Source organism: Ostrea edulis, chromosome 2 (genome assembly GCF_947568905.1).
Source record: "Ostrea edulis chromosome 2, xbOstEdul1.1, whole genome shotgun sequence".
Lineage (NCBI taxonomy): Eukaryota > Metazoa > Mollusca > Bivalvia > Ostreida > Ostreidae > Ostrea > Ostrea edulis.
In genome coordinates, this window is record NC_079165.1 from 101216296 (window position 1) to 101288384 (window position 72089).

The 72089-nt window shown below is 35.4% G+C and overlaps 5 protein-coding genes, 1 long non-coding RNA gene and 1 other non-coding gene across 13 annotated transcripts in view; 2 read left to right on the forward strand and 5 right to left on the reverse strand.

Annotated features, from left to right (window-relative positions):
- Positions 1-13590: 13590 nt before the first annotated feature.
- On the reverse strand, positions 13591-15008 carry LOC130052021 (uncharacterized). The gene is made up of 2 exons (XR_008800333.1): positions 14340-15008; positions 13591-14024 (listed from the first exon to the last, which is right to left on the reverse strand). It is a non-coding gene; the product is annotated as an uncharacterized LOC130052021 (long non-coding RNA).
- LOC125679419 (uncharacterized) lies at positions 15008-34521 on the forward strand. Of its 4 annotated transcripts, none has more exons than XM_048918639.2 (9): positions 15008-16695; positions 18083-18121; positions 18240-19300; positions 21513-21591; positions 28066-28144; positions 29525-29568; positions 29692-29751; positions 30125-30349; positions 30580-34521. In XM_048918639.2, exons 3-9 carry the CDS (start codon positions 18264-18266, stop codon positions 30628-30630), a joined length of 1575 nt encoding a protein of 524 aa, XP_048774596.1. In that variant the 5' UTR covers positions 15008-16695; positions 18083-18121; positions 18240-18263; the 3' UTR covers positions 30631-34521. The 4 variants fall into 4 exon arrangements, with proteins under 4 accessions (XP_048774596.1, XP_048774595.1, XP_048774594.1 ...); XM_048918638.2 differs by having other exon boundaries at positions 15008-15956; XM_048918637.2 differs by having other exon boundaries at positions 15008-15956; positions 18083-19300.
- A 493-nt stretch (positions 34522-35014) lies between these two features.
- Positions 35015-35088, reverse strand: Trnas-gga (transfer RNA serine (anticodon GGA)). The gene has a single exon. It is a non-coding gene; the product is annotated as a tRNA-Ser (tRNA).
- Positions 35089-37627: 2539 nt separating this feature from the next.
- LOC125680962 (long-chain fatty acid transport protein 4-like) lies at positions 37628-48833 on the reverse strand. Its single transcript, XM_048920820.2, has 11 exons — positions 48422-48833; positions 47850-48238; positions 47606-47758; positions 46647-46716; positions 45964-46165; positions 45310-45502; positions 44711-44854; positions 40806-40943; positions 40516-40680; positions 39530-39676; positions 37628-38973 (listed from the first exon to the last, which is right to left on the reverse strand). Exons 1-11 carry the CDS (start codon positions 48661-48663, stop codon positions 38822-38824), a joined length of 1995 nt encoding a protein of 664 aa, XP_048776777.2. The 5' UTR covers positions 48664-48833; the 3' UTR covers positions 37628-38821.
- A 3165-nt stretch (positions 48834-51998) lies between these two features.
- On the forward strand, positions 51999-68230 carry LOC125680908 (nucleoside hydrolase-like). Of its 4 annotated transcripts, none has more exons than XM_048920705.2 (6): positions 52029-52169; positions 59345-59546; positions 59910-60090; positions 60673-60789; positions 64826-64962; positions 66680-68230. In XM_048920705.2, the coding sequence occupies exons 2-6, from the start codon at positions 59367-59369 to the stop codon at positions 67019-67021; spliced, it is 957 nt and encodes a 318-aa protein (XP_048776662.2). In that variant the 5' UTR covers positions 52029-52169; positions 59345-59366; the 3' UTR covers positions 67022-68230. The 4 variants fall into 4 exon arrangements, with proteins under 4 accessions (XP_048776665.2, XP_048776662.2, XP_048776664.2 ...); XM_048920707.2 differs by lacking the exon at positions 52029-52169 and adding an exon at positions 52997-53113; XM_048920706.2 differs by lacking the exon at positions 52029-52169 and adding an exon at positions 54737-54797.
- Positions 60893-63675, reverse strand: LOC125680910 (uncharacterized). Its single transcript, XM_048920709.2, has 3 exons — positions 63364-63675; positions 61480-61830; positions 60893-61391 (listed from the first exon to the last, which is right to left on the reverse strand). The coding sequence occupies exons 1-3, from the start codon at positions 63605-63607 to the stop codon at positions 61039-61041; spliced, it is 948 nt and encodes a 315-aa protein (XP_048776666.2). The 5' UTR covers positions 63608-63675; the 3' UTR covers positions 60893-61038.
- The window catches only part of LOC130051546 (probable serine/threonine-protein kinase yakA), a 14719-nt gene continuing 9946 nt past the window's right edge, over positions 67317-72089 (reverse strand). The window contains exons 2-7 of the mRNA XM_056153557.1: positions 70590-72089; positions 70261-70404; positions 70032-70148; positions 69778-69931; positions 67682-67834; positions 67317-67432 (exon numbers count right to left, since the gene is read on the reverse strand). The exon at positions 70590-72089 is cut by the window's right edge and continues 2220 nt beyond it. Coding sequence (XP_056009532.1) covers positions 67350-67432; positions 67682-67834; positions 69778-69931; positions 70032-70148; positions 70261-70404; positions 70590-72089 — 2151 coding nt within the window. The 3' untranslated portion in view covers positions 67317-67349. The remainder of the gene's footprint in view (positions 67433-67681; positions 67835-69777; positions 69932-70031; positions 70149-70260; positions 70405-70589) is intronic.

The following is a 72089-nucleotide window of genomic DNA, read 5'->3' on the forward strand; positions in this document are numbered from 1 at the left end:
AAACCCTTACAAAGATACATTGATGGATCTAGTAAGTGTTCTACCAAGCCTCTATCTTTGCTCCTCACCAAACTATTAACAGCTATGAAGGAGAAACTTCAAACGTACTTTGCCACTACATATGCCAGAAGTGGTGTAAATCAAATGTGAATTCTAAAGAACTTTTAGTAAACTTGAAATCGCAAAGCTTTTCTCTAATCAACAACATCAAAACGTATTACTTTTCAACACTTTACACGACCATTCCTCACGACAAATTAAAGACTAGGATTTTTAACATTATAGACATTTGCTTCATCCACAAAAATGGAAAACGGAAATATTCATATTTAGTGATTAGTCATCCAAAAATTACTTTGTTAAACGACACTCTGATTTCACGCACAAGTACTCTGAAGCTGAAATTAAAAATATGCTGGAGTTCTTCATTGACAATATCTTCGTAATCTTTGGCGATCAGGATTTCCAACAATCTGTTGGAATTCCCATGGGAACGAATTGTGCTCCTTTGTTAGCTGACCTGTTTTCATATTCATATGAAGCAGAATTCATTCAAAAACTGCTACGTGAGAAGAAAAAATATCTTGCTGTGACCTTCAATTCGACATTTAGATATATCAACGACGTTTTATCTATTGAAAATGTTAATTTTCATTCATATGTCGATTCGATATATCCCCGTGAACTCGAAGTAGAAGACACCACAGAGCCGTCCACTTCCGCCTCATACTTAGATATTTTATTGAAAATAGATATTGACGGCAAACTGACAACTCAACTTTATGATTTCAGCTTCTCCATCGTCAACTTCCCATATTTATCTAGCAATATTCCATTATCACCTGAGAATGTTAGCTGTCACTTTCATCTTCGACGCATCCTGAACTTTATTCAGCTTCCTTTCAACCCCCCCCCCCTTAATTTTTTTTTTTCAAATTTAAGGTAAATAGGGGTCTCTTGTTTAGAAAAATATAAATGATAAAAAAAGCAATAATTAATTTTACTCTCGGGGAAATACATGACAAAACCTTTTTTATTTATTGAATTACTTTTATTGGGAGAACTTACTTTTTTTTTTCCAATAACCCTTAAAATTTGCGTCATTTTGATAATTTCGCCTTAATAAAAATGTCAGAAAATAGTAAAAATGACTTCATAGCGAAACTATTTCACGCTCACGATCTGACATAATGGTAACCCCCTAGGGGGTCACGTCCGCATGAACTTTCGCTTGGAATATTCATGAGAACTATCAGCCAGTCAGATTGTGCCATATTGTATATTCTCACATAAGGAATTTTAAACTTTCGCAATAATGCCTAATCTGGGGAGAAGCAACGTGGGTAACCAAGGATGCCATTTTCCTTGAATTTTGAACACCGACGATTTCATAGGCGACGCGCTGATTGGCTAACATAAAGATCACATGAACATGACCCCTAGTCAGGTTATGTCAGATCTTACACAGAAATCCCGTGGGGATCCGGGTAAGAATAGGTCCTCAGTACCCCTTGCTTGTCGTAAGAGGCGACTAAATGGGGCGGTCCTTCGGATGGGACCGCAAAACGAGGTCCCGTGTCACAGCAGGTGTGACACAATAAAGATCCCTCCCTGCTCAATGGCTATAAGCGCCGAGCATAGGCCTAAATTTTGCAGCCCTTCACCGGCAGTGGTGACGTCTCCATATGAATGAAATATTCTCGAGAGGGATTTAAACAATATTTAATCAATCAATCTTACGCAGAGTATACGGCGCGGATCTAAGAAGCCTGATTTTAATTAGATTTTAATTAGATTGACATATTTATAGGTTTGCCCTAAATTATCTGTAAAAGCCAGGAGCTCCCGAGGGCATTGCGCCCAGGGCTTCCATCAGGGCTTTACCCTGGACCCACTGGGAGCCTCAAGGCGGCTCCCAGCCTTATAAACTTGCGCCCCCTCCCCACCGCAAATTCCTGGATCCGCCTCTGAGAATAGATACTTACAATTTAAATAGTAATACTATAAGAACAAAGATAAAATATTTGACAGCATTCGAAATCCAGTTAAAAAGCAGTTGAAGAAAATAGTACTAGATAATTATAAAGACAAAACTATTGAAAAAGTATCTAAATTCACAAAAAATTATACTTGTACGGTAAACTAAAACATAACAGGAACATGGAAGAGTACCTTATATTATGCTTGAAAACAGTTTTAGGAATAGACAATTGCATTGTTAACTAAATTTCGAACAAGTGACCACTGCCTTCTGATAGAAACTGGTAGACATAAGAAAATATCTCGACAACAAAGATTATGCGCTTTATGTTATGCGATTGATGATGAATTTTTACGGAAGCCGATAGGTGCCAAGGTATAGAATTAATATTCATTTAACTGGCGGCCGCCACTTAAGGTAGACTTAATCATGAAAATATTGCCTTTATCATAAGATAGATATATATTCCAGTAATAGATAAACATTGAAAAATATATATGTTAACATGCTATTTTCATTGTTATTGCTTCTCAAAAGTAAGTACCCCATCCACATATAATCAGCATTAATGAAAATGTATTCCTCCTTCTTATTTTACTTAATAATTATTATTTTTACAAACAAATGGGCTGTAATAAGCAACATAGACTATATACCCATTATTTAATGATATGTAATCATTTATTTTAATAAATTTGAATAACTATTTTCATAATGTACACTTTGTGAGCCCAAACATGTTAAAACAAATACTGTTGAAAATGCCATTTGATGTCAATATTGGTCTTTCCCCCCAATTTTTATGGACTAAACCTTGAATAAATTGTTTTTAATTTACAGATTATTATCTCAGAAAAAGGATTTGCGTAGGAAAATCATATGTTCAAGTATCATTTTAAAAGCTATAAGCTCTACAACAAGTACCCCCCACCCCCACCCACCCAAAGAAAAATCTTGAATTATACATTATCATATTTTCATACGACATGTGAAATTTGAGTATATTCACAACCTTGGATAATAATTTGAACTATAAGTATTATAAGATACATCTGGTTTGCAATTAAATTTTACATTTTATCTGAAAACAAATTCTAGAAGACTTCAAGAGGGTATTCACAATGTGAATGTAAAACGAAAGTAACAAACTGAATTTTGATAGTTTTGCTTATCATGATTAATGCATGTGTGTAATATCTTTTATCATCAAATCATATTCATGTACATTGGATATACGTACATGTACACCACTTAAATGCAATCTCAATAAGGAACTAATCGCGTTATAAATACCATAGGCGTAGCTTGGGTTCGAATATTACCGAGGCAGGGGGTCTGGGGCTATCGACATTTTAACAACGTAAAAGGTGGGTTGTTTTTTTTTTTTTACCGAGGCAGCTGCCTCGGTTGCCTCAATGGAAGCTACGCCACTGAATACAGATGCCGCCCCAATAATTTTGAAAAAAAGGAGAGGGGATGAGGAAAAAATGACAAATTTATGATGGTTGGTGAAATAAAACAAATTATTTGCAGCCGTTCTTTGTAGCTTGCGTCAATATCTGCAACATTGGAGCAGCGAAAACAACTACGATACCTGTGGTCACTGGAGTAGCGAAGTGTGAACTTATATTTTTACACAAGCTTACCATGTATTTGTTCATGATAATTTGGATTCAACAGCTGCATAGTTTTGAAATAGCAATTATTACGCTCGAGAATTTTTTTACTCATATGGAGACGTCACCATTGCCGGTGAAGGGCTGCAAAACTTAGGCCTATGTTCGACGCCGACGGCCTTTGAGTAGGGCTTTTTAGAGTGCCACACCTTCTGTGACACGGGGTCTCGGTTTTTGCGGTCTCATCCGAAGGACCGTCCCATTTAGACGCCTCTTGCGACAAGCATGGGGTACTGAGGACCTATTTTAACCCGTATCCTCACAAAAGAAATAATATTATCATGATGCTGGTGGAAATATGAATTGGTCCCCCTTTCCCCTCCGTCTCTCCAACTTTCTGATGCCCGCGTAATTCCATATGTTAAACATGGATCATTGTAAAACTTTTACATACATGAATAGTCAAAGTACCTCACGGACGCCCTCATCCGCCAAAATATTGTCTGTTCTCCACCCGATTTTTTTCTAAAGCTTGAATCATCTTTAGCCCCCCCCCCCTTTTTTTAAATACATGCAGAATTTGACCGCAGCTGATAAGAACGCCTTGGAAGGAATTATTTCAATAGAACAGAACGATAACACGTATTGGCAGTCTTTGTCATGGCTTTCCTTAATAAAAACATATTTCCAATTCAACGACAATGTTCATATCAATACAAACCATCAGTATGTATATCATATACACTCTGTAACGAAATGCATAATCTACAACGACCTTTGGATAGTAATGTTGTAGCATCAATAGTCCATGCATGTTTGAGTCAATCAATCAATAATTCACTCAATATTTTCAATCAATCAATCAATCAATATTTCAATCCACCAATTTGTCAATCAATCAATAATTCCTTCAATATTTTCAATCAATCAATCAATATTTCAATCCACCAATGTGTCAATCAATGTGTCAATCAATCAATATTTTCAATCAATCAATATTTCAATCCACCAATTTGTCAATCAATCAATATATCAATCAATCATTCAATGTCAATAAGCCCAATTATTGGCCACGGACCTGGACTGAAACAAAATCTGTGGCAGGCGTGTCAAAACCTCGCAATTCAATTGATTGCAAGAGTTATGTTTCTTTGCCTGAACAACAAATACTTGTTCTGTAAGTCGGATTAATATCGGATATTCATATCGTCATGTAAAAATCAAACCGATGTCTTTAAAACACCACATTTCGGAAAACGGACCCGTGGTTCCGCATTTACATTTGATTGTGACGTAGGCCGAGTATAAGTCTACTTTAATTTATACGTGGCGGCTGCCAGTTTCAAAAACAATTTAATCCATATTGCTGAATGATCATTTTGGAAAGATTTAGAATAGTACGCAAACACGTAGCATCGTTTTTCAAAGTGTAGGGGCAGTCGGAGTAGAAATTGTCTTCTACAATTGTTTACTGACAAGCAGAAAATGAACCTAAAAATGTCTCGGTTTACCCAAACTTCGTACTCCTATAAATTGGAGGGAGGGGGCTCCGTTCGTCTTCACTTTATGAGTTCATTCATTATTACATTTTTACCATTCATTACTGCCACCAAAAGAGTGGGGTGAGGGCCAATCCGCCAATTAATCTTATTTCACATGTGAAAATAACTTTAGTTTGCATGTGAGAATAACAGAAATTGAACGTTGTCAAAGAGAGAGAGAGAGAGAGTTGAATAACTGGCGACCGCCATATAAATCATTTAAATTGAGTGGTGGTGGCCGCCACATGAATTAACTGGCGGCCGCTATTTAGTAAGTGGCGGTCCCAGATAATAAGTGGCGGCCGCCACATAAATCAAGTGGTGACCGCCACTTAAATGAATATTAATTCTATACCGTGGCACCTATCAGCTTCCGTACATTTGTTTATTTGACCCATATGGGTGTGTTCTGCAATAAAGTATTAGTATCTTTGAGATATTTCACATAACTCGTTTGAACAGTACTTTGATTTTATTAGGGGTGGTATTGTATAGACCCCTACTATTATTACTAACGACAAATAATTGGCCGGTTCCTGTGATTTGAATAACAACCTTCATCTACTAATTATAAGTGATCCTGTACAAGTAAACAATGTTCATGTAAATTGCCTGTTATATGCTGATGAAATTGTAATCTTTTCTGAAAGCAAAAGTGGTTTACAAACCAGTCTTGATATTCTCAGTAACTATTGTTCAAAATGGAAACTGCAAGTCTATGCAAAGCAAGTCAATGTAGATAAATCTAAAGTTTTGATATTTAACTCAAATGGCAAACATCAAGGGAAAGAATTTACTTTTAATGGCAATACAATACAAATTGTACCAAAATACTGCTATTTAGGTGTTATGATGAAATGTAATGGAATGTTTAACTTAGCAACAGCTGTGCTTATTGAAAAAGCCAGAAAAGCATGTTCTGAAATGAAAAGAATTATTTGTATTGATAATCCATGTAAACTTTTAGAAATACTTTTTGACGCTATTGTACTTCCAGTTCTTTCGTTATTGTACTGAGTGAAATATGGGTAGTGGATATGTCATTCGAAGATATTTCAAATATAGATCAAGAAAAATTTCACTTAAAATTTATTAAAGATATCCTCGGAGTGCACCGCAAAACATCCAATGCTGGTTGTCTAGCAGAACTTAATAGACTACCACTTTTATTCTCAAGTATAAAAATATTGGAATCATCTGATAACGTCTAATTCTTTGGCTTTTAAACTTTATCAATCCACAAGTGATTACGTTACTTGGACCAGGAAAATATTTTCTATTCTAGTTAATCTGGAATTTTCAAACATTACAAAATATAAAGATTCAATTCAACACCTTTTACCAAACATAAAACAAAGAATCATTGACCAGTGCACCCAGGAGCAATCATCAAAAATCTTTGGTTACAAAAAAACCTTGAATTATATATATATATATATATATATATATATATATATATATATATATATAAAAGCACTAAAGTTCCAACAACACCCGATACCTCAAAGTGTCGGATCCACAACATGGATACAAGGTCAAATACAAAAAATTATACAAAGCACTAAAATGACCAACGACACGAACAACGAGATTGTCAAATTTTCGGGACGACCCGTCCCAACGAAAACAATTACATAATGTGGTCAATATCAACAGAGCATAATAACAAAAACTACATATAAATACATCTAAAAAGAAAAACAATAAACTTAATTAATCTCAAGTGGAACAAGTTAATCCAATTACGTTGACAAATAGTAAAGCTAACTCGTACCCAGAGAGATTCTATTTTAACCATGCATAATTTATAAAAGATAATAGTAAGTAACAAATACAAAAAAATAAATAATTCTACATGAAAGTACCTGCAAAGATAAATTACTCAAAGTCTGATTTCCCCCAAAGAAGACAAAATAACTTAAATAATGCTACGCTATAAGATGACAAATAAAAATTCATCAAAACAAACCCACCTTGATGTATATGCTGACAAATGACAGAAGCGCGAGCTCTCGAGAAATTTCCTAACAGTGTAATACGGTTAAGTTATTCATGATGTCTATCTTAATATGTACATACTTCATAACACTGGATTGGAAGTTGTTCCTTATGCTGAAATCGAACTGGAAGCCGATGAAACTTTTGAAGTGTTATTCGATGCCACTATTTAGAGAACATTGATAGCGTATGATTGATTGTTTGATTAGCCTATATATCGATTGAAGTCTCTCTTGAGAATATTTCACTCATATGAAGACGTTACCATTGCCGGTGAAGGGCTGCAAAATTTAGGCCTATGCTCAGCGCTTATGGTATTGAGGGATCTTTATCGTGCCACACCTGCTGTGACAAGGATCTCAGTTTTTGCAGTCCTATCTGAAGGACCGCCCCATTTATTCGCCTCTTACAACAAGCAAGGGGTACTGATCGATTACTATTTTAAACCGGACCGACAGTTAACGACAAATTCACAAAAGGTTTGGTGATGTCATATCAAAATTCAAGAAAATGCTCAAAGCGATGCAATGGATATTGCATTTGCAATGAATGTCAAAACTGGATGTGTCCCTAGCAATATGCATATCTCTGAATCGAAAGTTTGTAGAAAATGAAACTTAAATAAAATTCTTCAAAAAGACCTTATCATTTAAAGGTATACACGCGACGGAAAAGGCGATTTTTTTTTCTAAAACAAAAAGATAAGATGAACAAAGAAACGTGTTGTTTAGTTTAAAATAACACTTTCCACAAATTTACGAATAATTAATCATTGTAATAACAAAGTAATTAGGCGTTTTCTGCAATTATTAAGTTACTGCCTTTTCATGAATATGAATGAAGGAAGTGTGTATTTAAGCTCAACGCGCATGTCCGCGGGAAATCAGATGGAAGAAGAGGTATGTGCTATTTGTTTACTTTATCGACTTTGAAAAGAGGGTCATTTGAATATTTATCTTTACGTAGGACATTGTTAACACTGGCAGCTTTAATAGATAACCATCTTATAAAAATAAGACGATTGCCATCTTAGATCTCGACTAGTACGATGTTTTGAACTACAAACATAGCCATGTGTACTTTGCTTCACGAAACATATGGGGCACCGAAGGGGAAACATAAACTCCTTGCTGAATATAGAATTAGATCTATTTTGTAACGAATACTGTTAGAGTCAATTTACGCTTTAAAAAACCAATAATGCATGTTGGTTTTGACAAATTGATGAAACACATTCTCATGAAATACTACCCCCTTTCAAAAAACAATGTAAACCATGCATTTACTATTCACACATACAATGTAGGCCTATATAATATAATATACTCGTGATACTAGAGCTTTATAGACGTACAATGCATTGTAATTTAATTGTCTCTCTTACATGTATTTTTTCTTCTTCCAAAGCTGGTGCTATATTTATTATATTCCCCATTTTTACAATTAATAAATTCCAGTAAGGTGTATATATTTATATTATATAGATCTAAATATATAAGAATACTTCAGAAGTTTCATTGGTATTCACAAGAATTCCACGTTGTAAATAAATGTAAAAGTCCATTAAGACCAAGTGTATGTCCTAGAACAAAATTAGATGGGAGAGCAAATCAACCTCAAGCCCAATAAGGGGGGGGGGGGGGGCAAAAGGCACAAAGCCCCACCATAGGCCCACACAGTGGAGATGTGGTAGTTCTTGCTCATTATGAGAGATAAAGGGACTGAGTACATATAAAAGACAAAGTAATTTTTTCAATGAAATTGATGTATGCAAAATGCTTTTCATATAATTAAAACATAAATCATTGACTTTAATAATTATGTGTTGCAGGCACACATGGAAATAACAGATGAGGAAAGGAAAGAATTGCTAATACAGCTAACATTTCTTCCAAAACATTGATTATGCAGTAGGTCTGACAAGAAGGATTTAATCCTCATCCCCATGATAAAACACAGTTGGAGGCCAGCTGTTTAGATCTGCCTAAACATATAGAGGGCCAAATGGGTGCCAGTCTCAGTACCCTGCAAGTTTAACATGCTGAATATATCTTTACAAATGCACTGGCTAACTTAAATTTGATATAACAGTCAGCTTGTTCGACAACTACAAAGGTACTATCAGATACTATATTGACTGTAGGATTTCTACTTCTAGTCCTTCATGAGCTCGTGCTTCAAATGTATGCTTTGCCACAGGATGAAGATTACAACAAGGGTATGGTGCACATTAGAAGTTTTATCCTCTTGAGATCATGGGTGCCTTGGTGTTGGATTGAGGCGGTTCATTCAAAGGTGTGTGTGGGCAATACAAGATAAATACCCAGACCAGTATACTGGATATATTCCATCGAGACTTTAGAATTTTGTTTTCTATGCTGAGAAAATAATTAAAATAGAATTTCATATTCAATGACACTCTTTTTTATTTTCATGTTGCAAAGTACTTGTATTAGGTATAAAGAAAATAAGTCTTTGAAACCTGAAATACTTCTTATTTATTGTAAACTATATCAACAAAGTTGAAAAATATTAAGTTTATGTGGTAAACAAATGATATCTGATGATTTTAGATCTTTATTTTTAGGCGCCCGCTTTTTAAAATCACACTTAATTCAATTAAAAATATTTATATTTCTTGTATTCGCTCGCCTCATAATTTTTATCTCCAAAATTAAAAATAATATTTGTAAAATAATTTCGCCTTCTCGCCTCACTTTTTTTGTTTGAAAATCCGAAGAACTATTTTACAAATTGGTGTGACCTTAGTGTGTGTATATATATATATATATATATATATATATATATATATATATATATATATCCAAAACAGGACAAAAACAACTCGAAGTTAGCACGCGGACGGAGCTGTATCAAAGCATCCTGGACATTTGATCCACAGGGGCTCGTCACGAATTGACCCTCTCTATTCTATATTTACACAAGGGAGGAATCCAGAATCCTAAAACTCGCTAACTCAAATTTTCATTCGTCTCCTTTTTATATTTCAAGGACGTTAAATCTAACAAGTCGAATCTCAATCGATCGAGGAAGGATCATAATTTGTAAAAATACCTAAAATCTGTTTGTACCGGCAATAAATATGAAGAACCAATGCATTTTCTGTCGGTTTTGAACCACAGAAACTTTTCCTCAATCACCCAAAATAGAGACGCGTTCTCATTGGTCAATTCAATTCGCTCAAGATTATGCTGTACTATCGGGTCAGAATGTTTTGATCGCCGGTGTTACAGGCACAGGGATTTTTTTAATTAAGAAATAATGTATAAAAATGTTCTCTGCTCTCAAACATGTGTGAGAAAAGCCAAATACATGGTCTATGTATGGGATATGATACTCAGGTGACCGAGAGGCCTTTGAGCTCGGGTTTGGTGTACAATTGAATTGACCAATAAGAACGCGTTTTCTATGTTGGGTGATTGAGGAAAAGTTCCTGTGGTTCAAAAACGACAGAAAATGCATTGGTTCTTCATATCTATTGCCGGTGCAAACATATATTAGGTATTTTTACAAAACTATGATCTTTCCTCGATCGATCGAGACCGGGATCGTAATAATTAATGTCCTTGAAATATAAAAAGGAGACGAATGAAAAATTTAGTTAGCGAATTTTGGGATTCCGGATTCCTCCCTTGTGTAAATATAGAATAGACGATGTCAAATTCTAATAAGACAAATATTTCGTGACGAGCCCCTGTGTTTGATCCGCCTACAGTACATTGTGACGTCATATTCAGCGTCGTTATTTAGCAAATTTACAAACATAGTGTTTGAACCACAACAAAAACATGGCGTTAATCGTGGAGTGATTATATATGATAATTGATTAAGAAAATAAGATTTACATGCCTTTACGGATTTTATGTAACATCTCAGAACGACGTGAACTAGGGTAGACGAGATTCAAAATGGAGGAATACATGTCCACGCTCTAATATTCGAATCGACGCCATTGGTACCAAACTTTTCAAGTTCTATAAGGTATGGTTTAATTTTTCATTATTTTCCTTTTAAACATGTATGTACGTGTTACCTATAGGGAGAGTTCCGCTCTCACGGCCCTTTGGGCCGTGAGAGGGCTTCGCCCTCTAATATGTTTTACGGCGTGACGGTGTTTGAGGGCGAAGCAAAAAAGTTTTGGCATTATTAGAGGGCGAAGCCCTCTCACGGCCCGAAGGGCCGTGAGAGCGGAGCTCTCCCTATAGGTAACACGTATATACATGTTTAAAAGGAAAATATAGGAAAATAATGAAAAATTAAACCATACCTATGGAAATTGAAAAGTTTGGTACCAATGGCGTCGATTCGAATATTAGCGCGTGGACATGTATTTCTCCATTTTGAATCTCGTCTACCCTAGTTCACGTCGTTCTGAGATGTTACACATAAAATCCGTAAAAGCATGTGAATCTTATTTTCTTAATCATATATAATCACTCCACGATTAACGCCATGTTTTTTGTTGTGGTTCAAACACTATGTTTGTGAATTTGCTAAATAACGACGCTGAATATGACGTCACAATGTACTGTTTACATCAATTTGCGTTATATTTCCCGCGTTCAATATATAGGCGGATCAAATGTCCAAAATTAGGATGCTTTGATACAGCTCTGTCCGCGTGCTAACTTCGGGTTGTTTTTGTCCTGTTTTGGATATAGATACTAATGCCAAAACTTTTTTGCTTTGCCCTCAAACACGGTCACACCGTAAAACATATTATCTATATCCAAAACAGGACAAAAACAACCCGAAGTTAGCACGCGGACGGAGCTGTACCAAAGCATCCTAATTTTCGACATTTGATCCGCCTATCTATTGAACGCGGGAAATATAACGCAATTGATGTAAACAGTACATTGTGACGTCATATTCAGTGTCGTTATTTAGCATAGCGTTTGAACCACAACGAAAAACATGGCGTTAATTGTGGAGTGATTATATATGATTAAGAAAATAAGATTTACATGCTTTTACGGATTTTATGTGTAACATCTCAGAACGACGTTAACTAGGGTAGACGAGATTCAAAATGGAGGAATACATGTCCACGCGCTAATATTCGAATCGACGCCATTGGTACCAAACTTTTCAAGTTCCATAGGTATGGTTTAATTTTTCATTATTTTCCTATATTTTGCTTTTAAACATGTATATACGTGTTACCTATAGGGAGAGCTCCGCTCTCACGGCCCTCCGGGCCGTGAGAGGGCTTCGCCCTCTATTACTCTATAAACAATTAACGATTTACGGCATGCACCAGAAGCGTATTACTAAAAAACCGACGATAATTTCTATTTACAACCAAATGCGGAAAAGAGTAGAATTATATTTTGAAATCTTTCGACCATCGATTAAAACGACACAGAAAAAAATTGACTAAAACCGTAATATGTTTTACGGCGTGACCGTGTTTGAGGACGAAGCAAAAAAGTTTTTGGCATTAGTATCTATATCCAAAACAGGACAAATATAACCCGAAGTTAGCACGAGGACAGAGCTGTATCAAAGCATCGTAATTTTGGACATTTGATCCGCCTATATATTGAACGCGGGAAATATAACGCAGTCGATGTAAACAGTACATTGTGACGTCATATTCAGCGTGGTTATTTAGCAAATTTACAAACATAGCGTTTGAACCACAACAAAAAACATGGCGTTAATCGTGGAGTGATTATATATGATTAAGAAAATAAAATTTACAGGTTTTTACGGATTTTATGTAACATCTCAGAACGACGTGAACTAGGATAGACGAGATTCAAAATGGAGGAATACATGTCCACGCGCTAATATTCGAATCGACGCCATTGGTACCAAACTTTTCAAGTTCCATAGGTATGGTTTAATTTTTCATTATATTCCTATATTTTCCTTTTAAACATGTATATACGTGTTACCTATAGGGAGAGCTCCGCTCTCACGGCCCTTCGGGCCGTGAGAGGGCTTCGCCCTTTATCAATCAACAACAGCGGAAGAACAGAGGCAGGGACGGAGTAGTTTCTCTCTCGGCTGACAATAAACACGATATCGCCCCTACGCATTGGATAGATATTTTATTATTATATCAAACCTCTTCCGACAACAAAGCAAATCGCCCGTCATAATGTTGGGAACAGCTGCTATAGTTATGACGTTGAATACGCCGCTGGGCTTTGTATTTGACGTCACAATGCCGAATTGCGCGGAAAATCGATGCTGCCATTGATTACTAGCGCAGATCTTAGCACAGAACCGATCACACGGCAGAGATACATATATTTTGGCGAAAATAGTCGGCTTATCGCCATCTTTTGATATAGAGAAAAATACATTCAGGTAGAATAATGTTTTAGTTACTCATGCATGTCTGAGATTGCCAATCAACATGTCATAGTACCACGTATTACATCAACATGTATATGCATTTACATTCAATACAAGTACAAGAAATGTCAGAATTCCTTTATTAAAATAAATGTATTGTAACAGGTTTGTAGTTTCATAATAAGCAACTCCTGTATGGGTTCAGGGAATTTAATATCACAGTGAAGGATATCTCATATGCACATATTTTTACAGCCCTGCAATACAGGTAAAATAACAATAATATGATATCACAGAGTGCATTAATTAATAATTGACAATATTACTTATATGATTAATGAATGTAATTTCCATCAAGATAAATGTATTACTTGTATCAAAATCACAATAAAGGGAGACAACTCTTAAAGTTACATATACTGGTATGAACAGATTTCTCTCATAGTCATAAGAATACATTATCATTAAAACTTAAATCATATATTTACCATTCTATGGGAAGAGGCTTCCACATACAAGTACAGGGTATATATATCTATGTGGATATGTACATGGACTCTGTAATTTACATACAATAGTCTAAAAATACTATTTATTAAAGTTAGACTCAATTGCTCACTCCGAACAAGTTAATCAAATATTCTGATTATAAAATAAAGTGTAACTTGATAGATTCACCAATTTACTCTAAATATAAGCAATTGATTCATGAAATCAAAGAGCTTTAAACAAAACTATCATTCTTTGTAGATCTAGCCTTTCTCTCAGTTAATATTTAGTGCAAAAGGAATCTCATTAAATCTGCAAAAATATATAAACTGGAAATATTAATTGACATTTACCAATAAGGATAATTAGTAATGAATTACTTACCGGAAAAGTCTTTATAGAAGGTCTTAGTCAATGTTGTCGATATGAAGTCTGTCCTCTCTCAAAACTAGACAAAGAATGCTCAATTTTGGCGGTAAAACCCAATGACCAAAACAATAAAAACCAACCAAAAGCAACTTCACAAAACACAACCAATGAAGTTCAAGAACACTACAAGACCTTTAACATATGCCTTAAGGTAATGACTATTAAATGTGTTCACCTATATATGTACATGTAAGGGCTAGAGAAATAAAGGAGTGGATCTAGGGTTTTCTAAAGTAAAATACATTGAAGCATATATCTATAGCAAAATTTATTCATTAACCCAAAGATCACTCTATTACAGTATCTACTCTTAATTAAGCTTAACTTATAAAAATGTTTCAGGGAATAAAAGTCCATTTTGTTTCTGAGAGTGTTCATCAGAAAAATCTTATAAATGATGACAATTGAAGTATATGTTAGATCCTGTCCGATAAGTCATGTACTTCGTCTCTTATCAATATAAAGTATGACTGTATGCTTTTATTCAAACATTTGAACTTTTTAAATTTATTTAGAAAGGTTAAAGATTATGAAAATGAAAACAAAATGTGCACATTACATATACACTATATACAAATCCGCCCACATTCAGTGATCCGTGAAGAAACCGTACGGTGTTTTTTGTTTTTTTTTTTTGCGGGGGGGGGGGGGGGTCTTGGGTCTTTAAGCTGCATACTGAGCTCTATATATCGGATTTATTGAATTTGTGACAGTTCATACATTACATATTTTGACACCACCCCTGGAATATTATGCAATGACTCAGTGTTTACATATGATTGGTGAACTTTTTCTTAATCCATATGATTATTTAGTATAAAGAAAAAGTATGAAACTACAAGTAAAAAAACCTATCCATTTCTTATTTAATGACATTTTCCTTGAAAACTGGCCAAAAATCGTCCTTTGACATGCTCCCCTTAAAAAGAATTGCCGATGACCCATACTTTTTTTCTTACAATTAGTAAGCTTATAGTCTTTTTAAAATCATTCTTTAATTTGGATTAAAACTCTATTGTAGAATATTTTAAATTTTAACTTTATATTGCACATTGGAAATTGCCCTATATTTCCTTTGCAATTACGACTACTTCATAGCCAACTATTGAAACGCCCCCTGCTGAAAATCAAATTCGATTTTCATTTGTTTTGGGGTGGGTTTTTTTTTCCCATTGATTTTAACTCTTTATGCATGCTTTACCTTACATCAAAATTTGAATAAAATTTCTATTGTAGAAACGAATTAGGTCCGTCACCCGTAAAAACATTTTTCACAGAAGAAAAAAAAACCAGTCAATTTTGAAGTGTACTTCACGTTACGCGATGAAATGAAAATATTGTTACGTATTGCACTAATTCTTAACCCACCCTCCGGCGAGAGAATGACCTTTTGCGTCACGTTTCTCGATTTTACGTGTTCTGATTGGGTCCCAATGGGTGCACACAATGCAATCGGCAATCCTCGGATTATTCCGCTATTCATAGTGTGCGCGAGCGTGACGGAAATAACCGAGTGACGATTAAATAGAAAATGAAAGTAGGTGAACGTCTTCCTGTCTCAGTCTATGAAAGGTTAGTCATTTTACAAAATCCTTTTTTCTTTCTTTATTCTAATTTAGACGTATTGGTTGAAATTATTTGGTCTTTTTAGAAGGAAATAGTATTACGCATGAGATATGAATAACATTTATAGGATATATTTGACAAAATATTTTCTTGCTTTCGTTTTAGTGAATACTAAATAATTTTCAAATAAGATCGCAAATTTTGAAAAAAAAATTCTAACTATAGAATGGGAAATATAAGGTAAATATCACGAGTATGGATAAATAACGTCATATACTTTGTTTGAGCGATCAAAAGTTCTGTAGAAATCATTATCGTGATGAGCTAGCTGATGAGTAGACAAAATTGATGTCTTCACGTAACACTGTCAACATATCCTATATATATATATATCCCTGATGGAATACCATAAGAAAGTGTTCCTGGTAGGCCCTATTACATTATTCCATAGTAGTACTTGAGATATGACCCTCGTGACCAGAATAGAATTTCCAGAGTTGTATAGATCTGATTCGCTGACTTTTAAGTGATCAGGTCATCATTAGATACTGTTGACTGGGTAATGTTCACTTTGGAGACCTTCTGAAAATTTGACTACCGTCTGAGGCCATAAACCAACAACAGATGTCTGAAGATTCATTCAAAATGTTATTACCAATTGCAACAATAACTTATGGCGAGCCCTTTTAAGATGAAAATGACTTAAATAGATTATATGGATTTAACATTGTAGATGGTTTCTAAGGTAGTATATTTTACCATAAGTCCATAACAATGCATGATTATCTAATTAGTTGATGAATTTAAAGTATAATATACATTACACTACACAGTTTGAATGATTGTTCAAATATAAATAATTCCAACGTTATTTATTACAGTTGTTTTGATTGGACAAAAATAAAGCTGAACAAGAGTTTATACATCAATAAATCCGAAAACGCGATTTATTCATACACACCTGAAAACAAATAACATAGTGTGGGGAAACTATTCAAATTTTTGCAATTGTTAATAAAGTAAATGAATTGGAATTATAAGAATCAAACATTCTTTTTGAAGAATTTATCGATGTGTAAACTCCGGACATTTTACTCACAAACTTAACATAAAAGTGCTTATCACTTTTATTCAGTTTGTGAGTAAAATGTCTGGAGTTTACACATCGATAAATTCTTCAAAAAGAATGTTTAATCCTATAATAATACGAGGAATATAATATAAACAGATTGAGATAGAGCAACTCTTTCAGCAGAGTGTTTACTGTTTAAAATATATGACAGTCAAAGCTGTTATTATTCTAAATTTAATTCAAAAATATTTTGATAAATTGTTCTTAAATTAAGTTTATTTCATTCCTTTTATGAGTTGGAGACAAAAATCTAGGCAAATTAAACATTTCCTGAAATCTCACCAATCTGGCTGAATTTTGGTTGTGTCACCATTTAAAACCTCATTTTCACTTTACTTTGAACTTGTTGAAGTTTGATATCTCATGAAAATATAACACATGTGTGTGTGTGTCTAATAATACAATGCTATTCAATGAAAGGTAAATTTTGGGGTCAATCATCACAGTCAACAGGAAATGATATGGATTTTTATGTATCTTAAAAATTCTGGAATGCATTGAATAATGAAGAAAAATAAATCTTAGAATGATAAAAAATGTGTGAAAATCTTGTAAAATTTCACTGTGCACAATGAATTATTTCAATAAAATATAGTGTTTCAGCAACAGAGTATTGATTCTACATACATATAAACAACAAAGAATTTAATGTCAGAATTACAACAAAAGATTGTAAGATGTGTGAATTTCAATATGTGAGTAGTTATTTTTATGTACTGTAAAGAAGCTTTTGTCATTTTGGTAACAATTGGTAAATATGACTTTGGCAGTTTTAAAAACATGGGACTTGTGCATTTCTATCCAATTCTAGAATTCGTTTGTGTTCTATTTAATAATTATCACAAATAAATAACTCTTTTCTGGGCATTACCAGGCCTGGTGTGAAACTTAAAAACCTCTGAGCATTTCTAGTTCTATATATCATAATGGCTTTAGAAAATCTAGCAAATGCATAAATATAACATGGGTTAATCCCCCTTCTTTTTAATTTTTTTTTCAGTTTATATCAAAGCCTGAGGATCTTATCACTGCCTGAACGGTAAAACATCCTATACTCTTATGATTTTTACAAGTTTTGAAATATCTTCCTCCATGTTTGTCTGACAGAACAGTAACTAAAGAAAAGCAAGATTCAATAAAAAGAGTGAATTTTACAGTTTGTAGCAGCTGTTAGTTTCCCGATGGCTACAGGATATGATGAAAGGTATGCCAGACAGCTTCATGAGCAAAGCCTGGAATCTGAAATAATACGGGGGATATCGCAGTTCCCTACAGACAGCATCAGAAATGACCCTGATGCTTTTCTGGCATGGCAGTTACAAAATCAGGAATTTGAAGGAAGAAAAGAGAAGAATAGCATGCCTTTGGGTATGTTAAATTCCATTCCATCTCCTACACATATAAAGATTGAGAGAAAGAAAGACAAAAATAAAAACCAGTTCAGAGGAGGTGGTGATGAAAAGCACCCTCTCATCATAATAGACAGTGATGACAGTGATACCGAGTGTGATGCCCCTTCTGTGTGTGAGATGGATACTGATGAAGTAGTCAGGTATTCAGACAGTGGACAGAGTTCTGCACATGGTGTCCATATTGAAGAGTCATGCCAGTATCCCAAACAGAATGGTGAAGACACGATGGATTCTCTGTATCAGAGTTTAACAGAGAATGGATCATTATTAGCCCAGCCTCAGAGTGAGGATATAAACAGCACTGGTCACACAACATTCACCTTCTACAGTGATGATGTGGAGGAAGACTCTATCGGTGAAATCTCACATTATGATGAAGATGTGTCATCCCCTCAGTGTGCAGGATTTCCATTGCAACCCTTCCCAACTCAGCCGAAAATTGTTAATGGATTGCCCAATTATCATCAAAGGAACAACTATCACTATAATCCAATGAAAGGGTCAAGACGTGGCAGAAAATGGTCAAAGAAACAAAATAATCACGATGAATCATCAAATTTATTTCACAATGACTCTGAAGCTGACAATGGAAGTATCACAGTAAACAGTGACGATGAAACACAACCAAAGCATATAATGTTAGATACACTCGATCACATCCCCAAGCGTCACGAGAAAAATTACAGGAAAGCACAAAAAACATTTCAGAAAGGTTCAGACACAGTCAATGATGAACTAGTTGCCAGAAGACTGGGACGTGAACTGAACAGGACACAAGTGGAGAAGGATGGCGAGATGGCACGGAGGTAACCATTATACTTCACCTCGGAAATTTTCTACAGTAAAACATAATTATGTTGAAGTGCCAGGGACGGCCTGTTTCACTTAATGATAGGTTAATTTATGATATAACCAATGAGTTAATTGTGTTTAAAGGAATGAAATCACTTATCATTATAAGGGGGTCCAGTCATGGTAGCCTAGTGTGTAGAACATCCACTTTGCAGCCAGAAGGCCCGAGTTCGAATCTTAATCCCAGTCCCACCTCAAACTTAAGACATTTAACAGAAGTATAGTGATTGTTCCTTCATCAAGCACCTGGCACACATTAGAAGTGAAAGTCGCAGGTCTTTGGGATATGACCTTAGCAACAGTCTAAGTCTTGTGTTGTGTTAGGCATTGGTATGATACAGAACCCTACAGCTATGACCCTGAGCACCACGCATAGGTCAAAGTTTGTGGCAGCTTAATCATATTAATGCATCTAATGCAGGTGATATTAGTGGGGAAAATCTCCATAGGGATGTAAAACAATGTAAAAACAAAGCAAAACATTATAAGAGTGTTTTCCTAATATTAAACCACATTAATTACATGCATGATATCATTATATTGCATATGATCTGTAATATCAGAAAATTCATGGTAAATAAGTGGAAGTTATATAATGCCTAGATGAATTAACTGCCTTCTGGTTCTCCAACCTAAAATTTTCCATCAACCCTAAAAAAAATTATTCCTCAAACATTTTCATGAATCATTTCAGAATTGATATAATTCTCTTCTATTTTTCGCTCAAGTGAGCTTTTCAACTTCTCCAGAACCACTGGGCCGATTATAACCAAACTTGGCCAAAAGCATCCTTGGGTGAAGAGCTTTCAAGATTGTTCAAATGAAGGGCCATGTCCCCTTCAAATGGAAGATAATCGCAAAAATAGGGGGGAGGGGGTCATTTAAAAATCTTCTCAAGAATCACTGGGCCAGAAGAGCTGAAATTTACATGAAAGCTTCCTGACATAGTGCAGATTCAGGTTTCTTTAAATCATGGCTCCAGGAGGTATGATGGGGCCACAATAGGGGATCAAAGTTTTACATACAAATATATAGGGAAAATCTTTAGAAATCTTCTAAAAAAAACTACTGGGCCAGCAAAGAGGAAATTTACACGAAAGCTTCCTGACAGAGTGCAGATTCAAGTTTGCTAAAATCATGTTAAGACATTTAACATATGTAGTGAATGTTCCTTCACCAAGTGGCTAGCATAACAACTGATAACAACATATATCTATGGATATATGACCTTATAATTGATTGATAACGGAGGTCCTCCTGTGTGACGTTAGGCATCAGTGTGATAAAAGAATCCCCACACTGCAATGACCTTGAAGTTTATGTTCGAGCTTATTTCATTCAATTCAATTATTTGCTGTCCTTGAGTTTTACAACTCACTGGAACACATCTAGTGCCTGAGATAATTACCCTGTAATCAGAATTATACATTAATAGAAAACTGTTAATGAATTGTAATTCAATACATGAACAATTGTTATTGACATAATTTATTTCAAAATCATTGACATAAAGAGCCAAAAGTAATAGTGATGATACTCATGTTTTATACATAGGCCAGGACTCGAAATTAACATATGCCCGTCAGTCTGTGACTGGTTAAAAGTCTGGCAGACTGACATACCTTTGTTTTAGTCAGTCCGATGGGACTGGTTAATTTTCTAAAGCATCCTTTAGGAAAATATATTTATGAAATCTTATACACACATTTGGCATGCTTCGATCTGTAGATATCTGATTTGGAAATATAAATCCCACATTGTCTGGGGTATATTGAGTTAAAGTTCATTTTAATAACATTAATGAAATATGTTTAATTATTTCTGGAAAACTGTTGAAATTATACCCCATCAGTCCGGCTGGACTCACTGGTGACATAAAAAGTTAGCTTGAAGCCCTGCATAGGTCAAAAAATACATGACACGTACTTTAGCAAATGTTACTGAAGGTGAAAAATTCTCAAATGGGTCATAAAGGAACATATAGAAACAAAACAAACATAAAAGATTCTTATATCATGAATATGGCACTAAATCATAACAGTCTTATATCAGTATCATTGTTATGTCAGTATCATTGTTATGTCAGTATCATTGTTATGGCGCTATTTGCATTTGTTGAAAGGGGTTATACTCACAACTAATATAATGTAGTTTATCTTTTCTAAGAATGCAAGAGGAAGAAGATGAGAAGAATAATTTGATACGAGCAGAAAGAAATTCCTTCCTTGACAGAGAACTGCAACAGGTAACAGTGGATAAATGCACCTTCTGAAAGAAAAGACTTACAGGGCTGTCTGGTTCTTAAACATGTTCAGGAGAAAATCTTAATATAAACTTTGGGCTCATTGTTATATCTCATTATACTATTAAAGCTTGGGGTCAATATTTGATTAAAGGTCATATGAAACGATTTCCAACAGTGGTATTTTACTTTAAAAACATGAAGATGGGTATAAATGAAGGTCAAATAGCATTTAATAAAAAAAAAAAATTGTCTTTGGATTGATAAAAAATAAAGCTGTAAACTTGTACATAGAATGAATTTGTTACCCGCTTATCGTTCTTGATTCTGTGTGTTTGTGACGTCACAACGACCCATCGATGAAAACAACGCAATGAAAATAGTGTAAGCCTACCGTTTTGTTCAACGAAATATCTCACTGCATTTAATGGATATGGACTAATTTCTGTTTTCTGACGAATTGCCCGATTTTGTGGTTCAACCATATCAGTTTAAAACAGTCAGGAATGATGCACAGCAAGCAAATAACATTCTTCAACAGAGGATGATATTGAAGAAGTTGACACTGCACAGGCACCTGAAGTATGGCCACTACTACCCCCTTTTTTTCCGGGGATAATTTCTCCTCCAAAATGTTTGGATTCCTTGTCTATCCCATGCAAATTTCGATTTATGTAATCCTTTCCCACTTTTTGTAACCTTTAGAGATTTGCCTTCTACCGGTAATAATAAAGCCGGTAGAAGGCCTATCTCTATTATATCTTACAAAAAGTGGGAAAGTCAAACGATTACATAAATCGAAATTGGGGAAACTATTGCCGCAAAAAAAAAAAAAAATAACAATAATAATCAGAAGGGGGGGGGGTAGTACTGTCCATAATACATCAGATGCCTGTGGGTTTCAAGACTCCATGCCATCAGATACTGATGTTTAACTATAATTAGGTCACCTGAATTCATTCAGGTGACCTATTACTATCTGTTTTTGTCCGTCGTCGTTCGTCGTGCGTTAACATTTGAACATTTTCAGCTTCTTCTCTGAAACCCCTGAACCAATTTCAACCAATTTTGGCATATAGCATCTGTGGGTGGAGGGGAACAAAAATTGTGAAATTCGTGGTCCCTGCCCCCCTGGGGCCTGAGGGGTGGGGCAAAAACCATCAAAATGAGTGTAATTTTAAAAATTCTTCTTCTTTACTCCTGGACATCAAGAAGCCAAACTGTGGGCATAATTATAATGAGTGTTGAGCCCTCTACCAAAATTGTGAAATTCATGGCCCCTGGGGCAGGGGTTCTTGTGTTAGGGTGGGGCTCTATTGGTCATATAGTGAAAGTGTAGAAATTCTTTGAAAATCTTCTTCTCTGTCTCTGGGTATGAAGTAGACAAACTAATAGCATGGTAATGATGAGCAAGGATGCCTCTTTATACCCCCCGCAACAAGTTGTGGGGGGGGGGGGGGGGTATACTGGAATCGGGTTGTCCGTCCGTCTGTAGACGCAATGGTTTCCGGGCTCTAAAGCATTATCCTTTCCACCTACCGTCACCATATCATATATATGGACTACCCATGGGATGAAGATGTTCCCTATCGATTTTGGGGTCAAAAGGTCAAAGGTCAAGCACACTGGTCATCGAAGTAGCAATATGGTTTCCGGGCTCTAAAGTGTTATCCTTTCCACCTACAGTCACCATATCATATATATGGACTACCCATAGGATGAAGATGTTCCCTATCGATTTTGGGGTCAAAAGGTCAAAGGTCAAGCGCACTGGACATTGAAGTAGCAATATGGTTTCCGGGCTCTAAAGCGTTATCCTTTCCACCTACAGTCACCATATCAAACATATGGACTACCCATGGGATGACGATGTTCCCTATCGATTTTGGGGTCTAAAGGTCAAAGGTCAAGCGCACTGGACATTGAAGTAGCAATATGGTTTCCGGGCTCTAAAGCGTTATCCTTTCCACCTACAGTCACCATATCAAACATATGGACTACCCATGGGATGACGATGTTCCCTATCGATTTTGGGGTCTAAAGGTCAAAGGTCAAGTGCACTGGACATTGAAGTAGCAATATGGTTTCCGGGCTCTAAAGCGTTATCCTTTCCACCTACAGTCACCATATCATATATATGGACTACCCATGGGATGAAGATGATCCCTATCGATTTTGGGGTCAAAAGGTCAAAGGTCAAGTGCACTGGACATTGAAGTAGCAATATGGTTTCCGGGCTCTAAAGCGTTATCCTTTCCACCTACAGTCACCATATCATACATATGGACTACCCATGGGATGAAGATGTTCCCTATCAATTTTGGGGTCAAAGGTCATGCGTACTGGACATCGAAGTAGCAACACTCAGAAAAGAGGTAGTTTATACCTATTACCAACACCCTTTGGGAGATTGGGGTAAGCGGGGGGTATTCTTAGTGAGCATTGCTCACAGTACCTCTTGTTAAAAATTGTGAAATTCATGGCCCCTGGATCAGGGGTTCTGGTGCTAGGGTGGGGCTCTATAAGTCATATAGTGAAAATGCATTATTTCTTTGAAAATCTTCTTCTCTGTCCTTGGGTATTAAGTAGACAAACCAATAGCATGGTTATGATGAGCAAGGATGCCTCTTTCAAAATTGTGAAATTCATGGCCCCTGGGTCAGGGGTTCTGGTATTAGGGTGGGGCCCTATTGATCATATAGTGAAAATGCATTTTATTTCTTTGAAAATCTTCTCCTCTGCTGCTGGGTATTAAGTAGACAAACTAATAGTATGATAATGATGATCAAGGATGCTTCATTCAAAACTGAAATTTATGGCCCCTGGGTCAGGGGTTCTGGTGCAAAGGCAGGGCTGACCACATAGCTATTCAATGTTTCTTCCATCCAAAAGTGAAATTCTTATATTTAAACACAAACCTAATTCAAATATTGGAAGGTTGTTACATGATACTCAGGTGACCTATAAGGCCCCTGGGCCTCTTGTTTTAAAAAGATTAGTAGTCGTATGAACTTGTGTACATAAAATCTGTAATGGTAATCCCATTTTCCTTTTTATATACGATTGATTGAATGTTTTACACCCCACCCGAGAATATTTCACTTATATGGAGACGTCACCACTGCCAGTGAAGGGCTGCAAAAAGCCTTTGCTCGGCGCTTATGGTCATTGAGCAGGGAGGGATCTTTCTCGTGCCACACCTGCTGTGACACGGGACCTCGGCTTTTGCTGTCTCATCCGAAGGACTGCCTCTTTCGACAATCAAAGGGGTACTGAGGACCTATTCTAACCCAGATCCCCACGGGATACGAATAACCACAATATTGAAATATCGTTAAAATGTTCTGGTACGTGTAGAGTACCCTAAATGTGGCAAATGTATCATGGATGTCATCTGTTGTACTGGCGCACGGTTCTTCATAATCAGCTAGTGTTTCCTCGTGTGTCCAAATTTAAGTATAAAATTCACAAATCGTTGTTTTTAATGGGAGAGGGTGCTTCTATATTTTTCAATTGTAAGTATATACATGTATATAAAAATTGCTTGCGTTTAATTCTATAGCAGGTATTTACTTTCTCACTTTACATCCCCGCTGTTCAAATATTATTTAATGGAAAAAAAACTTTTTAATAAGCATGTTTAGTTATCAGTACTGATATAGTATATGGGATATAAATCATAATTTCTGAATGATACTTCATAATTTTCTTTTTGAATTTCAGAATGAAAGGTTTATTTACAATTTTGATTCAACTGAATTTTACAATTGATAATAAAATAAAAACTACACACTTTTGGGATACTAGAAACTCTGTATAGTCCTAATAAACATGAATCTATACGAATATCGTTGACTGATAGAGTTTGTAATGTAGATATATGAAAAAAGAATAAAATTTTATCGAGTAGATTTATTCAAAGTTCACGTTCATTAATGGAATGTGTTTTTGTAATTACTATGATTATGGAGCGCCAAATTAACATAAACTCAAATAATTGAAGATATCTTCAATTATTTGAAGATATCATCAATTCAATTATTGCTCTCTTTAATTGAATTAATGCGTGCATTAAATCAATTATTGCTCTCATCAAATGAATTAATGCGTGCTTCAATTCAATTATTGCTCTCATCAATTGAATTAATGCGCTCATCAATTGAATTAATGAGATCAATAATAGATTTGATGAGCGCATTAATTCAATTATTGCTCTCTTCAATTCATTTGATGAGAACATCAATTTAGTAGAAATATTACTCGCAATAATTAATTTAGAGCTCGGTATAAATAATTTGATGATCTCTTTAATTCAATTGAAGATATCTTTAAATCATTTACAATGCTTTTGTATAAGGAATTAATGCGTGCATCAATTCTTTTAAAGAGAGCAACAATTCAATTAAAGATATTAATTCAATTGTGGATATGTTGAATTGAAGATATCTTTAATTATATAGTTGCTCTCTCTAAAAGAATTATTGCTCTCTTCAAATGAATTAAAGATATCATTAATTCAATTGAAGAGAGCAATAATTGAATTAATGCGCGCATTAAATCAATTATTGCTCTCATCAAATGAATTAATGCGCGCATCAATTCAATTATTGCTCTCATCAATTGATTTAATGTGCGCATTATATCAATTATTGCTCTCTTCAATTGAATTGTAGCGCGCATTAATTCAATTGTTGATATCATTAATTCATTTGAAGATATCATTAATGCAATTAAAGCGTGCATCAATTCGACTGAAGAATTAATGCTATCATCAATTCAATTAATGCGCGCAATAAATCAGAATTGAAGATATCATTAATTATTTGAAGAGATCTTTAATTCAATTGTTGCGCGCATCAAATGAATTGATGATATTTTCAAATAATTGAAGATATCTTCAATTATTTGAGTTTATGTTAATTTGGCGCTCCATAAATGATCACTAACCGTTGTGTAATTTAGTCATACATAGTTTCAGTATATTTGCTTTAACTAAGCGGTTGACTTTTAATTTATATTTTGATTTGTCTCAATCTTTGGAAAATAAGAAATGATTCGCACAGCGTCTGATTTTAAATTGATCTATTTGTGTCCACATTGTTTGGCTACCGACGGATGTACTGAAATGCAGTGTTCATGGCAACAAATCCATTGTGTCGGAGATTTTGTATACCGATATATATTTTTTCTTCTAAATCTAGTATCCCTTAGGAAGAGGTACTTATGCACCCTCTTCTACGACCTACATATAGCACATGTACAATGATTAAATGCAGCACACTGTGGCATTTTTCTATAGTTATACCAGGCCTAGTTGTTTTTGACGTCATCAGCAAGGGAGATAAGCTGCGATCATCAAAACTCATGTTCGTGATAGAGTACATTTGATCAGCTGTTATGATGTTTTAATGCATTAAATAAAAAAATTTAAAAATGAATTATTGTTTAATAAACCTTGATTAATGAATTTCCATGCATAACTCTATTTCTTCAGGATATCGTTTCATATGACCTTTAAAATTGAATATACACTATAGATAATGATGTTTCTGTATTCATTGGACAAATTGTAGCATTGTTTCTGAGAAGATTTTGTCAAGAGTTCTTTTGTTTTGTTTATATATATATCACTTGATGTTTATTCAAGTTCATTAGAATTGGTTTTTTGAGTGAAGTAGGAGCTCAAAGTTATATATGAAATATATATATATATATATATATATATATAAAACTTTGAGCTCCTACTTCACTCAAAAAACCAATTCTAATGAACTTGAATAAACATCAAGTGAGTCTGCTTATGCATTAATTAGACAAATTATAGCTATGTTATTCAGATTCTTCATGTGAATTTTTTAGTCCCTTATGATGTAGGAGGTCATGGTTAAAACCCTATAAGCAAAACTTGCATTATGAATTTGATATATTTTACCTTATGAATTGATGTGGAAAGACATTTTTCAAAATTTCATTGCATTCCTCTTTAATTATCATGATTATGGAAACCCTATTGTAGTTCCTGGGTCCATGATTTAAACAAAGTTGAATCTATGCTAAAACTTTATACCAATACCATGTATAATGTATGAATATACTTACAAATTGGTAGGTTAATTAAACATAGTATTACTGATGGTCCTTTGTGTAACATTTCTTTTCATCTTATTCTTCGCTTAAGTTTTTAAAATGCAGCTTTTTTCCCATCCATGACCCCAGAATTTATTCTTTGAACAAATTTGTATCTAAACTACAGAAGGAAACTCACATAATTCCTTGATCTCAATCCCAATGTTTCAGAAAAGATTTTTAAACAACCCATCCTATTTTCTTTATTTCTTGACTAACACCCCCATCAGAAGGGAGTCTAGTGAGTAATTAGTAATTTTTAGTTATTGGAAGACTGTTGCAGACAAACCTATAATATGTAAACCAAAGTTCAGTATTTGGACTTTCCATGAATCTATGTTATTTTTCCAGAGAAGCCATCCACACCTGCAAATGCATGATCCCTATGCAAACCAGGTCATTCGACATCGGACCCCATTCCAGTTGCATCGTTAGTATAAAAAAAATTCCACAGTAACATAAAAGTTATAAATACACCTGTATATTATCCAAATTTTGAACAGACAACACTCAACACAGAAATTAGCAGAGGTGAAGCCATGGTCATCGACATTGAAGGACGAACTATACACATCTGATTCAATATTTTGAAACAAAATTCCAGTGTAGGATTCTTCATTCTTTTGGAATTCCATGTTTATAGCTTTTTGAATGCCATAGAGAAGCACTACCATATAAAAGTTTATGCTCAGTAAATGTTTGAGTACAGGCTGAACCAGACTCTTAGACACTGATATAGTGAGTGCTGGTTGTACCAGACTCTTAGACACTGAGGTAGTGAGTGCTGGTTGTACCAGACTCTTAGACACTGAGATAGTGAGTGCTGGTTGTACCAGACTGTAGACATTGAGATAGTGAGTGCTGGTTGTACCACATTCTAGACACTGATTGAGGTAGTGAGTGCTGGTTGTACCACATTCTAGACACTGAGCTAGCGAGTGCTGGTTGTACCACATTCTAGACACTGATTGAGGTAGTGAGTGCTGGTTGTACCAGACTGTAGACACTGATATAGTGAGTGCTGGTTGTACCAGACTCTTAGACACTGAGGTAGTGAGTGCTGGTTGTACCACATTCTAGACACTGATTGAGGTAGTGAGTGCTGGCTGCAATAGACATTAATTTGGGCAGTTGTACCAAACTCCTTTGTATATATATATATATATATATATATATATATATAATTTAAAAGAATAAAATCCAAAACTATCACATAATAATCAACGATCAGTTCCTGCTAGTACTTTCGACTTATTTTTAAGTTTATGAGTATTTGATAACAAAATAGGTCAAGCAAAAATCGATAATCACCACCTTTCTTTGATAAAAATATCACTCATGTAGAAGAGGAAATAAATAATTTTATATTTAATTTAATGGCCTAATTCAAAGAAATTATTATTGATGTGATCAGATTAATGTATACCAACTGCTGATATAAACAAAATTTATGCTTTCAGAACTTTTATCCTTATTTACATTTGTCAGTCTATAATATAAGTATACATCTTGTGCCCACCCAAGCTTTCAACAGAATACTGAACATACCTCCATAAAAAACAGCTGATATCTCGGAAATTGTGTATTTGATGCCTATTTGGCTAGTGAAATTTTGGCGGAAAGTTATCTAACTGCTAAAATAAGCCAAATTTATCACTCCGCTAAAAAAAAACCACTATACAGTATATGTGTAGTGTAAAATTTTGTAAATTGAGAGAAGCATGCAATAATTATTTAGTATTAATCAGCAAAAAAAAATCTGGTTACTTTTCCTGTCCAGTAGTGTCAGCTTTTTCATTTCATCTTGCAGGTCTTCCGGAAGGACTTCTTTTGTTACAGACAATTCTTGGAATGGTAATACATTATGATAATATTGTTTTATATGAAATTAAATGCTGTAACAGTGTTGTGTCATACATTTATGTAATAATTTGTGCGTGGAAAGTTATTACAGTGTAAATATTGTGTTCATTTCAGGAAGGTCAAATGATGCCACCTCATCTTATGCAGAACAATGTTGATTTAAGTGATTATGAGGTATGGATTCAATATTATTAAAAATATTTTTAAAAGCCAGGTAACGTTGTGGTTGGTCATATTAAGAAGAAATGATGTAGCATTGTGTTTGCTGTGTGGACTTAATTATCAATTATAAAATGCACCCCACATTACGGTGTATATAATTATAATCAGGATAATTAATTAGCTATAGAATTATCATATTAATTTTCATGATGCTGCTCAAGTTTTGTGAAGTTTTAATGTAAAATAAGACATGTATTTTTACATTCAAGTATGAAATGAAACGGTTTTACAATATGTTTGTATGAGAAGAAAAAAAAGAGTCACTTCGCTTTAAATGGACTGTGTATTTGTAATCATTAATGATGTAATAAATGAATTTATGTAGGCATTGTGGGAGTTGGCTGAGAGGATTGGAGATGCAAAGGGCAGTGGGATTAGTGAGGAAGCCCTACAGTCTCTGTCTACTACAGAATTCCAGTCTAGCACTGCAGACACAAATGCTGTAAATGAGTGTCGTATCTGTATCTCGGACTTCAGTGATGGAGAAATGATCACATCTCTGTCCTGCAATCACAGATTTCATAAAGACTGCATCGAAAAATGGTTAAAGGTTAATACTAAGAATTTTTAAAAATATTTTATCCTGTGATGTTTACATCTTATGCGATATCACTGAGGAGGTACGAAATTGGTTACAGTACTGCTCATTTGAACACATCCATTATTAATTCTTTTTTTTTTAAAATTATTCCATACACTCTCGGAGTTAGTTGGAAAGAAATTGTTGTCATATGTTCTACTTAAAAAATATCTATAATATGTGATTTTTTTTCTTTTCAGAGGAAAGCTGTTTGTCCCATTTGCCGAGAAAACATTCATAATGAAAATTGAAGCTGAGCAACAATATCTTGCTCCTAATAAGAAATGAAGACTGGAATATTCATTGTACCCATGCAATTGTGATTATATTAATTAGTACGTACAGTTCACTTTACTGTTTAAAGTCATCTTTGGACTTTGCTTATCTTCTAGTGGTGATGCACAAGACCGTTTTGATTCAATTGTGATTATAATAATTAGTACAGTTCACTTTACTGTTTAAAGTCATCTTTGGACTTTGCTTATCTCCTAGTGGTGATGCACAAGACCGTTTTGATTCTCATACAGCAAAAAATATTTGACTTAATGCCACAGTTACATATGTCTTATATTTCTTCCTTCATTCTTCATCGTACTACAAGTATGGTATCAGTTTAAGTAATATTTTTGTCACCTGAGTTACCTATTTTGGTCAGAGTCCATCAGTTGTCTGTAAACCTTAAAGATTTTTAGCTTTTTACTCTTAACACTACATACACAGTAAAACATAGTTACAGTAAACATGTGTATTATGAATTCCTGCTTACAGTGAAGTGATTTTCATTCTCTGTAGTTTTAAAACATATTATGAACTTATTGGATGATACAACGTAGTACTATTATAATGAATCAAAATTGCTCATCCCCAGCAGTTCACTATAAGCACGTTTTGCTGTATGATGTTTTGATATAAGGGAATGAAACTTATAAATGATAAAAAGATCGCTAGCCCCATAAGGTTATGGAGATAAAGCCGAAACATTTAAGAATGATGCAATTTTTACGAATTTTAACTCGTGTATATTTCATTGACAAATTGTGTGCTGTATTATCCCCCTGTAATTCCTGGTTTTACAATAAGCAACATCATTGTATAGCTTTCCAATGCCTTTACTAGAAAAGTCATCAGAGTATGTAAATTTGAATAAAACGAATTACCACAAGGTCATTATAAAAGATAAATTCCAAACATGTCTCATGTACAGTGTGACTTCTTAGCTGACTCTTCGACATATACAAATTTGTTGCAAAGTTTACTGAATGTTACGTAAATCACATGATTTTGACTTGGTAAAATTTAATTACAGTTGTCATCAAGATTGTCAATATTTTTGACATATTTGCATAAAGTATTTCTTGGCCCCAAATTTCTACTCTTCAAAAAACCTATAATATTTCTAATGTATGCAAATGCAAGTCATTGTCTTTTTGAAATGCAATTCCATCTGTCATTATACTCACCAGGTAATTTTTCTGATTTGTGAAGAATACATTTATATTTAAGTTTTCTCAAAATATTATGTAGGATGGGGAGCCATTTGGAGTGGATGTTTTGGTAGTGTCCAGATGTCTGGAGTGGGTTTTTTTTTTAGGTACATACATGTATGTTTTTCAGTAGGGTTGCTGTATACATGTATGTCCCAGCTAATGAAAATTAGTCCCTCCCCAGATTCCAAAAATGCCATCAATTTAGCCAAGATGCAAAAATGGTTCTTTTTCACATTTACCTCAAATTGTATCCCATTCCCTCATGTATATGCATGCATAATCCTTTCTCAGCTTAGACCCTATATTGCCATCCCTTCAGTTTGGCCATAGTGTTTGTGATTAAACAAAAAGTTGTTTTCCAGAGGGAATTCATCATCTTCAATACATTGTCTGTTTCAACCTTGTCATGCTTTCATTTTCAACTTGATTTACATACCGTGTAAGAAGAAATTTGAGTGAGGATTTAATTTTGGCATTATTAGTAAGGGTGTTCCACTTTAAATAAACGATGTTTTTCTGCTTCCATGATGACTACTCTCGACCCCTAGTTGTTAGACTGCATCTTTCCATTCTCAAAATTCTCCCATTTTTCTTTATCAAAAAAATATTCTTGCAGTAGATTGAACTCTTTGCTCTTAGGTTTGCAGATTAGCCAGCAGTCATGTAAAATCTATGATTTTCCTTGTAGAAACAGTTTTGGACCTTTGCTAAGTAGATTTAATTAAGTATCTGTAAGGTTTTTTTTAGGATACAAGTTTAAGATCTTCTTTGATGTCATTGGGATAGCTTCTACACAAACATCTTGTTTGCCTGCATTTTTCTCTGAATCTACCTTGTCATTAACGTCAAATTTTTGTGATGAAGAAGAATTATTTTGTACTACATGTTTGGATAAATTACAATTGCATGAGTGGTGTATCCAGGTTTTGACTACATTGAAATGGTTTGAAGAACAAATTAAGCAAAAAAGTGTTTTAGCTCGCCAGGATGAATGTCCATAGATCTATTGTCGTGAACCCAGTGTTAGTGTCACGTATGGAGGGGAAAACTTTTACCTGGGCTATCATTTAAATCAAGGGGGTTTGATACTTCACATATAGATGCCTCATGACCAGGTCTTTCATTTAGTACCAAGACTTGTGGCCTAGTTGAATTAAATATATTTTATTAAAGACAAAAGGACTGGGCACAAGTTCTTAAAACTTAGATCCAGTGATCTTTACTTTCAACTTGCACATACAATGTACTTTTCAAAACTTTTCACCATGGCTATCATTTGAACCAAGGGGGATAGGCCTTTGATATTTCACATATAGATTCCTCGTGACCAGGACTTTTATTAGACTTTTGACCTAGTGACCTTGGACTTTGACCAACTTTTCGAAAACTTTTAACCTTGGCTATATCTTTTGAACTAAGGGGGATAGGGTAAGTAGAGGCATGCTTCCAGGCGAGTTATGTTGTCTTGACAACTTTTGTTCATGATTGCATCCCATTGATGGAAATTTCAGCCTTTGATTATCACCATTAAGTTCAAGTGCAGTAAAAATGTCACACTCATAATGATCTTCTGCTGCTTTAATTTCGGCCTCATTACCCCATGAATCTACACTACCATCTGTACCACTTGCATAACAGATGATCTAAAAAAAAAATTCCCAACTACAAATTCTGTATAGAAAAATTGGTTTCACCTTAATTCCTTAACCACTGCATTTCTAGTTATAGCATGTAAATCTTGGTTGATGTACAATTCATATGTGAGATATCAAATTACCATTTCCTACTGGATATTACTGTCTTGCCTGCATTCTCTGTCCTACTATTCAAATCTTTATCGATTTTGGTAATTTTTTGTCAGAACTTTGACCCCAGGGTAGACAGATTTTTGTTTTAATTTGTTTCGGTTTTCCTAATATATTTCTTTTCATTGTTGAAATCACTTTTAAACTTGTCTTGTTTATCGCTTATTTTTAATTTTAAACTACTATATTGACGATGGATAGATTTTGTTAGCTTGGAAATAATGCTTTTACCAGCTTCTCCAGACTCTTCCATTAATCTTGTAGATGCTGGGTTTGTATATATACATGTATCCTCTATATTATTACAGTTGAACATTGATATCTCCAATACTATGGATATGTCGAAGTGAGTTTAGAAGTCCCAACCACATTTTCTTTATATATTTTAATCAAAGTAGTCCCAACTACATTTTCTTTATATATTCTAATTTTTTAAAGATATCTCAAACTCTCAGATATTTCAATATATATATATATATAAAAAGAGAGGAAGTTCTGTTCAAACAATATTTTATTTTGTTAAACATACTAAGGCTTAAGAATGAGCAGGCTGAGCCTACATGTATACAAACCTTCTTGAATATAGTAAAGATTGTATTTACCAACAAAGCACATGGTATAATCCATAAAATGCAGGTTCATAATGGATGTGTGTACTTGACATTGTATTAGATATATAAAGAAAAGATCAAATTACTACATGTTGTACATTAATTGTTGACTTGAAATCCTTTTTGATTTATGGTAATTAATCATTGTGTTGTAAAAATTCTGTAAATGCTAAGTATTTATATGCCCTTCAAATGTAGAAATATATATATTTCCTTTGTCATTAAAGTTGTGAATAATATTTCTGAGTATCCTGCTTATTTACACTGTGCTATTGATTCGAAATCTTTTATGGCAGTCACTGGCATAGGTGCTGTGTGTCTTGACTTAAATAGGTGTTATTTTGCAATGCAGTTTGATACGGTACTTTCAGATCCAAGTTTTGGCAGGCATCTTTGTATGTTTGGTGTAAATTTCACATTTTCGTCATCTTTTCAACTGTACACTTAGCCTGCAATTTCAACCAAACTTGCCAAAAAGTGTCCTTGTAAATAGGATTCAAATTTGATTAAAGAAAGAGTTATGTCCCTTACAAGGGGAGGTAATGGAAGAAATAGGGTAGGATGTTTCTATGGACTTCTCCAGAACTGTCCCAAAATATCAAAAGCTACATGAAAACTTCCTAATACATTTATAATTCAGATCCAAGATTGTGCAAATAATGATCCCAGGGCCACAATAGGGATTTAAAATTTACATAGACATATGCATATATGTCACAGAAAGGGAAAAAATGTAACAGACCAGGATTCGAACCTGGGGCCCCTGAATCTCCAGTCAGGTACTCTACCAACTGAGCTATCTGCCCACTGGTGATCAACCTATCTGACCACCACATTCCTCCCTCCTTAACTGCCTTGACTCTTTAAGACAGCAACACATGACCTTTATCCCCTGGCAGGCATTTTCAAATTCACCTGTCATTTCCAGCTAGGGGCTGGTCTATGGCACCAAAGTTAACAAGAAGGAAAATGCAATACCAGATCGGGATTCGAACCTGGGCCCCCTGAATCTCTAGTCAGGTGCATTACCAACTAAGTTATCTAGTCTCCAGCAATCTAACCCATTTGACCGGTCTATTGTATATAATAAATTAACGGAAGGAATCAGGAAAGGCATTTTGTTAGACTATTGTGCAATATGGTTTAGTTAGAATCAAGTTTGTTGAAATTATAACTGATTAACCCAAGGGTCAGAATAGGCCACATTCAGGGCATGGAGTTTTAGTAGGAATATACATTTCTCAACACTTTCTTATTGAGAAGCAGAGGGATATAGTTTGTGAAAATAATACGCAAACATCATCAAGTAGTGAATAATTCAATCTATCCATACCATGCCCCCTAGGGCCACAATTGTATCTTCTGGGATATGTTGACAATGTTGCATATGAAGATCTCTGGGGTCAGGACAGGACCACAAAATAATGGGTTTATAAAAGTTTTTACCAGGAATATAAAGGACATTTCTTTAAAAACCTCAAGTATACAAGAATCCTATGATTTGGTATGGATTCAAGTATTTTTCAACCTTACTCAGTAAGACTTGTGAGGTCACAACAAGGCTTAGTAATTAATAGATCTTGGGAATTTGTCAAAATGATATGCAAGCTTCCTCATGCAGTGTAGAATCAGATTAATCAAACATTTACCTTTTGTGGACAGTATGGGAATCAAAAGTTTTAATACTACAAACTGTTTTAAAGTGTATTACAATCATATGCATGTACCATCATTTTTTATGTAGGACATTGTTGTTTTTCCTTTGAATTGTATGCTTTTTATGTAAAGCACTTTAAGAGAATTTTAATTGATTAGGGCGCTATATAAGTCTTAGTATTATTATTATATTATAATACGGATAACAGGAATTGAGGAAATCAAACAGGTGCATGTAGACATATTCTGTGGATCAAGTTTGTTCAAACTATGGCCCTGGGGTCAGGTCGAGGCCATGCTGGAAGTTCAATTTTCCTAAGTGTACAGACATATTTTGTGGATCAAGTTTGTTTAAACTATGACCCTGGGGTCAGGTTGAGGCCATGCTGGAAGTTCAATTTTCCTAAGAATACATTTCACTTTTTCTATAAATATCTTCTTCTCAAGAATCACTGGTTACGCTTTTAGAAATACTGATTTTTCAAATTCAATATCTAAGGCAAAGTTAATGTCTGTATAGAGCATAAACTTTCGGGTAAGGGTCTACTTTGGATAATTTACTAGGGATGACTGTTAACAAATTGTTTTTAATGTGTTTTCCCATGAGCTTATAAAGAAAAATGTCAGCAAATATTAGATACATTTGTATTTCACACTAATTTCCAAGAAGATCATAGGCACTCAAAGATGTCATGTTAAACATCTCAACCAGACTCGGAATTCCAACAGGTTCTCAGAAGAAAAGTTGTCATCTCTTTGAAAATTGAACATCCTAATGATTTGTTTCATTTTGCAACTGGAAAATGGGTCATTAGAAGTATAATAGCCAGTAAATTTCAAGGTTTTTAGTCCTACCACATAAACAGTGAAAGCAAAAGTGAGCAAGCTCACATATCCCCACGCTCCAACATTGCTTGACAATGCCTCACATAATGAATGGTAATGCTATCCATAAATTCAAAAGGGACAAAACTCCCAGAAATTTTTTAGAATCAGAATTTCCTGGGAATATGCACATCTACACAGTGTGTCTTTATTAACTACAACTTTCACAAAATTCTGTTGAGTGGTCTCGTAGGAAATGCTGACAAGAAATTAATCGTGTACTTTCTCAACTGAGTTGAGTGTGAATTTTCAGCCTCAACTGAGGTACTCCTGACTGTTTGGTGGCGGCGAATTGAGGAAAATCTCAGTTAAGGAAACCTCAAGGATTTGATTTGAGGGTTGAGGTTGAGGAAAAGGCAATTTTGGTTATGTTAACAGGAAGACAATTTTTTCATTATAGATACATTGTATTTAAAACATTGAGTGCCTGTGGTGTGTCCTTATTAACTACAAAGTTTCACGAAATTCTGTTGAGCGGTCTCAGAGGAGTTGCGCCGACAAGAAAGGGACTGACAGACTGGCCAACAACATTACATCCTTCGCAACTTTGTTGTGTGGGGTATAATAAAGTTTTGATGCCCTGGTTCAAGAAGGAATTCTTCTTTTCAAAATTACGATGCATCAACAGGTACAGTGTTGGCTCCAGACTGATAGGAAGTTTGACTGCTCACTTAATCCATCGAGTAACCCACATCAGTTACCAAAACCAAAAGACCAAGCTCCATTTCTGACTGATAGGAAGTTTGACTGCTCACTTAATCCATCGAGTAACCCACATCAGTTACCAAAACCAAAAGAGCAAGCTCAGGTTAAAGTGTTTATTTGAAATTACAAACATCTCTGCTTGTTGAGGTCAATACACCAATGAACAATCACACTCACAACTGACTCATTACACACATTACAACCCTTCACTAAACAGTGACTTAAAGGGACTGATTCACGATTTTACCCAAAATTTTGTTTTTCCCTTTTAATGAACAAAATCTACTGTCTAATGTGTTTGAAAGATTTCACATGAAAATTAAGGTTATACATCATCACTGAAACTCATTCTAGTGAGTTTATTATTTGTTTTGTAAACAAAGATTGCAGTATGCTATTGTTTACGAAATTTTCAAAAGAAATGGATATCAATCAAAGTATTATCATATCTTTCATATTTCAAGCATTTTTGAGGTGAAATGTGTCATCTAAAAGTTAAAATTAGTGACTATGCAAAATTAAGATGCATTATATTACAAAATCAATATTTCACTTGTTTGTTTGTTTACATAAAAAGACTCGAGTCTTTGTTTACATAACACATTTTTAAGGCTAAAATATTGCTTTCATTCTTGCATTCAGAAGGTCAAAATTTTGGCTGTCAACATTAAATGAGTTATATTTCTAATGTTTAACATCAAAAATGAAAAATATTTTTATCAAAAATCGTGAACCAGTCCCTTTAAAAATATCTCAATTTACCCTCCAATAACATGGCTCAAATGAAAATTTTGCAGAGAAAACATCTACCAACACATATAAGTGTTTACTTCTTTGTCTACAACATTGTAAAAATTGACATTGGTTTTCAATGTTTTTAAAACAATTGCATGTATTGTGATGAGGAAATAAATCTGTGATATAGTGGAGGCTTTCATTAAAGACATTGAGGAAGGAAACAAACCTAACATGGAACACTTAAGATATGGGAAAATTCCTCACACAATTAGACATTATACACTGTAAATATAGCAGACACTTCATTTTCTTTCCTCCTCTTTATCTGAATTAAAAGTCTACTTTAAGATTGATGTTAGGAGTGATAAATACTGACAAAATTGAATGTTTCACAAAACTTTTTCATTAATATGTATCTTATTCCATCAAATACATGTATAATAACACAAGAGTTTGTTTCTGTACTGAATAAAAGTACTTCCTGATTGTGAGTATCAAATTCTTACACACATACTACCAATGTCTGTGTATTCTGTCAATAAAGAGAAGCACTGACTAGAGCCTGACCTTCCCACTGCAAATGTCACGGTACACTTGTTCTGTTATGGGTTCATATTTTCCTGATATCAAACAAAACAGAGGGTCTTTTACAACACTAGGATTGAAGCCTTCCTTCCGCAAATCCACTTTCTTCAATTTGAAAGTACCTATATAAAACAAGGTATATAAATTTGAATAGGCAATACAACAATAGAAATACATTGTGTCAGCACCACTTTATCAGAGATCTGCCTGTCTCTGGGTTTAGGTCACATTTCACATGTATTACACAATAGTAAATTTTTCAATTCTTCCTGAAAGTTTCTGGAAATGTGTTGCACTTGATGCTGTTCAAAGTCATAGCAGGCCTGGATTTCTCGAAAGAAACTTAAATCGAAACTTGGACTTACAGTAAGTCTGAGATTTTGTTAAAATTTTGACTGCTCATATAACACAAAAACTCAAGTTTGAGATTTTTTTAGAGAAATCCAAGCCAGACATGTTCTTCAGCCACTCTAGTTAACCATAACACAAACATCATTGCAACATTTCAGAATTAAAGAAGTGACATTTCTCTCTGAATCTTCATCCAAATGAAGAAGTTTACCTCTACATTAACAACATATTTCTCTTCAGGTATTTTGAATTACCACAGAACATTAATCCATGCTTGATATTCTTCTCATACGATAAAACCTATCTATGTAAAGCATTAAAACGCACCTGTTGTATCGACAGATTTCTTGATTCTGATAAACAAGGGTCTAGCATAACCTGGCAGTGACTTTTGCAGAGAAGAGTTGAGGTGATCCAGATCTAATAAATTGTGCTCATCCACAATGGCTGCCATTCCCGCTCTTCCTTCCAATCCTAAAGTAAACAGAGAGATTTCATGTATTGTTATTTCATATTCTTACCACTAAAATTATTATGCTTTCCTTGCAGATTTCTAGTACAACTTCATATCCCTTTTCCTGATTTACCTATATCATCTATAAAATCGATTGATCAAGACTTTCCGAAGATGTTTTACTTCAATTAATACCATAAGCAACTATCAAATAAAGATGTAACATCTTCTACACCAAAAGTTGAGCTTACAATAAAATCTCAAGATTGAAGATGATATGTTTCTGTTTTTGACACACTTGTCAACAAAATCAATTTGATACAATTTTTCATGTTTTAAAGCCAAAACACACGTCTAACAAACCCACTTAAAATGAATTACAATTTATTGTATTGTAAAGTGATATTCATTCCCCTATGAGAAAAAAACCACAAGATTTTTATCAGCTTTAGTGAAGTTTGGTTATGATAAACAGTTTTTTGCGGGCCCTGGAGGATTGCTATGACTGTGTTTTACTGTATAATGAAGTTTGGTTATAATAAACAGTTTTTTGCGGGCCCTGGAGGATTGCTATAACTGTGTTTTACTGTATAATGAAGTTTGGTTATAATAAACAGTTTTTTGCGGGCCCTGGAGGACTGCTATAACTGTGTTTTACTGTATAATGAAGTTTAGTTATAATAAACAGTTTTTTGCGGGCCCTGGAGGATTGCTATAACTGTGTTTTATTGTATAATGAAGTTTGGTTATGATACACAGTTTTTGCTGGCCCTGGAGGATTGCTATGACTGTGTTTACTGTATTTACATGTAGAAACTTTATTGATCTTTTTGTATACAAATCTACCAGAGTCATTTACCTGGGACCTCCACCCCGTAAACCACGGCATCGTTCAGTTTGATAATGTTACTAATTACAGCTTCCACCTCGGACGTGGACACGTTCTCACCCTTCCAGCGGAACGTGTCACCCGTTCTGTCACGGAAATAGAAATAGCCAAACTCATCCATCATCAGAATATCGCCTGAAAATATAGGAGCAGACATCGAACGTAATGAATCAGTCAATGTGAACCAGTAAACTAAAAACCTCTAAATCCATTAAAACTGAAAATCTGTTGGAGTGCTAATACCATATTGAGATTTCTACCTGTTAGAAATGCGATGTCTCCCTTTTTAAATACATCAGGACACACTTTCTTGTCCGTGGCTTGTTTATTGACGTATCCATCAAATTCCCGCAGGGCGTCACCTTTCACGATTTTACCCACTAATTCTCCAGGTTCTCCTGCAATAAAAGTGTCGGATGGAAACACTCCAGTCATTTCATATACAACTACATTAGATCTTTGTTGATATTACATAACATTATCAAAATAACAGTCAGCATATATAGATGAAAAGTAGTAAGAAAGAAAATGGATGGATGGACTGAAAATCAAACCTAGGACTCCAGATATAAGTATTCACTATATACTACTTTGTGCAGATCTGTAATCCGCATTGTTTAAGAATTTATTCATTTGAATGCCAAAATTCATCAAATACTGGAGGGGGGGGGGGATAAGCTGCAGAGATCTCTATGATAAAACAGATGGATCAGGTCTATCCCAATTTTTTCACAGAAAGTTACAGTTCTGCAGCTAGAGGGCAGCATAATTTAAAAAGCATAGAAAATAAATCTGCCATTGCTAAGTCTACCCCAGTGCTCAATTTGACTGATAATGTGGATGCATCTGCAGTACATGTATACCAACAGGAACATGGTCTTCCAAATATTAAAAGGCAGCAGCACCAGATTCAACAGTACAGTATTGCTACACTTCTACCATTCATTCAAAATGTATATCAGCCAATGTAAAGTGTTAAATGTCATCCCAGAATTTCAATGTTCTACTACTACACTGATGTACTGTGATTTGATATGATCTACTACTACACTGATGTACTGTGATTTGATATGATCTATTACTACACTGATGTACTGTGATTTGATATGATCTACTACTACACTGATGTACTGTGATTTGATATGATCTACTACTACACTGATGTACTGTGATTTGATATGATCTACTACTACACTGATGTACTGTGATTTGACTACTACACTGATGTACTGTGATTTGGTTCTATGATCTACTACTACACTGATGTACTGTGATTTGATATGATCTATTACTACACTGATGTACTGTGATTTGACTACTACACTGATGTACTGTGATTTGACTACTACACTGATGTACTGTGATTTGACTACTACACTGATGTACTGTGATTTGATATGATCTACTACTACACTGATGTACTGTGATTTGACTACTACACTGATGTACTGTGATTTGACTACTACACTGATGTACTGTGATTTGACTACTACACTGATGTACTGTGATTTGATATGATCTATTACTACACTGATGTACTGTGATTTGATATGATCTACTACTACACTGATGTACTGTGATTTGATATGATCTACTACTACACTGATGTACTGTGATTTGATATGATCTACTACTACACTGATGTACTGTGATTTGACTACTACACTGATGTACTGTGATTTGACTACTACACTGATGTACTGTGATTTGATATGATCTACTACTACACTGATGTACTGTGATTTGATATGATCTACTACTATACTGATGTACTGTGATTTGATATGATCTACTACTACACTGATGTACTGTGATTTGACTACTACACTGATGTACTGTGATTTGATATGATCTACTACTACACTGATGTACTGTGATTTGACTACTACACTGATGTACTGTGATTTGATATGATCTACTACTACACTGATGTACTGTGATTTGACTACTACACTGATGTACTGTGATTTGACTACTACACTGATGTACTGTGATTTGATATGATCTATTACTACACTGATGTACTGTGATTTGATATGATCTACTACTACACTGATGTACTGTGATTTGATATGATCTATTACTACACTGATGTACTGTGATTTGATATGATCTACTACTACACTGATGTACTGTGATTTGACTACTACACTGATGTACTGTGATTTGACTACTACACTGATGTACTGTGATTTGACTACTACACTGATGTACTGTGATTTGACTACTACACTGATGTACTGTGATTTGACTACTACACTGATGTACTGTGATTTGACTACTACACTGATGTACTGTGATTTGATATGATCTACTACTACACTGATGTACTGTGATTTGATATGATCTACTACTACACTGATGTACTGTGATTTGATATGATCTACTACTACACTGATGTACTGTGATTTGATATGATCTATTACTACACTGATGTACTGTGATTTGACTACTACACTGATGTACTGTGATTTGATATGATCTACTACTACACTGATGTACTGTGATTTGATATGATCTACTACTACACTGATGTACTGTGATTTGATATGATCTATTACTACACTGATGTACTGTGATTTGGTATGATCTACTACTACACTGATGTACTGTGATTTGACTACTACACTGATGTACTGTGATTTGACTACTACACTGATGTACTGTGATTTGATATGATCTATTACTACACTGATGTACTGTGATTTGACTACTACACTGATGTACTGTGATTTGACTACTACACTGATGTACTGTGATTTGATATGATCTACTACTACACTGATGTACTGTGATTTGACTACTACACTGATGTACTGTGATTTGACTACTACACTGATGTACTGTGATTTGACTACTACACTGATGTACTGTGATTTGACTACTACACTGATGTACTGTGATTTGATATGATCTACTACTACACTGATGTACTGTGATTTGGTATGATCTACTACTACACTGATGTACTGTGATTTGATATGATCTATTACTACACTGATGTACTGTGATTTGATATGATATATTACTACACTGATGTACTGTGATTTGATATGATCTATTACTACACTGATGTACTGTGATTTGACTACTACACTGATGTACTGTGATTTGATATGATCTACTACTACACTGATGTACTGTGATTTGATATGATCTACTACTACACTGATGTACTGTGATTTGACTACTACACTGATGTACTGTGATTTGATATGATCTACTACTACACTGATGTACTGTGATTTGATATGATCTACTACTACACTGATGTACTGTGATTTGACTACTACACTGATGTACTGTGATTTGACTACTACACTGATGTACTGTGATTTGATATGATCTACTACTACACCGATGTACTGTGATTTGACTACTACACTGATGTACTGTGATTTGACTACTACACTGATGTACTGTGATTTGACTACTACACTGATGTACTGTGATTTGATATGATCTACTACTACACTGATGTACTGTGATTTGATATGATCTACTACTACACTGATGTACTGTGATTTGATATGATCTACTACTACACTGATGTACTGTGATTTGACTACTACACTGATGTACTGTGATTTGACTACTACACTGATGTACTGTGATTTGACTACTACACTGATGTACTGTGATTTGACTACTACACTGATGTACTGTGATTTGATATGATCTACTACTACACTGATGTACTGTGATTTGATATGATCTACTACTACACTGATGTACTGTGATTTGGTTCTATGATCTACTGTTGGTTTCACTCCTCTGTTCATCATTTGTTTATGTCACTGAAAAAACCTGATTAGGTCAAAATAAAATATATATGTGTGTTTCTGATTTCTTGCCCCTACTTATGTTTCTGCTGCGAACCCTAAATATTTTATTGATGATACATATATACAAAATAAAACTCTGGAATTTTCAAACCAGAATTCTTTTTCTTTTTGTGTTAGAATTTCTCTGATTTACATTTTGACTACTATTGATCTTCAAAATGTTTGAAAAGTAGTTGTAATGTAGATGACCTTTAAAAAGCATATCAAAAACTAAGACGCCGAATAAATTTTTTTAATAAAATAAAATGTTTTACCTACCTACCTTACCTAATTTTTGGGGGAGTGAAATGGAAAACAGATATATTTCATTTTGGTTTTACCTGGTTTGGCCCTAACACACACGCCATTCCTGTCTCTGACATGCTCCCCTGTTCTCTCATCTATTTTGATCAGTGTGATGGGGTACAAGAAGGGTGCAATCATTGTCGTAAAGCCTACAGCTCCGACAGTGTTGTCTGGGTTAACTAAAAGCCAGAAACAATTTGAATTTTTGTTAAATTGTCATAAAATGTTCCAAAACAAAATTTTCAAGCAGAGAACTTTTACATTTCCATGGGATTTTTTTCTTCAGATTCACGAGATTAGCGCAGATATATGTAAATTGAAATAAAAATTAATCATTTATAGTGAAACTTCAGTAAAAACAGTCAATATTGCCAAGAAACACAATTCTGCTGTTCATCATTACAATTTCATTATACATGTACAGTGGGACAGGGTACATTTAATTCTAAACAATCCACTTACTAACACAATTCTGCTGTTCATCATTACAATTTCATTATACATGTACAGTGGGACAGGGTACATTTAATTCTAAACAATCCACTTACTAACACAATTCTGCTGTTCATCATTACAATTTCATTATACATGTACAGTGGGACAGGGTACATTTAATTCTAAACAATCCACTTACTTGTATTGCAGTTTCCTTCTGTGGCCCCATAGAATTCTCCCATCTGGGCAACTCCAAATCTCTTTTGAAAGTCCCCCCAGATTTGTGGCTTCAGACCATTCCCAAACATGACCCTGACCTTGTGCTGTGTCTCTGATAGCTTTACAGGCTGAGCCAAAAGGTACCGACATATTTCTCCAATGTACTGCCCTGCCTGTACAGCAAAAATACAGGTGCTCAAAACTATGCTAAATACTGTAGACTCCTTATTTTACACAAGTGGTTAATTTGGCAAATATATTATTGAGATCATAAAATCATGAGTGCTTTATTATGAAAGAATTTTAAAACCTACATAAATCAACTACAAATGAAAACTGAGAATTCTGATTCTGCCAAAGGGCCTCTCATGTTTACGTAAAATTTATATAAATCAATTACATAAAATTAACAAGAAATTATAGAAACTGGTTTATTCGTCAGCTAATAATTGGTGATGTTAAAGTAAAGAAATACACATGTGTAAGTATGGCAATTCAAATTGTAAGGGGGCAAACAGCAGGAGAGCTACACCATGAGAAATCAACAAACTTGAGGGGAATCTTCCTGCAATGGGAAGGAGGTGTGAATTGGCAAGGTCTGCACATTTCATCTGTATCTGTAGGACTAACTTACTGTACACTTGTATTCAACACAGTCATCCCAAAATCGGCTCGCAGAGAATTTCCTCTTGATAACCAGAGCTGTTCCTGCGGTGATCATCTGACCCACACCCACCACTCCCCCAGCAGTGTGATAAAGCGGCAGACAATCATACAGTACATCCTGTTCAGTGAGGTTCATAAACTGGTTCACAGCCACAGACATGTAGTTAAACCTAAAAGATTAGTAGAGTGATGTGAAATATATTAGAACTTTGAAACTAAATTTTTATTTTTAGATTCCTGAAACCTTCACTTTTGTACTCTACTCAAGTACTCACATAAAGAGGCGACTAAATGGAGCAGTCCTTCTGATGAGACCGCAAAAACCAAGGTCGTATGTCACAACAGGTGTGGCATGATAAAGATCCCTCCCTGCTCAAAGGCCGTAAGCACCGAGCATAGGCCTGAATTTTGCAGTCCTTCACCAGCAGTGGTGATGTCTCCATATGAGTGAAATATTCTCAAGAGGGACGTTAAACAATATTCAATCAATCTAAGATTCAGTCATACTTTATATCAGTTTATAGTTTAAATCATCCTAGAAAACATCTAGTGTTTGTTTAAATGCATTTCCAATATACTTTCGTTGTATCATAACACCCTCACTCCCCCCACCCCCTCTTCAGGACAATTTTGGTTTCAGAATTATTTTACCTGGAATGACTAATAATGGCTGCCTTTGGAAGACCTGTTGTTCCCGATGTAAATACATAAAAAAGTTTGTCTGAAAAGAAAGTAACAAAATTTCACACAAAATGAAAATACCAGGTAGAGCAAGAGTCCATCTGAATATACTTATCCATGTACAATAATTCCAATGAACACTTTTAAAAAACATTTAAAAACACATCTTTTTAGACTTGCATATTATTAGTATTATAGGTGGTTAAATCTTTATGGTTTCTTTACCATCATTTTAACATGACTTTTTCAAGTGTATAATTGTATATTTATTTCAATTATTGTATTTTATAGCATTTAATTGTACGGTGTGGAACTTTCTTCATGCACATCATGTTTTAGATTTTAGTAATTTTACTTCACATTATTGATGTTTTTCTAGCATTGTTTTGATATTATCTGTCTTAGTGCTATTATAATTTCCTTTTACTACGTTTATAACATGCTGTATCATTTTTATTGTGTGCAGCGCTTTAGAGTGGTTATTTATAGTCATATAGGGCGCTATATAAATAAATATTATTATTATTATTATTATTAATTCTATAATGTGTTTTATCAATTTGATGTCCACAATTATACCTTATGAAAAGCAATAGTAAATCATTTCAATGAATTGACAATTAATTTGACTCAAAATCATTATGAATTTAAAGAGTTATCTTTCTTAAACAGGGCTGAATATTGTCATTTTCCTCAACAAACCCTTAAAACCTAAAACTTTCAATGTGGACAAAAACCATCGCTTCTAGACCACCAATCTACACTGTCCAGTGTAACGGTTAGAGGAGATCTGATTTTAATTAGATTGCTAGACCACTTGTTTATGACAAGAAAACATTATGAACCCAAATAAAAAATACTACCAAATGCAGATCATACATGAGCCATTCTCCTTGAACATGTTGAATGTCATGGCAAAACTTTCATACCTGTAAACTTGATTTTGACTTTCCTGGGAGGAAAATCTGGGCTTTTCTCTAGAATTGGATCTATATAAATAGGTGAAAGTCCTGAGGTAGCTAGACTTCCTATGCAATACAACTTTATATCTCTTGATAAACTATGCATTATTTCTTCCAAAGCTGAAAAAAAAGAAGTAAAAACAGTAAAAGGGTCAAAATAAAAATGAAATTGAAATAAATTTGTAAACATGCATAGTTTCTCCTTACATACCACCTGACATCTCCCCTGCGAACACAATGCCCTTGGATTCAGCTGCAATAATGGAGTGTGCCAGGGGCTGGTTTCTAAGGTTATAATTTATCAGTGCTGCTACGACTCCTATTTTTGACAGACCAAGCCAGAAACAGATATATTCTGGACGGTTCTCCATCAATAAAGCTACAACATCTCCCTTCTGGTATCCCTCCTCTTGGAAGTAATTGGCTACTCGATTCACATAAATCTCCACATCCTTGAATGTCCATCTTTGCTTCTCAAACAATATGCAGTCTTTATTTGGGTATTTTGCTGCCGTCTTAGAGAACAGTTCTGCTATTGTGGTATCATTAGCAATATATTTCTTTGTATCAAGTCTGAGTTTTATCAAAACTTGAAGAGCCCTGTAAAACATGTCAAAATAAGAAAAAGAATGGACTAGCAGTGGTTTAAAATAAAAAATCATTACCCCTATGAAATTTTTGTTATCAAAATCTTAAAGTTATTTTGTCATTGAAAAGTTTTAAAACATAAGAAACTTTCATGAGTTAATTAGAATATGCGTTCAGTGTGTTAATGTCACTCACTTCATATCTCTGGAGAAGGTGTTGATTACAACCCACGTAAAGCGCCATCCCCCTGTCACCAGGTAAACCAAAAACACAATCAGGGTGGTCAGGGCACAGGAGAGGCCCAGGTAGTAAGACAAAAAACTCCCTAACGCAAAAAACACTCCGCACTTCAGCAGTGACATGTTGTAGCTCATGAAGTCCAAAGTCCGCCTAATCTGGCGAGCAACCACAAACACGCCGGTCTTTGTACCGGACATGTGCACTATTATTAAACGTTGGGTAAACCTTGATTAAAAATGCTCTTCCATGAGTCTTTGGATTACAGTGATAAAGTGAGCTGCAAATTGTGATAAATCCATTAGATTGAAAACAACTGTAACAAGCAGTTGCTGGAGACACCGGATGTTTACGTTTTTAAGATAATTTTCGTTCAGGCTTTTCACCCCAAAATACCCATATTTCTTCAGAAATATGTATTAGGCCTATATATCTATTTTTTAAAAGATTAAGTGCCATATTTAAACATGAATACACACAGGTGATTCAGTAGGTAATTTGTGAAAAAAGGAAAAAATATAGTGATATATATGACTATAGTCTACTTAGAATATAGACTTCACGGGTGGATCCTGAAATATTTTCGGGGGGGGGGGGGAGCAGCTTTTCCGCCCAAAACAGGGGTGTGTGTGGTCGAAGAGCCCGAAGATGGATTTTTTTTTTTTTTTTTTTATAAAAATGGTTAATTCAACAGAAGGGAGTATCGTATGCCCCGCACCCCTCTAAATCCGTCAACGGACTTTATTGATGGGGGTGTCAATTATCACGTACGGTGGGCAAATGTCGATCTTTCTTCTCTTTATAGTTATTACAACTTTGTCCCAGTGTTGTAGCATATACTTAATTTTCCCCGTATTAAATTTTCTCCTTGGGAATAAAAAGATTACTCTAGGCCTATATCAATCTTTCAATGGCAAATGAATTACTACTGTTGTAAAACAAACGGTCTAGTGAAATTTATAGCTCCCATAGAGGTTATGTGTATAAACTTTTTAAAATGAAAATTACCACAAAAATTTAGGAAGCTTTTGCAAAATCTAATATTATCTCGAACCACCGTTTATCAGTCGAAGTTGGGAGGTAGACATGCAGGTACCCCTCTCATGGAATTATCAAGAAAACATTTTATTTAAGTTTTTCTATTGCTTATAAGAAAAGCAAGTATCCATGTTAGTATCACAAAGGTCAAAGGTCATCAAAATTGGCACGCAGGACTCCGCTGTCTTATCAAAGGCCTATGTCAAAAGAGAAAATATATAAAAGGTCAATGGTCATCAAAAATGGAATGCGACACACTGTCTTATCACGGTATACCCATATTAATGGCCATATACCAAATAACAAAGACCTTTAATTGACATTTACATAAAAGGTCAAGGCCAAAGGTCATAAAAAATTATACGTGACACACTGTCTTCGCATGGTATATCCACATACCAAAAGGGCCTATGTCAAAAGACAAAAAAGTTACGGCCCGGACGAACTTTGTAGAAGAAGAAGAATTCACACTTTAAACAATATGCCCCCCTCCCTTCTGGGAAAAGGAGATATAATAAGATAGAAGAATGTTATCATGGTCGTCTAGAATGTTTGTAGATCTAAGTCTTTACAAGTAGTCGAAACTGGTCAGTATAACTGAGGAATTTGCCCAATGACGACTTCCGCGATGAAATTCGACCCCCTTCTCATCATGAAAAAGAGACCATTTTTACGAGAGAGAGAGAGAGAGAGAGAGAGAGAGAGAGAACCCAGCAGTTTCAAGGTACTTGGTATCGTTTTACAAAGAAAGAGTCAAACAGGGGGTAGCCGTCGAAGAATATGACTTCAGAAAGGTACTCAAGCGTCCTTCAATACATGTTCAATTCATAATTCCTACCTTACATTTTTACCATTCATTACTACTACAACAAACAACAAGTGTGGAGGGGGCGCAGTATATCTTTTTTATTTTTTATAATTTTTGGGGGAGGGGGGATGTAAAAGATAAAAATAAAACAACAACAACAAAACGCATCTGATTTCCTCTCGAAAGTACTTACTGGCCATGCTCTCATATTTACTTAAAACGAAAGAATATATAAGCGGCAACTGATTCTGTTTTTCTATAAAACCAGAGATATGTTTAGCGGAGTTCGAGATGGAAAAAAACAAACATAGGTTTTGGTGAGTACCCACATTATGTACGTGCATTTTTTCCCTTCATATTCTATGTTGATCGATTTTCTGAAGAGCGGGTTTCATCTCTGCATAAGCAAGAAATTCATATCCAGAAATTGCTGATGTTATAAAGTTAGATTTTCCTCTCCCTCCCCCCCCCTCCCCCCCCTTCTCCGGGAAGGGGAAGACTGGCTATATACTGATCCCCCCCCAAACAACAATGGTGAGACTTCACCCTATGTTCTTCATTTGTTATAGTGAGCAGTGGCGGATTTAGGGGGGGGGGGGGGGCGACCCTTAGAATTTTCAAATTTAAGGTAAATCGTGGTATCTTGTTTATAAAAATGTACTAAACGATAAAAGAAGCAATAACTTCTTTCACTCCCGGAGAAATAAATGACAAAATCTTTTGATTTCTTGAATTACTTTATTGAGCCAACTTAATTTTTTCGAAAAACCCTTACAATTTGCGTCATTTTATTAATTTCACCTCATAAGAATGATAGAAATATTACAAATGATTAAATAGGAGACATATTTCAAGCACTATAAAATCTGTAAAATCCAGGAGCTTCCAGGGGCTTCGCCCCCTGGGCCCCAGACCCCCTGCCTCATAAAGTGCCCCCCCCCCCCCTAACCGCAATTCCTGGATCCACCTCTGGTGAGTATTCCCCCCCCCCCAGGGGAAGGGTGGTCATATCCTAAAACCAACAATATAGTGAACCCTCACTCCTTATAGTGCATGGTTTTAATTTTCTTTATATCTTATTTGTATCAAGAATAAAGTTTTGTATAAATAGCAATAAACATATACAAGCACGTAGAATCGGGGAGAGGGTGTTCCCCTTTTTAATCACCATTTTCTGTTTTATGTGTATACATGCACTCAATATGTATTTGGTAACAACAACCCCCCCCCCCCCCCCACTACTTTTCATAGAAATGAATGGTAAAAATGTATGGTCAAGCTTATACATTGAATCAAATGCGGATACATTGAATCAAATACGGATACATTGCACGCGGTGGTCTAGAGGTAGAGCGTTCGCCGCGCGTGCGGAAGGTCATTAAAGTTCAATCACCAAACGCTCTGCATCACCTAGGTAATCTTTTTATTTTGTATACTGGATTTCTTCATTTAGGGATTAAAGTATGAAAAAGCTGCAGTATATTATTTCTATACCTAATAACGTATAAGTGAATACGATAAAATAATCATTTATGATTACAAAATTAACAAAAATAATTTTCAGCTAACTTAGCCTCATCCATATTAATTAGGATGTCTGCAGCTGCGGTTGCAGACATCACATTGACCCCAGTGATTGTAGAAAACAGTACTTATCATATCCGACACGTACTCGTATTTAGAGGGTGATAGTATTATCAAAGGTCAACAGGTGTCTGTATACGAAGTCACACAACAGCTAAACATCTATTTACACATCCAGTGATTTGACTAGAAACCTAACATGACCACGTATACAGAGGAACATATTAAGGCTACGCCATGTGCGAGTTTTCTGTTGGGATTTTGAAACCATTCAAGGTACGTCTTGACTTTGGTGTAATGGGGATGTATGTTAGAAATTATTTGACAACATAGCACCTGAATCATCGGCAGAAAACGGGTGGATATGTAGTTCAGAAATACCCTCACCCCACCCACACCCCACCCCCGAGTTTTGCAGATCTTTAGCTATTACCATATATATGCCAAACAAAGATTTATTTACACTAGTATCACCTCATAATATTCCTCAAATTAATTTTTATTTCAAATCAGTTTTTATTTCAGAAGTGTTAGTGTACCCCTAATTCCATTTTCCCTGAAAGTTTCACGTTATATAATGACCTTGTTTACAAATATACAAACTGTCATTGGGTCTGATATCAGCTGACGTGTTTTATAGAAATTATACTAGGCAGTTTGTTTTATATTGATTTGGACAATGGATTTATTGATTAATCTGTTTACCTAATCAAGACAGAGAACTCACTACGGGTGTATCCAGAGGTCCATCTTTTGACCTGCTCTTAATTTTGTTTTATTCATATACATGTAGGATTATAAGATTGGTTACGGTTTGTTGTCTTCATCTTTTACATCCTTGGTGCCAATTCAGTTTATTCTCTCAAACCATAACTACAAAGGTACCCGCGAGGAAGAGATAAATAAATTTTGAACAGGTCAGTGCATGGTATATGTAATATGTAGGTCAGAAGTAATACAAAAATAAACAATGTGTAAATTCAAATATCACGTAACTCATGGGGAACATACTAATTAAATCTTTAGAGTAAACATACACCAATTTTTCAGTGATTTCATGTCGGATTTGGACATTGAAAAAATTCAGTACATTTAGATTGTTACAAAATCTAACAACTGAAAATATTCCCGAAAAGGTTTCAAATGAAGCAATTTACAGCAAGAGCAGAGATGGAGACGACCAGCACCATAATCGGAGTAAGAAGATGCAAATAGATTGGGTAAGATGGTAGCAAGAGACAGAATGGGTTGGGGAGAGAGTGTGTTGCAGGTTAAACAGCTCCCTTACAGGAATACTCGATATTAGACCTAGACAAATGTTTAGATGGATCTCGTGAAGGTGCTAAAGGTTAGACTTCCTAGAGAGACAGAAGAAACCCACAAGGCACGTCGCCCAAGACCAAGAGTTCGGGATTGCGCAAGTCAAGTGTATTGAAGACCTCGTGGAGGATCTTAGACATAATAGGTAGCTTGACCTTTGCAGAGGTCCCCAGTAGACGTTTAGTGCCCTTGAGCATGATAGTAATATAATGAGACGTATGGAACCCAGACTTCAGATGTAAGAGCCAGACGGCACCTATATATCTACTGTAGTTACGGATAGAATTTAATGACAACCGAAAGAAATGGAGGGCCACGAATCGACCTAAGTGTGCTGGTGAAATGGGTACTAATGAGATATTCAGAGGGTCAAATAAAACTGTAGGTATGAGGCATTAAGTCCTCTTCGTGAAGTCGCCCAAAACATTATACACCTGTACACGGGAACTATTGTGTCCCCGAGTCCAAGGCTGTTATGCAGGTTGAGGCCGTGTCTGAAGAGATAAGAATAAAAGGTAAGACCAGCAAGCAGCATAAGACCCCCAGCAGGGCAACTGTTTTGAGTGGAGCAGTGCATGAAGAAAGATATGGTTTTCATGCAAACGAGACAAGAAATCTATTTCTGTATTGTATTTATCCGGCAAATATTATGTACCAAAGCAGAGATTATAAATCGCGGAAAGCCAGATCAGGCTTCTCAGACATTTTATGAGTGTGGTGTTCTTAGAGGAACACTTATCAATGCTAGTAACTGAAGCATGGCTCTGAAAGAAAACATTACCTTGTGGTTATACCATTAAGATGCCCAGCGATGAGCTGTAACCATTGTGCAGCAACTTGTAGAACATATCTACATGTATCATATACGGAGCAGGAATACGCTTCCGACATAAACAACTGAGGCTGCCCAGTCAAGCTTTCCTGCAAGGGATTGAAGCTGCTGCTTGGAGGCCGTGTACGCTCCAGAAATGCGCTAAGCTTTCAACCTACTGAGCTTGTTTTGCGGTAAGCTCCATTGCGTGCATGATCTATCTATTTTGATACGTGAAAACTATAACTTGTCTGGGGGCCAGTACTTTCGTCCACTTGATATAGAACCATAATTTCCTAAGGCTGTACATATATTGTTTAACGTCCCTCTCGAGAATCTTTTACTCATATGGAGACGTCACCATTGCCAGTGAAGGGCTGCAAAATTTAGACCAAGGCTCGGTGCTTACGGCCTTTGAGCAGGGAGGGGTCTTTATCGTGCCACACCTGCTGTGAGACAGAGTCTCGGTTTTTGTGGTTTCATCCGAAGGACCGGCCCGTCTATTTGCCTCTTACGACAAGCAAGGGTTACTGAGGGGTTTTTTTCTAACCCGGATCCCCACGGAACTAATTTCCTAAGGAGTTGTGGCAAAGTTGCTAAAGCTCTAGCACATCTATCCTTAGAGGATTCACACAAGAAGAAATCGTCAAGGTATGCCACAATAATATAACCCCTTTGGGCCATCATCCTACGTGTACGGTCGGAGAGAGACGGTGAAATATACATGTACCTGGGGCTTCGCTAGAGGCGGAAGGTAATTTGGTGTTAAAAAGGTAAGTAGTTTCGTTATATAAAATTCATTTAAATTCTGTAACCTTTTGATTGATTGTGCTGATAGGTCGACTTTAAGTCAACTATTGCCACAAAATAAACACATTGAACATTTGACCTTCATGGAAGTGGACTTGTGTTCACAGTGATGCATTCAGTGTTATTTCTTGCATTCCCGTTTGTTGAAACAAGGATGATTTATCATAGAACTGTGTTGTTGGTGTTGTTTGTGAGTGAAACACGGTTCACTTGAATGTGGGGTCGCCCCCACCGTCAATGCGCCAAAGGAAAAGAAGCAAAAAACTAAATCACAGAAAAGATGGCGGCCGACCAACAACAATTACAGCTCACTCAAGATGTGAACAATACACCAAGTCAAAGTAACAACACTAAATACAACCCGGGGCAACATATTGTAAATGTTGGAAACGAATCCTACCACCAGCTATATGCATCTAGCATGCAGCATATGCAAGCACCGATGCAACCACAAATCCACCCAACACTCCATAAATTTTGCTCCAGTGATTTCAAGATTTAAAAAATGAATAAGAAACTCGTTACAATAGAAAATGCTCTATCGAGCATGAAACGAGAAATACACAACCTCTGTACAAAGGTGGCTGACGTGCAAAAAAGTCAAGACTTTATTACCAAATCCCTAGAAGATAACAGGGGGGAAAACACTGTAAAAACGATCGGTGATTTAAATTAACTGAAAACAGTGCTTGACAACTCAATGAAAATAAACAATCAACTAAATGAAGACATCCATGAACTTAACTTTATATCGATGCAAGAGAATTTAATATTCTAGGGAGTATATCTAATATTCTACGGAGTAAATGATGCTCAAAGAGGGGAAGGGGAAAACTGTGAAGACATTGTGAAACAAATCTGCACATCCAATCTACAGCCATAGGAGGATATCTTCATTGAAAGGGCTCTCATAGAATCGACAAAAAAGCAGTGATCGAATCGGTGCTCAATTTACCAGGTTCCCTCAATGGGAATTGATACGGAATTAAGTCATCTCTTGGAAACTTCATGGAGGGCTGGGAAATAAATGGAAAGAAAAAGGCCTAAAAGACTTCTGGTGGACGTATGGCTTAATATGTCTTTCAGAATACTTAAACTTCCAAGTCCTGCAGAAGGTTTTGCATATTTTTAAAAATCAGCTGCCTATCGTCATTACTAAATAAGACTTTCTTAGACTGGTTATAGTCAACAATGTCAAAATCGATCGACTATATTATTAAATTAGAGGTGCTTAATGGTGTGAGGGACTTCCTTCTAGGAATACAGCTTCTTGTGCCAGTGGGATTTGGGACTCCTTGGGATGAAGAGACAGACAGGGCTTCCATGCTGTTGAACCCCACGCACACTACTGGGCAAAATTCGCTTAGTATGAGAGAAGATGCATGCATATCATTTTCTTTGTGCTTGTAAAAGATTTTCATTGCAAGAAAAACAAGATTATCTATCATTGATATGCGGATTTACTTGGGGCAGCGACAATTTGATTGATTGGTTGTATCTTGTTTAACGTCCCTCTTGAGAATTTTTCACTCATACAGAGACGTCATCAAGACCGGTGAAGGGCTTCAAATTTAAACCTATGCTCGGGGCTTACGGCCATTGAGCAGTGAGAGTTCTTTAGCATGCCATACCTACTGTGACACGCGACATCCGTTTTTAAGGTCATCTCCGAGGACCCGTGATATTCACACCTGATGCCGAGTGTTTGGCGATGGAACTGTCACTACCTGTTTTAACGACTTAGGTCTGTCGCAGCCGGGATTCGAACCCCGACTTACCGCATGCGGGACGAACGCTATACCTCTAGACGCAACGGTGCTGCAGCGACAATTTGTGGTATGAAACTAACAGCAAACTTTTCATTGTTGTGCAAAATTCAAGCCTTCTTATAACTTCATATATTTTACGCTATATGGTACATGTATACTTATGGTATTTGTTCTGTGTATTCATATGCTTTATGACAATTGTAGTTAATTATTCTTAGGTGCGAGACTCGTAGGCTGTTAGAATTTGTATTCGAACCTTATGTATATTAAATATATGCAATAAAATACTAGAAAACAAAACCTGCGACGAACAGAAATTCACTTCGATTGGATATATTTTTATGACCGAAAAACTGCAAATACATGTATATGTTTCCTCTCATATTTCATTTCAAATTGTGTATATGTGTTTATCGGTTTGATGGGACATTAGGAGGGTTGTATATATCACTGTTCAATTTACATTAGCATTCAGGTCTAACACTAATTCATGTTATATACTTAGAAGCTACAGGCCCCTGATAAAGAACATTTAAACATTCTGAAAACCACATAGATCTATAAATGATTTATTTTCTGCAAATACATGTACATACATAATTTCTGGTGCATGTAAAAGTTTACAAGCGTCAGGAAATATTTCATTACGCCTATAAATTATGTTCCATTTAATTCATTTGATTTACAAAATTGCACTGGTTGTGGTAGCTCAGTGGTATAACGTTCGCTTTACTTCGTAACCGGTAGATCTTGAGTTCGAGCTCCGCTCGTGCCATGTCCACGTCCAACTTCAGACGTAATAATAGCTGTTGTGATTGCTCATTCGCCAAACGCTCGACATTTAGAAGTGAGAATCACGGATCTCTCGGATGACCTTAAAATTAGAGGTCCCGTTTCACGGGAAGCGTTGGAATGTTAAAGGACACATCTCGTGTTTTCAAAGTATACAGAATTATATGCATTTTGTCTTCCTTATGCTTATAGAAATTAATTGTAATAGTTTGTTCACTGAAGTATTGCGATAATTAGCCACAATATGGACTTAAATCTAAGCCCCGATTTCAAAAAGCCTAGTTAATTAGATAGGTAGTCACGTGGTACAGTGACGTCATATGCGACCTTCGTCGATCAACTTGTTGTAATAGTAGTGTTAGATATTTTTTAAAACTCGGGTTTTAGGGGCCTAATTTATTTACCATGGATAACATTTATTTCGATGTTGACAAATTTCCCGAGTCTTATATCTTTTAGCCACCAGTGCATACAAATAGCGACCCAAATGTAGCGAGGAAAGCGAGTATGAAATCTGCATAAATTTGCGAGTAAATAATGTTTACATGGGATCACTGTCTAAACACTATTTGGTAATGCCATTTCTGTAAACAACTGTAATTAGCGTTGTTGCTTTCCTAAAATAAACAGAGCAATTATTATTAAATTTATTTTTGGAGAAGTTAGATAGGCCTAAATTATAATACGATTACGTACATGTAGCATTGACAACTAGGCCTACCGTCACGGGTGCATTTCGGGAAAAAAAATATAATAAAAATGATCAAAGTTATTGTGAAAATCACAATACTTTTAAATTATTTTATTCAAGCTCAATTTTATTAATCATTATTTTTTGTTATCTACACATTGTTACTTAGGAAGTGGGAGCGCGGCGTGCTGTTGTTGTAAACACGTACGCGTTCCTTTAAAAAAAAAATGAAAGCATTATAATTCAATTCAAAGTTGGGAAATATCATATTTTATTATTTATAATTGAAAGTTCTATTATCTTTTATCTTTAAATTTCTTTTTTAAAACTACCAGTTGGTAGACACTGCTAGCAAAGTTCTGCCTATATGGTGTTACAAGGTGAAGGTCAGTTGGTGCGAGTGTGTATTGAATTTGAGAGCAGAACGGAAAGTATATGCGGTAGGCCTATATGTAACAGTGCGAAGCTTCGATAGAACCATTTTCTCGCAGTTTATATACGTCTTTGTCCAAGAGCTTGTTTGAAAAAGTATAGGGACAAATTCTACTGGGTTTTTTTTTATGGCAAAGTCGTTGTGCCAACAAAAAATATTCACGTCTTGTCCCTCATACCTTCCTTCGAAAATTGAAAAAAACACAGTCCAAATCATCTCTACTGACAGCAAGTACACCCTTAAACGGCACACAACACCCCAATGCAGTGTTATTTACAAGCCGTTAATGTGATAATTGTTTGTTTGTCAATTAAATCTAATCTGTTTATGAAATGGCTAACAAATGTTTTCAAATCTTCTCGCTCGAGGTCGCATATGACGTCACAGATAATGGCGCGTAAAATATCGAAGAAAATATGCATATCGCAAGATTTGAATTTCATCGCAATCAAACTCGAAAACTACGCAAACTGTTTCTTTTAAAACACATGTAAAGTAGTTTTAGGCATGAAATGAATTAATTTTGCTGAAAAAATTAAAAAGTTTAAAAACACGAGATGTGTCCTTTAAAGACCCCTCACTGCTACGGCTCTGAGCGCTAAGCATGGGTCTATTTGTGGTTCTTATGAGTGAAAATTCTCGACGGGGCGTCAAACAAACAACCAATTGCACAGCTGTTCATTTGAACTAGATGGGAAATTTTGAAATGTTGGTTATAACGGTAGATTGACCTTTATTTTGTTTTTGTTTTGTTTTTTAACCCCACGCCTACACTTTAATTGAGTATCAATATGTACTAATATGTAACAAAATCTGCGTTTGTAGTGAACTATTTTGAGAAAGAACGATGCCGAAATCAATCCTGATCGACTGCGATGCTGGAATAGACGATGCCCAAGCTTTATTTATGGCCCTCGGCTCTCCGGAAGTGAAGGTGCTGGCGATCACCATTGTTCATGGAAATGTGCTTCCAAAGCAAGTGTCCGTCAATGTCCTCCGCATTCTCCGAGTAGCGGAGAGATTAGACGTAAGAACCATGCATTTAAATATACTAGTATACAGGGGTGGATCCATGTGTCTCTATGACATCTTTTCCTCCTTAAAAGAGGGATAGAAACCCCCAAAATATCACAAAATGATCTTCCTTTGTTAGAAATTTTCAACCAAATGAGGTGTTGCAACTGTAACCCACGTCTAGATCTGCAACAGCATATAGAGCATTTTATTTTTACTGTAAGAAGACCTGACCAAGCATGCTGCATGCCTATTGTCGAGTCCGTATCTGTCAACGTAAACTACTGTTCACATTAGCTGCTATAATCAACAGATGTAGAATATACTGCTGCACGTGTCTTTACTGGTCTTAATAATTTTGTAATTATAATTACAGATACCTGTCTATGTTGGAAGCGAGACAAGTATACTGGGCAATGAGAGATCGCATGAGGATAAACCATACCATGGCTGGGATGGACTGGGCGATTCTCCGGATCCGGAACCCGTAGACGAGTCTCTAATCAAAGACGAACCTGCCTCGACCGCCATTGTGCGGATTTGCCGGGAGAACGAAGGTATAGTGTTCTCATTCCCAGATTAACATTCTATTGCACACGTATTGTAATGATGAGCAGTGAGCCCTACAAACACATTTACAAAGAACAGTTTCAAATGAATTTATAATTCGTGCATGCATCTTGGTAAACCCTCAATTCCACAGTCATAGTCACATCATGGTTAGCGGCTAGTACGTACGTTATTCTGCAGTATTCTTGTATACAGAGTTATAGCGTCATTAAATTTTGTTTTTACAGACTAGAGAAAAGTGAAAACAATTTTGACAGTATGAAAAGGGTATATCAAAAGGTGTACACGGCAAAGATGCTTTTTTTTTTTTTTTTTTTTTTTACATAATGTAGAATTTCAGAATTTTATTTCACTCTTACTAAGATAGCATCACTCAAAGCTTAGTGACAAATTATCGGAGTGCAGTAAGCATCAAATTCGGCCTGGCTTTAAATTTCATCAAATTAAGTACGTAAGGTGTCCACAATGTGCCATTGTCAGAGCATGATGTTTTTTCTTTATACCTCATATCGTTTTTTATAGAGAGTAAGTTAAACTTTCTTACTTAGTGTTCTATGCACATTTTGTAGGGAATTTGACGTTAGTTTGTTTGGGACCACTAACGAACGTAGCCTCTGCTATAAGAATGGACCCCACACTTGGTCAGCGCATACAGCAGTGTGTAATAATGGGCGGTAACTATTATGGTAAGACGTATCGATATAACTCACGTGTATCAATGGCTTTTCAAAACAAGATAGATTGAAGTGAAACATCTTCCCGGTACTATAAACAAAACCCAACAAGTTGTTGACAAATTCTTGTTTTAATCAACAAATATACATAACCATAATAACAACAAATATAAGCATGCACTAGTATTAAGGACATTGGCATGTTCGGCCGGATTTGTATTTGGATTGCTATCGCACCATTCATCAGCAGCTCATTACGCGTCATGTAACGTTTATCATTTGCTCGGATTCTGCAGATGGCAAAGAGAATTGTACAAATTTCCCGTTTTTTATTCGAACACTCTCTTCTACAATGTCGCCATTGGTTGCTACTGTTGGTTGTACTTCCTCGTTTACAATTGTTTTGTTAGACACGTGGTCTGTGTGATCTCTGATTATTTCAAGTTTAACATCCTCATCTTGATGTAGATGTGTGTATTTGCCATAGATCACGATTTCTTGATTTTGTTTTTCTCTATCGAAACGACTTTTTGCACTGCAAATCACAAGCGCAAAAAAAATGAGAAAGATGGCCCCAGCTATCCCTAGGGCGACCATCAGCTTTATATGAATCCCTGAAAGCAATCAACAGATTTTAGTACATTTTCGAAAACTCCGATCCATTGCAACATGCACAGTCACGGTTAGATCGAATAAGCTTACCTTTTGAACCTTCCATTGCTAGACAAACAAAGGTTAGCTTTTCGTTACAATCAGAAGTTGTGATTGTTGTGGTGTTATGAACACGTGGACATTTTTTAGTTAATGTTATGTTTCGTTGTTCGTCCTCATGACTGTATACGAAGTCAGAGGTGGCATTCTTCTTCTGTGATTTTCCTAACCATATATGAGAGGTGATGTTGAGATTCATAAGAATATGACGACTTTCATATGGCAGAAGTTCTCCCCCCGCCTGTTCACATGACGATGATGCTTGGTCATAAATTTCCGGACTGCTCATTATCTTAAAGCAGTCGCTGTTGATGTGTTTCCACGTTCTATCAGGACAGGACTCTAGAATTAAAGTTGAAGGCTTTTATTATTGATTATCGAAAGCATCTGATGATTGGAGTTATCATTATAACGATTATTATTTTACAAGTAGTAACTCTATCATGTTGTCCCGTGGGGATCCGGGTTAGAATAGGTCCTCGGTACCTCTTGCTTGTCGTAAGAGGCGATTAAATGGGGCAGTCCTTTGGATGAGACCGTAAAAACCGAGGCCCCGTGTCACAGCAAGTGTGGCACAATAAAGATCCCTCCCTGCTCAAAGACCGTAAGCGCCGAGCATAGGCCTAAATTTTGCAGCCCTTCACCGGAAATGATAATGTTTCCATATGAGTGAAATATTTTCAAGAGGGACGTTAAGCAATATAAAATCAATCAATCATGTTGTTTGCATTTTGTGTCCGTTCATTGATTATTGATTGTGGCTCATAAGTACAAAAGATATACAGCACACAGCAACTGGCGGGGAGGGGGGGGGGGGGTCGACAGTAATACGATAGGTATAATATCATCTTCGCTAGTCAAGGGCCGTAAATGGGGAGCGGATTGGACCGAAAACCCTTGGCTGGCGAAGATGGGGAAACAAAGTTTTGATATCGATACTTGAAAATGATAAATCATAAATGAACATCAACAAATCATTATTTCTTTGTTTTGTACCTTTTAATGAATATCAACACAGTTTTTGAGTAGTTCAAAAGTTATCTACACTAAACAACTGTATAAATTTGAAAAGGGAAGTTTTTTAAATAATCCAAAAATGCCGCATACATCAAAACAAAATGAAATCTTGCGTATTGCAAATTGAACATTTGCGTTCGGTTCTGGGTAGGTTTTTGTACCTTCCATTTTCAACAATCGGAGAATGTGCAGAAATTTGAAAATACAATATTGATTCTTCTTCGCATGACACATGTTTGTAAACAGAATCGATCAACAGTTTCTTTATACAAAATACATGTTGATGAACTTTCAAGAACACTAAACAAATGCGTCGGTATGACAGTATTCAAATAAATTTAACATTACCAAGTTTTTATAATTCCCAATATTTCCCATGACCCAAACATAAAGTTCATTTGTAACTGCCTTTACTGTCATACTCGCATGACAATTGTTTATAGCATGTTTGAAGCGTACATCTATTTGTATGGAGCGATTTTTTTTTTGATTTTTTTTTTTTGATTTTTTTTTTTTTTGTACATACACTGAATACCTTCCAAATATAAAAAAAATCAATAAATTATTTGTAGATTTCCTGAGAAACATAATTCTTTTCAAAAAATCAACATTTGTATTCATGCACCACCAGGAAGGTTATTGACTATAGTATTGATTTATCATATGGGATCATGCAAGGTAAAATACCAATGCAGTTTGTAAGTTTCGAATTTACAAGGGAGTAGCAAAAAACAAAACAGAAAATAACAAAATGACAAATTACTGTAAAGTGAGATAGCGTCCCTCTGTGGAATGTTCAGGCTTTAAAAAAAACAATCAGTTTACAATGTGTATAGACTAAAATGACATTAACTTTACCTATGATCAAGGAAATCTGCAGAAACAGAAGCCACTGTCCCAACACGTCAAGCCATGCCATTCTCAACATAAAATTGAAACTCTGGGAAATCCCATATCGTGAATCATTCAGCAAAACCGCACAATTTCCGGGTATTGAATTACAAGTACGGAACAATGTGGGTGATATCTGTATTTTAAAACAGGCAAACGCTAATTTATACTTCTTCCACTTTAAGCGGCCAATCTGAGCTCGCGACGTCATATGTTTAATAGTGTTTTCTATTTTTGTTGTTACTGATTGCCTATCACATTTTACAACGTGTGAAAAAGAAAGTAGAAATGTTCTCTAATGAACTCGAATGACCAATTGAATTTGTTTCAAGAACAGTAATTCTTACATTGTATATTTGGACATCGATTGTCCGTTACCATGCAGATTCGGATTCTTTGACATGAATCTTTAATCTAATCAAATTAAATGATAACCTTGTTTTTAAAAATGCATTTTTGGGAGATACAAAGTTAGCCCATAAAAATAAAAACTGTAGGCAAAGCTTTATAAAACAATTACAAAGAATGTTCAATATCAATTGTGGTACAACAAATAAAATATTTGGTTCTAAACTTCATGGTTTCTTTGTAAATAAAATCTTTGATGAATTAGAAAATATTTTATCATTCAATGTGGAAAACTCTCATTCTATAGTACATTAAACTAGAAATACAACCATATCCACAGGAACCACGCGCTCTTATCAGTAAGTGCACATCGGTTATCTATAGAAACAGGTAGACATTGTAATACTGTCGACATTCCTAGAGAAATAAGATTTAGTTACCATTGTAAGACCAGTGTTGAAGATGAAAACATTTTTGCTTGATTATCCTCTATACAAACATATCAGAAAAAAGTATTCAAAAATGTATGATTATCATGTGTCTTGTTTATTGAATCCTCTCAATGTTGTGTCTACAAAAGAAATTTGTTTATATATCACATACTCTTTATACCTTAGAAACAAAGATATGCTACAATTATAATACAACGTAACACTGTATGTATGTATTCTATATTACATGGCTAACAACACTCACATGTGCTTTAGTGCCAATAAAGAACTGAATTCAATTGAATTTGTTGCTTTGGATGATTGATTGATTGAATATTGTTTAACGTCCCTCTCGAGAATCTTTCACTCTTTCACTCATATGGTGACCATTGCCTGTGAAAGGTTGCAAAATTTAGGCCTATGCTTGGCGCTTACGGTCTTTGAGCAGGGAGGGATCTTTATCGTACCACACCTGCTGTGACACGGGTCCTCGGTTTTTGTGGTGTCATATGCCCCATTCACTCGCCTCTTATGACAAGCAAGGGGTACCGAGGACATATTCTAACCCGGATCCCTATGGGGAAAGATCATATCAAATATACTGAGTACCCGTAACACTCATTAGATGTTATTGGGGTTTTTGTTTTCAGGCAAAGGAAACACGACAGTCTGTAGCGAGTTTAATTTCTTCTGTGACCCCGAGGCTGCAAGGATTGTCCTTACACAACTACGAGCCCCTGTCACTGTTGTTGGGATGGAACTTTGCTACGACAACGCTCTTTCTTGGGTAACCTCCATAAAAACACTTATTTTCGTAGGGGTCAAAATTTCGCTGTTTTCGTATGTGACATGTGTGGAAGAAAATGGCTGGCCTGACAGAAAAAATGCATTGTTAAAGTTCATTTACTTCTCTCGGATCACTAACAGTAGTATAGTAAGGTACAATCTAGATTTTTACATACGTACGTCAGAAGTACATACATGTACATATATATTAAATATTACCAGGGCCGTAAATTACATGGAGGCGGAGGAGGCAGCTGCCTCCTCCAACTTTTGAGCCAAAAAAAATTAAAATTTAAAGTTCATTAGAATTTATGTTGTTTCCAATAACTAAGAACATGATACCTCCCTTAAAAAGCATTCCAAATCTTTCTTTTAAAATGAGTTAGTCAAGTAACATCTTAGAAGGCCCTAGAATCAAGGATTTTGCACGAAACGTGTTCAGTGTGCACAAATTGTGCTCAGCGTCTGGGGACCTGGGCGGCCCCCAGACCCCCGCCTAATTTCCTGCCTCCTCCAAATTGAAGGTTAATTTACGGCCCTGATTACATCGTATATATAGAAATAGAGTAAATAAATAGGTACAGATGTACAATATTAATTGGGGTGTACACTGAGGTGGACAGACTAGGTCATATATATTTTGTATAAATAGAATTTAAAATTGTAATTATTTCAAAGAATTTGAATTTATTTGGTTTATCGCAGTACTTCGGAATAAATTTGTTTTTTCAACCTTTAACAGTAGTAGTAATCCATTCTTTCCTGAGGCCATATATTTCGTAACTTGTGTGTGTTAAAAATGTTTTGTAAACATTCAAGTTAGGAGTTCGGGTATTTCCATTGGTAGTTTAAACGAACATTGAGTAAAATATAGGCTACGGTAATTTTACTCCGTGATGTTAGATATGGTGGAAGCCCCCAGTAAAACCTCGTCTTCGTATTAGCATTGGTTAAGGAAAGGAAACGGCCTGTTTCACTATAGATGATGATGTAAACCTTTTATTATATCAAAATGTATTCTAAAGTGTATGCTTTCTAGGACATCTAGATTTTCATGCATTTCCATATCTAACATCCAGCATGATGGCGTCAAAAAGTTCGAGTTGACATTCAACTGTCAAATTTTTTCTAATAACACAATTCATGTACGTAGCTTTTTTTTTGGCGTGTTCACATAAGTGCTTTTTGACTTTGGAAATAATTATCCTGATCTAGAAAATGCTATGCCCAAATATAATTTTTTTGTTGTTGGACATTTTCTCTTTGTAATAAAACTTTCTCGCTGGACCATCTCAAGAAAGAAAACCAATATGACTGTTTTGTAAACATAAAATTTATTTTGAAATATTTTGTGAATCAATGATAATTGTTGCCATCGACATAGAGCAAAATGAAAAGGTACAAATGTTATGATTACTAGTCTTCAACAGAGGAAGTAGTGTTTTACAGACCAAATACATTTCTCTCTAGCAAAAAATTGTCCACGTCATGAAATTTCGGTAATTTGTTTGGTACAGATGTACACGTTCCTTTATAAAATCCCCTACCCCCCAAGTATAAAATGACTTAAACTACGAAATCGAAACTCCCATCTGCTTACCAGGTATTTCTCCCCTGCGAAATTTTAGCTTTCACGAATGAAGTGATTTTAGATTGTATGATATACCAAGTAAAATACATTAGAGAACTTCATTTTTAAAAATGTATTTCCATTTCAGGAGGATTACGACACCCTACGTAGCAGAACATCTAAAGTCAACGAATTCATGAAACGTATAGAGAAACAGCCATTTGAAAAAATCAGAATGAATCAATTGGAATGGCCTAGGTACATCCCATGTGATGAATTTGCCATGGCAGTTGTCATTAATGAATCCGCAGTTGTCAGGGAATCTAAAGAAGTGTTTGCTACAGTGGAGGTCAAAGGTGAATACACGTACGGCATGATGGTGGTAGACTGGACCAAGATCTTACGGAAACCAAGCAATGTAAAACTCGTCACCGAAATCGACAACGAGGAATTCTTCAAAATGTTACGTCAGTGTGTGAACTGGAAATGAAGACAGATTCCTGCGATCACGAGTTACTGTCATCACATTCTGATGTCTCCTAAAGGGTGGACCCGGTTGCCGGTCTCAGTACAAAGACAGAACACATTGGTGGCAACAACCTACACAATATATGCTTAGAATTTAATATAAAATATAAGTATTGGTGTAATTTAATTGTTCTCTTGTAGATTTATTTACTAATAACAACACAGCATACAAATCTTGAAATGTAGGGATTCTGTCACATTTTGGCACAAACGTTAATAATCCATGTATAAAAAAGTTAACAAACAAACTGGGACTGCTCGCTACACTCTTAAAAACTATTTAACGTTTCTCATCGTGGGTAGTAACCGTACTGCGCATGCATCACACAAAACTTTCCAATAGACATTTTTCGACATCTTGTATTTTGTGGTCCTGAAAAAAAAAAATGACATCATATTAGATTGACCTGATCGATAGAAAGACTTTAGAATTGCAGCAAGTCAAATCTAGCACCCACATCTGTCTCGAGCTGTAGAATTATATATTTAAACCAAAATTGACTAAATAAAGGGCAATGTGCAAATATCTGTCTGCATTATTCCATCCATCTATATTTTTTCTGAGGATCAAAACAACATTATCACTACTCCTTATCAAACAAAAAGAAGGGAAAAAACCTACTTCTTGGACAACAGATGTTATATTCAGCATTGCAACTGTGATTCCCTTTACAATTTCCCATATAACATTTCATAGGGGCGTTATTCCCAGCTTTCTGAGGTGGTCCGTATAAACAGGCTGCGGATGGAATAACCTTCCTGCCGACTCTAAACTCTGAAAGTAGAGCAGTACGTTTTAAGATTTGATTGGTAAATCTCCGGATTTTGACAGAAATCCGCATAACAAACTGTGGTTACGTAGAACGTGTAATTGCAAGACGAAACAACTTTAATTATATAATGTATGTAATACATAAATACTTATTGGACAACAAAAGTAATCTTTTAAATTTTTGTGTAAATTACGTCATCCATCTTATTTTTAGCCTAGGGTACCAGTATGCTATTGCCAGTGCGGAATTCCTAAAGTACCCAACTACATGTATAAAGCCTTGAAAATGTGTAATGTTCATGCAAACAATAAAACGGAACTAGAGGAGAAAAGAAAAATTTGTATTACATTGAAATGATCATTTTACATTGTCGCCCCAATAAATGACAATTCACACAACGTTTGTTATATTTACATGGAAGGAGCAAATCGAGTTTCAGTTCTTGTATTACATAAAATTCATTTTCGCAAATAACTTGATGACAGATGTATAGTAGTTCCAGCTAAGGGCAGACCACTCTAAGAACAGAAAAGTGCGAATTTTTCTGTGAAAATAGTTTTTGTCTCCATGCTCTCCTATCTATAAATTTGACAAGAGAAGTGTTCCCATTTCATTGTCTTAGAATTTAGTACATATCAGTAATGTTAGCTCTAAATCTGGAAATCTTATTTTGTTGTAAAAGTGTACTAGTATGATCGTATTGTATGTAAATTTAACCATAGTCATTGATGAAATTAAAACTAAGTTTAATATTTTATCAAAATAAAGATTTCGATTCTTTTGAATATATCGCATTATATAGAAATCAATTTTTGTATGGGAAGATAATATAATTTTGCTTCATTCATAGCCTTGAGGTAGGTTTTTCTAACACATTTGATATTGATAACAAAAGTTTATAAATCTTTTTTTTTTTTCTGTCAGTGAAATAGTAAATCACAATTTTGCAACAAAAATTTTCAACACCAAAATGACAGCTATTATTGTTTTAAATAAGTTTTTAAAGAAAAAGTACTCTTAAGTTCTGAACGAAATCCAAAACTTTACATTCATTAATAATAATAACCGATGTCGTGTACAATGTATATCATCAGTCCTTATTTGAATGTTGTCAACCATATGCTTATGTCAAAAAGTGAATATAGAGTACAATATTTATATTTAACTAGTCTATGATACATATGTATATATAAAATCTTTCTTGGGTATTTATTTACCCCCTGCTTTATAATGTTTTCGTATTTCGGTTGGAGTATCATCGAGGTTTAATCTCCAGCAAGTGTCAAATGAATTATATCATACATCAGATTAAGTCTGGTTAACAAAATATTCGGAAAAAGAAAACAAATCGTTGCGGATATCTACGACCGATTTTGTCCCTATATACTAATCAACGACGAACCCAAAATTACCATTTCAATAGTTCGTACGTGTCTAGGAATTGGTGATTTGTGAAATGAAAATTACCGAGGAAACCATTCTCCTAAAGAGACGAAATAAGACTAAATACGCACACAATCCTACACATGCATTCAGGTACATGACACGGATTCTAATTGTTTAAGATCTCCAAGTTTTGCCATGCATATCGATCATATTCAACACTTTCTAAGCGAATTTGTCCACGATCCATGATGATGATGTTCCGTGAGTATCCGATGAAATACTTTGAGCTGTATGTGATGTGCCTCACATTTAGACCTACAGCATGGACTATGGACATTGCAGTGACGGTTTATTTCCATGTCAATACCTACCAAGACCTGGGACCTCTTTCTAGAGACATATGACTTTTATTTTTCAGTGCCGAGTATTTCAGTAGTGACGGACTTTAACTAGGTTCTCAAGTTTGTTGCAACCGGAACTCTTTGAAAAGAACTTTTTAAAAATTCTAGTATAACGATGCCATGACCATCGTTTAAGATCATACTATTTCTAAACTTACGTCCGTGACGAGATCTCGCCACTAGGAATATATTGGCCCTATGTCCACAAGAATCCGCTACAAATCCTCCGACTTCATTGACAGCCTCATTGTAATCAATTTGCCTGAGTTCTTGGTAAACAAAGTTCTTATTTTCTGCTTCGATAAATGGAATCTAGAAAAAATGGGATATGTTTGTTAGGATACAAGTATATTCTTACGTCGACAAACGTCTCTCTTTACTTATTGATGTTTACATTTTTAAGGTAACTTACGTCGGAAACCCTTGTTTTGTTCACAATATTTTCATATGATTGCATGATGTCAGCTTGTATTTTTCCAACATAGCACGTGTCATGATTACTGCCTTGAGATACCAATCCAAATGTGCTCTGTAAGGAAGTCTCTTTTAATTTATTTTTTTTAAACTTCGATGAAATAATCGCGCAATAGTATTTCGAAATAAAATGGAAGGAAGCATTACGGTCAAGATATTGCACTTACCCATTCGTGATCCATCGTTAGGTAATCGGAAATACTTTCGACTTTTTCGGCGTTGTATCTTGTGATGGTGTGAACTAGTTTTCCCGCCAACTGGTGCTCTTCTTCTGTTGTCGATCCATCCGAGTAGTATACACCGAATGTCAGCTATCAAACCATGAAAGGTATTACGTTATTTATATCAAATAAATAGTTACATGACATCTACCGTAGAAAGAAATTTGGTCACCACAAGATATCATTATGGACTCTCTTAAAATGCATGTGCTTTACCTCGGACTGACCCGATCGAATGTTTTCCAAAAACATTTACTGGTGATATAATTACTTACATAAGCCGGTGCTGGAATTTTTTTGGCTCTCCGACGCTTGAAGGGTCCCTGATTTGGTGCAAATCTTTTAGCGTTATTTGGTGGTTTTTGGGGAAACCTCTGCTGCTTATTCTGTTGCTGGAATCCCTGTTGTTGAATAGGTGGTCTTCGCTGAATTTGATTGAACCTGTTTTTTCTCTGTTGTTGCCGCTGCCGCAACGGTGGTGGTTGTTGATTCTTGATTGAGTTTTGTGTATTTTGCTGTACGTTTGATTGTTGTTGTTTTTCGAACGAATTCTGCCGCTGTTGATTCATTAGCACTGTTTGTTGTTGGCTTGTTTGTTGCTGTTGTTGATTTGAGAAAGAATTTTGCTGCTGTTGATGTTGCCGATTTCCGAAGGAGTTTTGCTGCTGCTCGCCCATTTTTCCATTTTGCGGCTGGTTTTGCTGTTGTGGTCGTTGAAAAATTGGACCATTTTGCTGATGGTTTAATTGTTTCTGACCGAAATTCTCATTTTGTTGTAGATTTGGCTGTCGTTGATTTTGAAAAGAATTATCAAATTTTCCATTTTGTTGATTCGAAGGCAAAGATTGGTTTTGTTTTAGACCGATTTGTTTAATTGTTTGTTGTTGAATTGGGGGTGAATTTTTGTATTGATTGCTGATTTTTCCGATTTGCTGTTGATTAGAGTTTTGTTGATTCGGAAACGAATTTTGTCGTTGTTGACTAAAGTTCTCATTTTGATTTTGACTTGTTTGTTGCAGTTGTTGATTTGAGAATGTTTTCTTCTGAATACCAAATAACTCACTTTGTTGTTGGTTTGATTGTTGGTGTTGAAGTGGAGACGGAATTTCGTTCTGTTGATTCATTTTCCCGCTGAGTATTTGGAGCGGTTTTTGTTGTTGATTTTGGAAAGAATTCTGTTGATGGTTTCCTTGGCTAGAGAACGAATTTTGCTGTTGTTGATTGGTTTCCTTTTGGAAATCGGGGTAATATTGTTGTGACGATTGAAAACCTTGTTTTAACTGAGGCTGTTTGAATGGAACGTGTTGTTGAGGTTGTTGCTGAATTTCATTTTGTCTGTTGATATGTTGATAATCTAAGACATTCGTGTTTTGACGTTGTTGAGTGTTTTGATATCGTAGTTCTTGGTTGTTTCCTTGCTGCAAAATAGGCGATGGTGTTGTGGTACCGTAGATATTCTGGATTTTATTCAAAGAGCCAACCATTGACCACCCGTTTGGTGTCTCCGTAGCAAACGAATCTTGTCTTGAAAATTCATTACGATAAGTTGTTGGTACTACAGTCTGTGTCTGTGAAGGCGTAGAAGCAGAGGGCCATGGTGCCACTTTTGGGATTTCCTGGTGATTATAGGTAATGTCACTCGGGTTTCGTTGTGGTTTTGAATATCCTTGTTGTTGAGAAACCTGTCTGGGATACGGTGATGTTTGTTCCTGATTGTATAAGAAATTGGGAGAAATTGTTATGTCCAATGAAGAAACCTTGTTAACTTGTAGACC

Coding starts and splice junctions, on each gene's coding strand:
- LOC125680908 (XM_048920705.2), top strand. CDS start 59,367: ATGCCGAAATCAATCCTGATCGACTGCGATGCTGGAATAGACGATGCC. Junction 60,091..60,672: donor GATTTGCCGGGAGAACGAAG/GTATAGTGTTCT, acceptor CACATTTTGTAG/GGAATTTGACGTTAGTTTGT. Junction 64,963..66,679: donor ACGACAACGCTCTTTCTTGG/GTAACCTCCATA, acceptor TTTCCATTTCAG/GAGGATTACGACACCCTACG.
- LOC125680962 (XM_048920820.2), bottom strand. CDS start 48,663: ATGTCCGGTACAAAGACCGGCGTGTTTGTGGTTGCTCGCCAGATTAGG. Junction 46,166..46,646: donor GCCATTATTAGTCATTCCAG/GTAAAATAATTC, acceptor CTAATCTTTTAG/GTTTAACTACATGTCTGTGG. Junction 40,944..44,710: donor GTGTGTTAGGGCCAAACCAG/GTAAAACCAAAA, acceptor CTTTTATTGCAG/GAGAACCTGGAGAATTAGTG.
- LOC125680910 (XM_048920709.2), bottom strand. CDS start 63,607: ATGACGTCGCGAGCTCAGATTGGCCGCTTAAAGTGGAAGAAGTATAAA. Junction 61,831..63,363: donor GCAGATTTCCTTGATCATAG/GTAAAGTTAATG, acceptor CTTTAATTCTAG/AGTCCTGTCCTGATAGAACG. Junction 61,392..61,479: donor AGCAATGGAAGGTTCAAAAG/GTAAGCTTATTC, acceptor GATTGCTTTCAG/GGATTCATATAAAGCTGATG.
- LOC125679419 (XM_048918639.2), top strand. CDS start 18,264: ATGGCTACAGGATATGATGAAAGGTATGCCAGACAGCTTCATGAGCAA. Junction 21,592..28,065: donor TTGACAGAGAACTGCAACAG/GTAACAGTGGAT, acceptor TTATTTTTCCAG/AGAAGCCATCCACACCTGCA. Junction 29,752..30,124: donor TTGATTTAAGTGATTATGAG/GTATGGATTCAA, acceptor GAATTTATGTAG/GCATTGTGGGAGTTGGCTGA.